Source organism: Nannobrachium achirus (genome assembly GCF_963921795.1).
Source record: "Nannobrachium achirus genome assembly, chromosome: 12".
NCBI lineage: Eukaryota > Metazoa > Chordata > Actinopteri > Myctophiformes > Myctophidae > Nannobrachium > Nannobrachium achirus.
In genome coordinates, this window is record NC_137832.1 from 4,233,993 (window position 1) to 4,306,081 (window position 72,089).

Below are 72,089 nucleotides of genomic sequence, written 5' to 3' on the forward strand. Positions count from 1 at the left end.
TTTTTAATTCATGTCCTCAGTCAATCACAAAGGTCCTCGTTCACATCGGGACGAACGATACTTCCCTCCATACTTCCGAGGCGACTAAAAACAACTTTTTACGCCTCATCGATTTTTTAACTGCCAGTCGATTCACATTTTTTATCTCCGGTCCTATCCCTGCTATCAAAGGCAGCGACGAGCGTTTTAGCCGCATAGCCAGTATGAATTCCTGGCTAAACAGGCTGTGTCGCACTCTCCCACTTAATTTTATTGACAATTTTAATTTGTTCTGGGGCCGCACCTCCTTTTTCAATAATGATGGTCTCCATCCAAATGAAGCTGGATGCGTAATGTTAGCCGCTAATCTAGCTCTCGGTGTACGGCAGTACAGCAACACTGTCCGCTCCATGCTGACTGACCAGTCCGGCACCTATTGACGTCCCCCCCCTGCCACTAGCCTCCAGCACTTTAGTTCCGCCCTTAACCATTTCAGTTCCGCCCTTCACCATTGTCCACTTTACACTAGGTCTGGACCCCCAATTTCATCCCTCATTTTAAATTCAATGTCCTGTTCTGTCAACCCACTTTCCCTTCCATCAAATATCCCAATTAGAGTAAGTTTTAGACAACCCACTCAGAGAACTACACGCTTTGTGGAGCATACAAATCTTAGATCATTGAGACGGTCTTCTTCACCCCCTAGACCGGCCACCTCCACCACTCTTAGAATGGCCCTCCTCAATACCAGAGCCCTCAATCTTAAAACTAGCTGGTTGAGGGATTTTTTCACTTCCCGCCAGCTTGATTTTTTACTTCTCACTGAAACTTGGGTCTCGCCTGGCGACTGCTCACAGTTTGTTGATCTCCTCCCACCCGACTGCTCCTTTTTTAATTCCCCAAGACCCCAACGATCAGGTGGCGGTGTAGCCACAGTCTATAAATCTAATTTTTCATGTCGATTAACTCCTGCCACAAAGTACTCCAGCTTTGAAATTCAATTATTTGAGCTTAATCTGTCCTCCCCTGTGCTCATCGCTCTGGTCTACCGCCCCCCAAAATCGAAGGACTTCATTAGTGACTTTGGAGATTTTCTTTCTGGGATTATGCTAAAATATGACCATGTATTGATCTGTGGTGATATGAATATTCATGTTTGCTGTGAATCACACCCCTTGGTAAAAGACTTTCTTAATCTCCTTGAAGCATTTAACCTCACCAGATCCATTACCGGCCCCACCCATGATAAAGGTCACACACTGGACCTGCTTCTCTCATTTGGCCTCTCTACCTCTGTTTTTGACATTTTCCCAATCCCACACATTTCCGACCATTTCCCTATATTATTTACCACCTCCATCCCCTGCTCTATGGTTAATACTACTGGTCCTCCTGCACGTCTCACACGCTCTATTAACCCCTTGACTGCACCACTTTTCTCCCAGATATTCACTCAGTCTGTAATCAACACCTTGGACTCTCCATCCGCTCTTAGTACTGAAGCCATTCTTGCCTTTTTCAACTCCACCTGTACCGATATTTTAGACTCTATTGCTCCCTTTGGCCAAAATAGACGCAATAAAGCACTTAACGAGCCATGGCCAAATGCTTCAACCCGTGCCCTCAGATGCCTCAGCAGGCGTGCTGAGCGCAAGTGGCGCAAAGACAAGTTACACGTATCACTGGAAATATTACGGGGCTGCCACCGGGATTATCAGCAAGCAGTAAAAGCCGCCAAATCCTCCTACATCTCTAATCTCGTCACCATAAACAACCATAAACCTCAAGTTTTATTCAACATTTTCAACTCCCTCACTAACCCCCGTGATGCCCCTCCCATTGTCCCATCCCTTGCCCTCTGTGTTAAATTTCAATCATTTTTTACTTCAAAAATTTCTGACCTCAGAGCAGCACACTCTCCCTCGGCCCTAGACCACACTCCGTCCCCATGCTCCGCCACTCTCTCTCACTTCGAGCCAATAACTCTCTCTGCTCTCACAGATGTGGTCATGCTCCTTCGCCCATCTAATTGTCCCTCTGACTGCATCCCCCCCCCGCCTTCTAAAAGAGGTTTTTGGTACGGTTGGCCCTAGTGTCCTCTCATTGATTAATTCCTGCCTCACCTCCGGTTGTGTCCCCCGTGCTTTTAAACATGCCATTGTAACCCCGTTAATAAAAAAGAAAAATCTTGATGTTTCTATCCTCTCCAACTTCAGGCCCATTTCCCAGCTCCCGTTCTTATCCAAAGTCCTTGAAAAAGTTGTATATTCCCAATTACAGTCATTCCTCCTATCACATGGCATTCACGAAAAATTCCAGTCAGGCTTTAAACCCGGTCACAGCACTGAATCCGCACTCCTTAGAGTTTTCAATGATTTAACTTTAACAGTCGATGATGGTACCCCTGCCGCACTTGTGCTTCTGGACCTCTCTGCGGCCTTTGACACCGTCGACCACTCAATTTTATTATCACGCTTAGAACACCACGTCGGCATCTCAGGCACCGTTCTCTCATGGCTACAGTCATATCTATCAGACAGAACTTTCTCCGTACATATTGGGGAATTTACATCACCCCCCGCCCCCCTCTCATGCGGAGTTCCACAAGGCTCTATACTAGGCCCCATCTTATTTCTTCTTTATATGTTGCCACTAGGACCAATTTTAACAAAACATAATATGTCTTTTCACTGTTATGCAGACGATGTACAAATTTATCTTCCCCTCAAATCAAATGACCCATTCCAACCACTTCTCAACTGTTTAAACGATGTCAAGGCCTGGATGGCATCCAATTTTCTCACGCTTAATGAAAACAAAACTGAAATCATATTATTCGATCATCATCCCACCCTACCATCTAACTCCCTGGGCACCCTCAGTTCCAATGTTCGCTCCTCCGCCAGAAATCTAGGTTTTATTTTAGATAGTGATTTTAAATTAGATAAGCACATTAGCACTGTTGTAAAAACTAGTTTCTTCCAGCTCAGACTGATTGCCAAGGTAAAATCCTTCCTCCCAAAAAAACAACTTGAGATGGTTATTCATGCTTTTATTACGTCCAGATTAGATTATTGTAATTCTTTATATGTCGGCCTTGATCAGGCATCACTTAGGCGCCTACAGCTGGTGCAGAACGCAGCCGCGCGCCTCCTTACTGGCACAAAAAAACGTGAACACATTACTCCAGTCCTGGCCAGCCTTCACTGGCTCCCTGTAAAATTAAGAATAGATTTTAAGGTTCTTTTATTTGTTTTTAAATCCCTTCATGGCCTGTCACCCTCTTATCTTTCTGACTTAATAAAACCCTATGTCCCCACCAGAGCCTTGAGGTCCGCGGACAAAATGCTGCTGGAGGACACCCTCAATACTAACAAGAGGAGTAGAGGTGACCGCGCTTTTGCCGCCGCAGGCCCAAGGCTCTGGAATATGTTGCCCCTTCCCATTAGATCCGCCCAGTCAATTGGTGCTTTTAAATCTTTGCTAAAAACTCACCTGTTCTCCACTGCCTTTAGCTGTACATAGCTCTTTTTTCTGTTGTTTTTACTCTTGTATTTTGATTTTATACCATTGCATTTTAGGTATTATTGTTTATGTATTATCGATTTTATCATGTTCAGCACTTTGGTCAGCTCCGCTGTTGTAAATGTGCTATACAAATAAAGGTTGATTTGATTTGATTTGATTTGATATTCTGAGATGGCCTATCGTGGCAAAGCTGTATCGTCGAGACGATAATTATCGTCATATAACACACCCCTAGTACAAGTGGCTAAATATATCTTGAGAATGGGCTTATTGGGTGTAAAAAGACATATTTAGCCACTTGCAAGCATGCCCCCAGCCACTGAAATGAAAATGATTAAAATCTCTAAAAGATAGAAAGGAGAAAATGAAAACATTTTAACACCCATCTTTTATGTTCTGTAGTTACAATCTAAAATGTGAACCCTTCTTGTAAAAAAAAAAGAAGAAAAAAAAAGTTGTCCTTTAAGCTTATATTACAATGTTTTATTTTTATCTTTTGTTTGGCTGTAATTGGTTTTGTGGGAGGGGCCCAATGTCAATCAGAAGTTGGGGGTCTATTGATTGGGATTATTGATTAAGTTACATAGTTATTGACTATTGATTAAGTTACATAGTTATTGATTAAGTTACATAGTTATTGACTATTGATTAAGTTACATAATTATTGATTATTGATTAAGTTGCATAGTTATTGATTATTGATTAAGTTCCATAGTTACTAAGCAGGAATGACAGGAGATGTGATGTCTCACCTAACATTTTTTTTAAGAGGTTTTTCTTTAGATTGAGCCAAGGTCACAGGTTCAAATCCCAACGTGGGTTTGCTTTTTATTATGTTCCGATAAATGGTTTATACGCTGGTGGGAGTTTGAGCTTAGACATAGTTTTTATTTTATTATTTGTATGTTTTTGTGAGGTTAAGGACAGATTGAAGGCATCGTTTTTTGCTCCAGTTCCTACATGAACTGGAGACTATGTTGATTTAAATAAAAAATATGTTTCCAAATGTATGGACCGTCTATGTCAACATGTCTTCTTGTTTTCTAATACGATGATGTGTTTAACATTTAATTTGCCAATTGAATGGGTTACCCTTAATGTTAACAGAGCAGAGGGGAGACGGTAGACAGAGAACCTGTCTCTTTTCAGTGACATCACTGTCTTTACTGCTATGTATTTACGAGGGCCGACATTTTCAACTACAGAGTGAATTCTCAAGGTTAGTATTAATCTAAAAATAAGTCTTGCAAGACACCGTTAGAAAGAACCTAGATGCAATAATTCTCCAAAATAAATAGCCTAATAGGCTATACATGAGAGACACACGTATCCGGGTATTAACTCACTTACTGCCAATTAAAAATGCCCTCGAGTGGCATTAGTGCCAGCCCTCTCCATAGACTTCCATGTAATTTGTAGTGCACAGATCATGCACACCCATGCACAGATCATGCACCATGTTTGTGCAGGCTGTTCACAGCTTTCAAACAAAAAAAAAGATTGGAAATCCGTTCAGGCATTCTTGAGATAATAGCCATTATGTTTTACATGTTATGTAAACAAAGATGGCTGCCCTGTATAAAGATGGGGTTGTATGGGGGTGGAACATGCAAAATCGCGATTGAAATCATGTTTACTAGATTTAATGGGGTCCAAAAAGATTTAAAAAAAAAAAAAATTTTTTTTTTTTTTTTTTCTAAGTAAAAGTCGCCCAAAGTCGCTTGGCAGGGAAGCCCATAGTGAGAAAGTTGCTCTAAAAGTCGCCTGGCACTGTAACCTCCAGGGAAGCGTCAGTGATGTACAACAGTATCTCACAAATGTTAGTACACCCTAGCCTTACATTAAGACACCTCCTGCAGAGACTTCTGCATTGTGACGTTGGGGTGACGGCAGGATGGTCTTACCGTCTTTTTTGCGACAGTCAGGTCGCAGTTACTGTCAAAACCTCGACAAGCTGTCCGTCGGTCTGTCACACGTCACGTCACACTTTTGCCCTGCTCATATCTCCGCAACCGTTGCCCCGATCCATGCCAAATTTTGCACACTTACTCCTTGCCTGCCAAACTACAACCCAATTGTCACATGCCTCTCTTCTAGTGCCACCATGAGGCCGATTCTTGCAAAACACATTTTTGGACACTGCTCCTACAAATTTGGCCCTAAAATCACACAAATCGGTACACACTTGCTCTACACTCATGTCATCAACATGCATCTGTTCCATTTAGCGCCACCTTCAGGCCGATTTTTTAAAACACATTTTTGGACACTACTACAGATTTTGCCCTAAAATCACGCAAATCGCTACACGGTATGTCTACACTCATCTCTTCAACATGTATCTGTCCCATATAGCGCCACCATCAGGCCGATTTTTTCAAACACATTTTTGGACACTGCTCCTACAGATTTTGCCCTAAAATCACACAAATCAGTACAGAGTATTCTACACTCATCTCATCAACATGGATCTGTCCCATATAGCGCCACCATCAGGCCGATTTTTTCAAACATTTTTGGACACTGCTCCTACACATTTTGGCCTAAAATCACGCTGCGACCTGACGGTCGCTTATCTCCCGATTAGGGAGTCTTACTGGTGATACACTCCTACTGCACGCTCGGCAAAGTCGTCTCTAGCGGCTCGACACATGCACAAATGAAAAATATAAGACGCCGCCAGAGTTCTCGAAACGCTTACCGACTCTGGCGGTAACTTTGCACAATGTAATAGTCCGTTGTTTTCAATAAAAATTGTTTTTACTGACATTCATCCCTTCCCCCATTCGCTCATACAAGGACATGAGTATATACGGAAGAGAGCACAATAATGTTTCTCAGCCATCGAGAGGCGCTGTTGCAACCAACATTGTGGCAAACAGGGAAAGCATTGACACTTGGTAAAAACATTTTTTATTGAAAACAATACATTTTTTAATTTTTTTCCCCTACTTTCTACGGTCTCTTGCGCTGGATATGGAATGGTTGTTCAAGTGCAGCTAAACTTGGCATGTTGGTAAACGTGCCACAATTAACAATAATGCATTGCACCTGTGCAGCTGACCTGCATAACCTGGGAATATACAATTTTGTCAAGATGGGGAGAATATAAGTGTATAGAATATAATTATAACACCTTGTTAAAGTGACCATTTTGTTAAATGTTGCATTTGTAGTTATTTTACTGTAATTTAACAACACAATAACCAGCACAGATAGACAAAGAGATATTCATGGATTTATATTTAAAAGTAACTTTTATTTCCCTCCCTGGACCCAGGGAGGGAATACCCCTGCCATACCCAATTGACGCCCCTGGCCACCATTACTTTCCAGCACCGCCTTAACACTCTTGGGCATGGAGTTCACCAGAGCTTCACAGGTTGCTACTGGAACCCTCTTCCACTCCTCCATGACCACATCACAGAGCTGGTGGATGTTAGAGACCTCTCGCTCCTCCATCTTCTGTTTGAGGATGTCCCAGAATCTAGAAGAGTGGACGGAAAACACACTCACCTGGGCTGATGGTTTATGCCTTTTGATTGATTGATTGATTGATTGATTGATTGATTGTGTTGTAGGTTTTGGATAGGAAAAGGTACAGTTTCATGGCAGTACAGTTCACTGATACAAAGTCAACTAAAAGGAAACTCGGGTAAGGCAAGGCTTATTTGTTATTTTCCATTGAGATCCTTAAAGGAGTGGTTCACCCCCAAAATGACTTTTTCTCTATTGATTACTCACGCTACGAAGACTTAAGTTCAATAATAATTTTTTGTATTTGTCGCATTCCTAAGACATGTACCCCTCCTGGTGGGGACCCAAATGCATTCGGGTCCCAATCCGGAATCAATGGGGGTACATGTATTGTAATAACATTTTTGTCTTTGGAATGTGACAAAAAACTAAAAAATATTATTGAACTCAAGTCTTCATTGTGTTAGTAATCAACAGAAAAAGTCATTTTAGGGGTGAACTACTCCTTTAATATCCTATATACCTCTGTAAAGTATGCCCAAACGGTTAAACCTAACCCTATTCATAACCTTAACATCAGAAAGATATGCTTAATCCTAGTTGCGACCGTCAGGTCGCAGTTTAGTATCAAAACCTCCACCGGCCGTCCGTCCGTCCGTCCCTGAGTCCGTCCGTCCCTGAGTTTTTTTTTTTCTAAGTAAAAGTCGCCCAAAGTCGCTTGGCAGGGAAGCCCATAGTGAGAAAGTTGCTCTAAAAGTCGCCTGGCACTGTAACCTCCAGGGAAGCGTCAGTGATGTACAACAGTATCTCACAAATGTTAGTACACCCTAGCCTTACATTAAGACACCTCCTGCAGAGACTTCTGCATTGTGACGTTGGGGTGACGGCAGGATGGTCTTACCGTCTTTTTTGCGACAGTCAGGTCGCAGTTACTGTCAAAACCTCGACAAGCTGTCCGTCGGTCTGTCACACGTCACGTCACACTTTTGCCCTGCTCATATCTCCGCAACCGTTGCCCCGATCCATGCCAAATCTAGTTGCGACCGTCAGGTCGCAGTTTAGTATCAAAACCTCCACCGGCCGTCCGTCCGTCCGTCCCTGAGTCCGTCCGTCCCTGAGTCACACGTGTGACGTGACACGTGTGACGTCACACTTTTGCCACAGAGTCCACAGCTGATGATGTGGCGTGATGTCATACAATACACAAACAAGCCCTATATAAAGGGGCAATTCTCACCAGGGAAGAGAGCATTCCTCGACTCAGACCTTATCGCCAGGATCAACTAAGCTTATAGCTTATCATCACATCCAACCATCTTAAGATACTCAGCTAGTGGGGAATGCTCTCTTCCCTGGTGAGAATTGCCCCTTTATATAGGGCTTGTTTGTGTATTGTATGACATCACGCCACATCATCAGCTGTGGACTCTGTGATGTCATCGTATCTCCATATATGGCCATCTCCGTATATGGAGATATAAGTCGTCCATGCCCAAGTATGGGCTGGTGAGGTCAGACTTTGTGTGATGCGTAGGTTATCTCCATATATGGAGATTCAACATTCCAGGTGTAACTATTCCAGATGTCACAACTCGCTGACATCACCGTCAGGTCCACAGCGTGACCGTCAGGTCACGCTGTGACCTGACGGTCGCTTATCTCCCGATTCGGGAGTCTTACTGGTTATTTCTAACCTTATCCTCAGTAAAACAGATACAAGAATAAAAGTCTCACCGAGTATGTTTTCCGGCGACTCTACCGGACCGGTTACCCCCCACCAGTGGTGTAAAGTAACTAAGTACATTTACTTAAGTACTGTACTTAAGTACAGTTTTGAGGTACAGGGACGTGCTGGGCCCCTGATTCAGCCCGGGAAAAAGAGTTGCAGAGGCCCTCATTGTGCGTTATGGAGAGAGATCTCTCTCTAGAGCGCTGCTGCTGCTACTCAAAGATTTGCCATTTCAGATCATGACAAGTGACAAGCCAGTGGGCCAATTACATAAGTTATTATATTTCGTCGTTGTCGGGTGGAAACCTTGTACGTCCAAAGCCGTTTGCTTTGTATTTATCATTTCAAAAATGATTTAAACTAGTGAAAACGGCCGATCTACAAACACACAACGCCTCGCAAGTCGCAACGCGAGGCGTTGTGTGCTTGTAGATCTGCTGTTTTCACTACTTTTGTGCGACGGCCTTGTATGATGAAGCAGGGCTTTGCTTTGCGAAAAAATGTACAAATTTGAAACACGAGGTTTCTGCCCGACAGTGACGATTTACTTTGTTGGCCGCCCATCCCCCAAAATGGAACGAAGGCCGACATTTTATTTTTAATTTTTTCCTAATGGCCGGCCTGGACCGGCCGGGAATGAACCGGCCGTTCGGGAGTTGTCCCGCTTTTCCCAATGGCCAGCACGTCCCTGCCCTCCACTCATTTAGCACAGAGCTGGTGGATGTTAGTGAGTGTAGAACCATTACTGTGTGTAGTGTAGTTGGGGCGAATCCGATACTATCGTGACCACGAGAGCAAAGGTCCGTTTCTCAGTGGTTTTGTCAACTATGAAGGTTAAATAACAAATTGAGCTCCCATGTCCCTCGCAAAAATGCGGGCAAAATGTTTGACAGCTAGGGTCATTTTCAGTCTCATTCACTTATACATTATACTTTAAAGGAAAAAATTACTCCCAAAAAAATCGGCTTTAAGTTGGATGTGAGGGGTCAAACTAGGTTTTTTTTTAATTATTCTGAATCCATTGCAAGCATTTGTTTAGCATGAAAAACATTCCTTGGGCTAAAAATGGCCAACAAAACTATGGTTTAGTGATGAGTCATCACTTTTCACAGTCTTTTGGGGTCCGTTTTTAGCCCAATGAATGTTTTTCATGCAAAACAAATGCTTGCAATTTGTAATTTAACCTTCATAGTTGACAAAACCACTGAGAAACGGACCTTTGCTCTCCTGCTTACGATTCCCGCACCGCAATCATTCATGGGATGTGACTTATGTGACTTATGAAGTAAAGAAATCACCGGCTTTATTGTCTTTGCATTTCTAAGTTGAATGTATTGCTCTGGTGCACTTTGAGGGAAATTTAACATCTTGAAAAGTCTAGTTCCTGCTTTACATTTGCACAAGATTTACACATTTTGTAGACTATGGGTTCACTTACTAAACCATTTACACACATTATCTATTAATTCATTCATGAAAAGCACCAGACAGCTCTTAATGTGGCTCCTCCTATTCTTCAAAATATGGGTAGGCCTATGATACAATTATATCATAGAGTAGTGACTCGACTCGAGTGGATTCTGTGGGGAAGTCATTGTCATTGACTTGAGTAGGCCTACTGTCTCAACACTAGACTAAACAAAACAAAACAAAAAGCTCCCTCTGTTTAGTGTGTGTGCGTGTGTGTGCGTGTGCGTGTGTGTGTGTGTGTGTGTGTGTGTGTGTGTGTGTGTGTGTGTGGGGTGTGGGGGGGGGCCCTGTATGTATGTAGCCTATGTATGTATGTATGTATATTTCTATAAATAAACACAAAATGTCCTTAATTTATAAATGTGTTTTTATAACTTTTTTTTTATTTTTTATAATTTTAGTTTTTAACTTTGAACAATACGGTACCCAATCTCTAGGGTAGTGGTTCTCTAAGTGGGCTCTGCGGACCCCTAGGGGTCCTTGAGGGGGTTCCAGGGGGATTGTGGATGTGGAGTGGTATTGTTGTGGATGGGTAAGGTGCACCAGCTTAATATGTTGCTGTGAAACTCCTGGTGTATTTTAGTTCTGCAATAGGCTACAAAAAAATGGCACCCCTAATTTATACTGTTTGTGTGTGTGTGTGTGTGTGTGTGTGTGTGTGTGTGTGTGTGTGTGCATAGGCGATTCTAGCCTCTTCCAGCAGGGGGTGCACAACCTCTATTACCTCATGCACGCGTGCGTGCACGGCACGCGAAGAAAATTGCGGATATTAGCGGTTTTGTAATGTTGTTTTAGCGGATTTCTGCAGTTAATTTTGTACCCAAATGTAACACAATATAAACAAAAAAAAGTGTAAAACAGGTGCTTCTTTTTCTAGACACCATGAGCATATGTCTATCTATAGGATTTATTTACTTATTTTGCAGACAGAGGCAGCACAGCCAGGACATATAAAGCCAAACATCAAGTTAATCATCATTCATCAAGCAATCAAGCAGTCATTTACAGTGTCAAATAAGCATTTCACAAAAACAAATAGTAGACACATCCTTATTACACAATGAACTGCAGCCTCCGGGTTTTGGCACTTGCAAACCTTTCAATTATTTTCAGCACTTTAATTTCGTGTATTTTCTCAATCTGTAAAATGCCTATATCTGACACTCTTTTATCAGTCATGGTTGTCTGTAAATACGTTTTTAGTTGTCTCAAAGTAGAGAAACTGCGCTCATAACATAATAGACTATGCACTTGGAGGGAGTACAACAGCATTGTGTAAACAGAGATGTGTCTTTATGTACCTGTCCTCCTGAAAGCTTGCTCGGCGTTCTCAGAACCAAAGGCCCGACATGGAAAGCAGAACGCCCGGTCATGGCGCACGCTATACTCCAGCCAGGCAAAATCTTTAAACCACTCCTTTCTGAATTTGCGTTGTTTTTCGCCAGCGGCCTTTAATGGACATTCTACATCTTCTGGCTGATATGGACCCAAAGCCAAAAACTGCTTGGCTTTATCCGGGCCATGGCAAGGGTCTCTTTCATGAACAAAGTTGGCTTCATTTGGCTCCTCTGGGTCTGGGCCTGGGGTAACAACAGTTGAGTCTGGAGTGGGGCTTGCTTGCTGTGGAGGAACCGGGGCCTCGGTCTCCGGCAACGGCGAGCCTTCCACAGTGATGTCGGTGGCTGGATCACTGCTGCTGCAAGCTCCGTCCACCTCCTCTGGTTCACGTTCATTAGCATTACTGTCAGTGTCGAGTGAACCCGTGTTCACATTTCCTGATGATGAATTATCGGTTGTGGCACTGGGTTTGCTCTTTTTTATAAAGAATTGGTCAATTGTCTTTGTATTTATAGTTCGTTTCGCCATTATTGCTGCTCTGCTGCTGTATCCATATTGTTTTAGGCGGGCGGAAACAGATAAGGAAATCACGGAATTGTGGGTCATCATATCAGAGAGTCACACAGCCGGCCAGCGAGTTTCTAAATTCTAGGAGAGCGCAGGCAAGGAGCGCTCGTTTTCAACGACATTCAGTTATTGTCCACGACAAGCAAGGAAGCTGAAATACTTGCCCCTCCACCTCTCTTTTTGCGCACATTTTACAAATCACGATCACTGTTTTATTTAATAATTATAAAATAAAGTTACATTACAAAAAAGAAAAAAAAATCAAAATGGCCGCCTGGCGGCCAGGGGGTGCACGTGCACCCTAGGACACCCCTTAAAATCGCCTATGTGTGTGTGTGTGTGTGTGTGTGTGCGTGCGTGCGTGCGAGCGTGTGTGATTAACTGGTGAGCGGTTTGTGAAATTAACTGTACAAACAGACACAGACAGAGCCATGAAACATAACTGGTTAAAGAGGGACACCTGCTGGGTGTAACGTTTTACTGCAATCATTCTCAAATTCTCAAACCATTTCATTTCAAGTCGTTTACCGGGTCCTCAGGTGTCCTAATGATATATAGGCCTATATGTTCAACAAATATTACAATAATCTAGGTTATTCTAATTTTATCGACCCTTGGAGTCACTATTACACCAACCAGTATGTTGCACTGAGTGGGTGTTATTTAATTCTCCAAATCTAACCCTCAATAATGAATATGTAATTTTGAGGCAGAAACGTAGTTAATAGCCTATACTGTGGATCATTTTGGTGGGGGGTCTGGGGGTCCTCCCCCAGAAAAAAATTTAAAGAATGAATCCTCGGCGAGGATTCATTCTAAATACTAACAGTTTTCTGGAGCCCATCTTCTTTTTTGGACATTACAGTTAGATGCCAAGTTGAGTGCGCATTTTCAAACGCACCCCAAGTCCAAGCCTCTGGTACACATGACAGATTTAGTTTATTATTATTTATTTATTATTGATTGATTGAATACTTTATTAGAAGTTTTCATGGAAAAAAGGTACAGTTTCATGACGGTACAGACAGTACTGTACAGTTCACTGTACGGTCAACTAAAAGGAGATTCTAGAAAGCACTTGGCTTATTTGCACAGGAAACTATTTAAAGGGGGCCTGTCACCTAAAGGGTTACTGTCACTTTAAGAATCATCTTAAAAAACAAGTTAATATTTTTATGATGTCATTGTGGGGATGCGCAATTATAATCGAATCAAATTAATTGTCTGTTACCCACTATGCAATTTGGGGGTTAAATCGCGTTCAAATGACGTCTTCGCCCTAACCGGACGTATAGCTAGATCCGGTCTGTGACGAGTTTAAATTTTAAAGTTTTTTCAACGGCTATACATCACCGTCATTTAAACGCCTTTAGCGGCCGCTAGCGGCCGCCGAAAGTAGTGAAAATGTAGTGAAAATGATGGCAGCCAGCAGGGTTTAAAATCATTATTCCTTGGTTCTGAGAGCCGTATCCTACCTGAACCACCGCAGCTGATCGAATTTGTAATGATTTTCTTGCACTGTTATTACTTGACACTGGGAGTCGACGGGGTTCGAACTCGGGAACCTCTGTCCTTTAAACCTGCGCGCTACCGCTCGGCCACGGCAGCTTGTGATTCCGTAGGTGTTCCAGCAGCTATAAGTAGTTGATATCGCCTCCCGCTGTTCGTTTTGGGTCGGTGCATTTTGTTTGACAACACAAACTCACTTTATATTGATGGATAGCTATAAAACGATTTTATTTAATCATTATCGTATGGTGGGGGTGGGAATGTGGCCGGTCTTGTGTGTTTGTGTCTGTTGGTGTCAGAATGAATTATGTAACCCAATGGTCTGCTATAGAGAGCTTGTGGGTCATTATCTGAGTTTATTTTTTAAGTTAGTCGACTGTCGAGCACCGAGGCATTTAGTACGGCGTTATTTAATACCCCTTTTAAAAGGACTAATAGACGTCTGACAGACGCTAATTAGCCAGGAAACTGCTCATGTGGATCCAACTACAACTACGAGGTAGAACCGGGAGATCTAATCATTTCAAACTTTACTGTTAGCATCCGATAATGAACAACTTGATAAAAATGTATTTAACAAAAAAGATGGTCTAACACACGTTTGTCCAACACGGTGATATATCGTTACATGGAAGCGTTCAGATGACGGCTACAACTCGGGGAAATCTCGCTTTTTCGACGTGTCAAATGTTCGACGGCCCGCAACTTCGACAGGCCGATAGTTCGACTTAGGGTTCGCGAGATTTCGGCGCCGCTGTTTCGACGGCTCGTTTTTTCGAAAAAACTGACGCCGGTCTTTCGACAGGGCGGCACAGTCTTTCGACTGGCCGGCACGGTCTTTCGACAAGGCTGCACGTATTTCGACAAAAAAAAAAAAAAAAAAGTCTCTCTCACACACACGCTCACCGCTCCTAACCCAGCCTTACCTCCCCCGACCCTATAGTGTTTTGTTCTTTCTCGTGTCTCTCTCTCTCTCTCTCTCTCTCTCTCTCTCTCTCTCTCTCTCTCTCTCTCTCCATTACCTGAGGACGTGGGATAAAGTAATCTTTACGGGATAAGCAGGGCCGTGCTTAGGGCCTAGGAGGACCCAGGCAAACCCCAGTTTGAGGCCCCTGGGTCGGGACCCATGTGTGGGTTGCGGACCAATTTCTAGGAGTCGCAAGTAAATGCCTGTTTACATTTGGTTTCCTAAACTTTTGTTTTTAATTATTTGAAAATATTTTCAAATAATTAAGATATGAGAAAATAAATCATGAGTTTAATGCAAACTAGCATTTTTTCAAAAATAATTCCATATAACAAAATAAGAAAAAGCATTATTGTGCTTCACTCTCACATGAATTTTTATAGCTACAAGATAACATAATGGGAATATCAGAGTTATTACCTACAAATAACTAACTACCTTAATGATAATAAGAACAAGAATAACTTTTAAGTGCCTGTTTTGCAGTGGTTCTCAACCCAGTGTTTCCCCTACATGCATTAAGCAGCGGCGGGCCGCCGCTGCTTCAAATCCGGCCGCCACTGTATGATTTTCATACAATTAGATGGTGTGTACAATTAGAAGATTTGGGCTGTGGATAAAAGCAGTGCCTCAGCGACGGGTTTGAATCATGTAGTTTACCGCTGTTGGGCAATAGTAGGCTTACTTGTCTCATGCTAATGAGAGCTAAGTGCTAACATGGTTGTCATTCACTCACTGGTTAGATGTGGAATAGAAACGAGGGATGCATCAACACCACTGTCATTAGGCAACAAACATTTTTGACTAGAAAATAAACATTTTTGACTAGAAAATAAACTTTGCTACATGCACACACAGAGTGTGTAGCAGTGGTGTAAAGTAACTAGTAGTCTACATTTACTTTACAAGTACTGTACTTAAGTACTTCTACTCCACTACATTTATGACATGATGGCTATATGCAAATAGCCGATCTACAAGCTCACAACCCACTGAGCACGCCGTCTAAAAGTGGTCTAATAGACGTATAGATTTGGAAATTTATTAGTGGTCTAAACTTAGACTAGACGACTAATAGACTTCTAATAGTCGTCTAAATGTAGACCGTCTACATTTAGACGACTATTAGAAGTCTATTAGTCGTCTAGTCTAAGTTTAGACCACTAATAAATTTCCAAATCTATACGTCTATTAGACCACTTTTAGACGGTGTGCTCAGTGGGAAAGTGACGTGTTGTGAGCTTGTAGAGCTTGTAGATCTGCTATTTTTGTGTTGTGAGCTTGTAGAGCTTGTAGATCTGCTATTTTTATAGGATTTTAAAAAATATATACATTTAGAAACTGTTATTATGATTACTGAGAACTTTTATTTATTTATTGTTTATTTTGACACCAATACTTTTGTACCTTTACTTATTCCACTACATATTTTATTCCAGACATCTTGTAACACAGCATGTCTACATTAGAATGTTGATACTGTAGGCTACTTTTTCCACCACTGGTGAGTAGGATTGGTTCTCAAAGTGGGGTCCGGGGACCCCGAGGGGTCCTTGAGGGAGTTCCAGGGGGTCCCCAGGCCCCAGCCAAATGATAAATAGTTATGAACCAAATAGACCCTTATGGGTCTGTAGCGCAGAAGCAAATGGCCCCGTTCACCCCCCCCCCCCCCCCCCCCCCCCCCCCCCGCGCGCTCTCCGCAATTCTCCCCCACTCCTTCAGCTTCTGGCTAGGGGAAACACTGCAACCTTTGTCTCACAATAAATACATGTAAATGGATGTGTGTCCACAGGCAGCCTGTTAATTATATTGCCTTTATGCAGACAAATACATTTACTGCACCCAGCATTTAGCTTGTCAGAGTGGTCTTGTTGGAGTGCCTCTGTGCGGCTGCAGAGTTCATGTGCAACTTCTTCCAGATAGATTGATTGATTGATTCAAGACTATTAAAAGTACAGTTTCATGACAGTACAGTTCACTGGTACAAGCCAAGGTCAACTAAAAGGAGATCCTAGTAAGCTTTTCGGCTTATTTACACAGGAAATGTATCTCATATAACCTTGAATGACGGACGGATAGAACTCCATCATTTGCAAAAGGAGGGCCCTGCGATTTTCACTTGCAGGGGGGGGCCTGCGATTTTCAGGGACTATAGATTAAATGGTTAATCGGTTATTCAATGAATTTATACATGCATATCAATACCTATTAGATATGTCACAGCAGGGCATGTATGCATATCAATAGACCATTGTCTGAACCTGTTAACTCATGTAATGTATGTGTAAGTGCCGGCCACTTGACATCATTCAAATCCCCCCCCCCCCCCCCCCCCAAACACTGAATTACCAATGCAACTACTAGGTAGTCGATGGTTCCACAAGGTGCCCTTTTTTTTCACTTGAGCACCCCCCCTTCAAAATGTCACGCCCCTGCCTCTTAAAGTGATCCCTGACAAGTAAGCCACGTAGGCCTTAATATGTTATAATAACCCTCTTTAACCAAAATATACCATTTTTGTGTCATTTTTATGGCATGCATGTGCAAAAAAACAAAACACAAACACATTTGAAATATTGATTTGATGCTCATATTAACCATAGGATGTATTAAGTTTGTTTTTATTTTCACATGCATGCCATAAATTCCATAGGGATAGATCACACTTGACATTTATGACATCATCAACTTGCGACGGGCATTTCCCCTATTGAGTGAAAGATAGCTATTTCTAGAAGAAATACAATAATTGAGGTGTTTTTAATTATACATTGTAGTTATAGAGGACAATTATAATGTATTAAGGCATATTTGTCGTATTAGTCAGGGATCACTTTAAAGAGGGTTATTATAACATATTAAGGCCTACATGGCTTACTAGTCAGGGATCACTTTAAAGATGTATGTGACATCACAGAACACACATGAAGGAACTGCTTGGGTGATTAGGGCCATTGTTATCTGGTCTGCACCTTTGAGAGCCAAGCTCTTTTCAGATTCTAATGAGCTAATATGTCCAAAGCAATTGTTTCATGTTAACCCTCACTTCAACTGTTCTCTGTTCAACAGCTCAACGGGGGCCCATGCCCATGTTGGTTAAAAAAATTATAATAATCTCATGAGGCCCCCAGCCTGTGTGGGGCTGCCTATTTTGCCTGTATGGACTGCACGGCCCTGTTTAAGAGTAGCCTAATGAATGGCCACAGTCAGTGCGCAGCAGGCTCCACCAATCACTTAGCTTAGGCTACTTGTTAAAAGCAACATATTATTAAGACATGACAGTAATATGGGTGCAAAATGTACTAGCCCCATATAAACGTAAAATATACTCTCCTCCCTAGCTGTGGGCATATGCCATAGGCCTATATGCACATATGAACCTGCCGGTCTGTGTCCAATAGAAAGCTGCAGAGCATGGAGTTTTTTTTTAAAACAAGTACAAGGTTACATGCGCAAAAATAGTGTGTGTGTGTGTGTGTGTGTGTGTGTGTGTGTGTGTGTGTGTGTGTGTGTGTGTGTGTGTGTGTGTGTGTGTGTGTGTGTGTGTGTGTGTGTGTGTGTGTGTGTGCGCGCATTGCAACCCGGTCTCCACAGAAAATTGTGGTTTGTCTGTGCGTATGTGTGAGTGAGTGAGTGAGGGAGAGAGAGAGAGAGAGACGAGAGAGAAAGAAAGAGAGGGAGAGAGACAGAGACAGACAGACAGACGGACAGACGGACAGACGGACGGACGGATAAAACACAGTAGGCCTATGTAGATAGGCAGAACAACAAATAGCCTAGAAACGATAGAAGGGTCGGGGGAGGGGAAGGCTGGGTTAGGAGCGGAGAGAGGGCGAGATCATTTAGCGACCTACAACCGGGTTGCTCGCTCCTACTGGAGGCTGGAGCGTTGGCACCATGAGTCTGTCGGGGGGAGCGTGTCGCTGAGAGACTTGTTTTTTCATTGTCGAAATACCGTGCTGCCTTGTCGCAATACCGTGCCGTCTTGTCGAACTGTTGTTGTGTCGGACAGTTGTCGTGTCGAAACATTGCCGTCCTTTTTTTCGAAAAAGGGTGCCGTCGGAACAGCGGCGCCGAAATCTCGCGATCCCTAAGTCGAACTATCGGCGCGTCGAAATTGCGGGCCGTCGAACAAATGACACGTCGAAATAGCGACACGCTCCCCTACAACTAGACTATAGTGAAATTGGCTCTTAAAATTACTTTAGTCCAATATTTGAAAACCAGGTGTGGATATTAAAGCTGTTTTTTAATCAACAAGTATGGAATAATGGATTAAATGTAATCAGCTACAATCGGTCTATAGACAGACTGACGATAGACGGTTCAAATGAGGGCTAAACATAACCATTGGGCTAAATGACGGCTAGTGTTTACTGGGTAGCCTGACTGTATGACTACATACTGTACTGGTCAGCTGTTGTTGGGGGGCGAGGGGCAGATTACACTGTGACATGAGCTTCAGACTGTTTCAGACCGTTTTCAGATAAGCTCTATGTCACAGTGTAATCTGCCCCTCAACCCCTTTAGGTGACAGTACCCCTTTAAGTGACTCATATAACATTGAATGACAGACAGATAGAACACAGTACTATAGTATCAACTAATTTAACTTATTGGGACCTCCTGGAACCCCCACAAGTTCCCCTGGGGGTCCCGGACCCCACTTTGGGAACCACCGGGATCAGAGCGTTAGAGAGAGAGAGAGACCATTCAACAGTTGAACGTGTTGCGCAAGTCCTGCGCTTTCGATGCGCAAGTGTGATTGTCAACAACACTCCCAGTACGTCCCGAGTCATGACGTCATGAGCATTGCCATGTCTTCATATTATAAGTAACTTTGGCTGATACTGTACTGTACTTTGTCCCTATGCAAACTTCTGATAATATTCAATCAATCAATCAATCAATCAGTCAGTCAATCAATCAATCAATCAATAAATCAAATGTCCGACAAAGAATATGTGGTGATTTTTGTTGTTTGCTAAACAATAAAATATAAAAAAATAAATCCACTTTAAAAACACAATTCCACAATTTTTTTTCTTCAAGATTATTTATTTTCTCTTATTTAAAAATGTTGTGGTTCATTGGCTTGCTAAAGTGACGTGGCCTAAATAGCATATTATATAGTCGCATCGGGTTCATTTTCAAACCTCTGGTTGCTTGTTTTTTGCCTCTCTCACGAAAAACCTGGCAACGCCGTGACGTCACGAGCATTGTGAGGAAATCCACGTCTGACTCCGTGTTGTCCAGAAGCAGCTGTTAGTGATGTTACACACTATTCACACACAACTAACACACACACAACCGTAAGACCACAACAACAACAACAAACACAACAACCACCGGAGGTACAATGGTATGGTTTCTCCTGCTCTCCGCCGGCCTCGCCGCGGTGTCTCTGTCTCTCAGCAGCCGGCCGGTGGACGCCGCGGCCCGGCTGTACACCGCCGAGGACCCGGTGGTGATCCTGGACGCGCGGAGCCTGGGTCCGGCCCTGGACAACTGCTCGTCGGCCTGGATGCTCCAGTTCTACTCGTCCTGGTGCGGTCACTGCATCCAGTACTCCCCCACCTGGAAGAGCCTGGCCCACGACGTCAAAGGTACGTCCGCGGACCCCCAGGCAGCCAGGGGTCCTTGAGGAGGAGTTAGCCTATTGGTCTGGAACTCTTGAGTGTACGGGTAACGGGTCCATTTGGTTCCAAGTTACACTCGCAGAGTTATATGCCTTTTAATGTGCATAATACAACTGTAGGTCCTTGAAATTAAAGAGTTTGAGAATCTCTCTCTCTCTCTCTCTCTCTCTCTCTCTCTCTCTCTGTGTGTGTGTGTGTGTGTGTGTGTGTGTGTGTGTGTGTGTGTGTGTGTGTGTGTGTGTTTGTACGCGTGCGCGCGTGTGCGCGGACACCATCTGGTCAGTTGAACCAGTTGAATGTCTAATGAGTCTTTTGTCAGAAATCTTCTTTTATAGTCCGGGAAAAATGGGGGTGAACGTGGATTCGCCTGTAAAAGTTTTTTTCTCAACTGATTCTTGTAGCTTGGGGTCACCTCTTAAGGATTCAAGAGGATGACCAGTGATACCCATTGAGCATTTTTTATTATTAACCCCTTAATGCCTGAAACATGGGCTCCCATTGACTTTCTATACAGGAGGAAAATACCCAGAAAAAGATTATTTTTCGGGGTATTTAAGGAGGATCTGAGGGGTCTAACTAGGGGTTTGTCATGATGCTGAATCCATTGCAGGCATTTGTTTTGCACAAAAAACATTCCGTGGGCTAGAAATAGCCTCAGAAAACAATACACGTATGGGTGAGTATTTATGTTAGTCGGAGGCCTTAGGGTTTTTTTTTCTCGTGCTAATCAGTCTAAAAGTGCAAAATTTTGCACAGATGTAGCTCAGGGCTTGCTCTAATGATTTAGCTAGGGCGCCCGAGTCTGCGACATTCGGGGTCGCCACAGCGGCCAAATCAAGTTGGGCTCCCATCGACTTTAGTGATGAAAAGTGATGAGTCATCAGTTTTCAGAGTTTTGTGGGTGTTGTGGTGACCCCGAAGGTCGCCAACCTAGCTAAATCATTAGAGCATGCCCTGAGCTACATCTGTGCAAAATTTTGCACTTTTAGACTGATTAGCACGAGAAAAAAAAACCCTAAGGCCTCCGACTAACATGAATACTCACCCATACGTGTATTGTTTTCTGAGGCTATTTCTAGCCCACTGAATGTTTTTTGTGCAAAACAAATGCCTGCAATGGATTCAGCATCATGACAAACCCCTAGTTAGACCCCTCAGATGCTCCTTAAATACCCCGAAAAATAATCTTTTTCTGGGTATTTTCCTCCTGTATAGAAAGTCAATGGGAGCCCATGTTTCAGGCATTAAGGGGTTAATAATAAAAAATGCTCAATGGATATCACTGGTCATCCTCTTGAATCCTTAAGAGGTGACCCCAAGCTACAATAATCAATTGAGAAAAAAACTTTAACAGGCGAATCCACGTTCAGCCAAAAATCACCCTTTTTTTCCCGGACTATTATCTCGAACCAAACGGCAGCTGTTTTTTCTTGAAACACGAAGCAGCATAAAATAAAGATACCTTTACAGTGTTGGTGTTAAATGGATGACTGAAGGAATGCATACAGCATTACAGCACATGAATACATACATTGTAAAAAGTTATGTGATGGGAGAATATGTAGCCGCAAAGTGCATCACTAGATGTTATATCGGCACAAAAAGCCGTGAAAGCCCTGTTGGGTGCAGAGCTGCCTTAAGGGTCCATTCAACTGACCAGGGACCCCCCCCCCCCCCCCCCCCCCCCCCACACACACACACACACACACACACACACCCTGTTAAGAAGGACCCACAGGTTGAGATACTCAGGCTAAGAGATATACTAGGGCTGGGACTTAAACTGATTAATTTTGATTAAGTAATTACAGAACATTAATGTGATAAAAAAAAATTGATAACACGTTTTAATTGCACTTTATTTTTATTTTTTTTGCACCATAGAACCTTTCTCATTGGACACGTTTTGTGTGGACACGACACACAAAAAAGGGAAGAAATCAATCAATATTCCTTCAATCAATAATCACAACTATCCGGTGCACTTCCCCTTCCTGACCCCAGGTTGTTTATTTCCCAGAGAGGTCACCAGGTCATTGAGTGACCTGTTTCTCAACTAGTGGTCCATGACATGATTACAGGTGGTCCATGTCTGTCTCCTTCTCGGCTATTATTAGAGTGTACTTTTGAAAAATAACAGATCTACAAGCTCGCCGCGTGGCACCGAGGGCCACTCTGCAAGCTTGTAGTTCTGCTATTTTCATTGTAAAAATCGTGAATTCAAGTCTTATATCCGACCCGACTCTATAAATGTCTTCTAAGGTTTTTGAAAAACGCTTGTTTCGTTCATCAGTTGTTCTCAAACCTTTTCATGTCAAGGACCCCCTAGCATTACCTGTATTTGGCAGCCGACCCACATCTCAAATATCATTATCAGGGACCCCACAACAATTTGAGTTACAAATGTTAGCATAAAAAATAAAGTATAGATATATACAAAGATTAAGCAACATTTTTCATGGCTTGATGATCTACAAGCTCGCAGCGTGGCACCGTGAGCTTGTATATATCTGCTATTTTCTGCTATCTGTTATCTGCTATCTGTTTCTGACACTTGTCTGTTGTCTGTCTGTCTGTCTGTCTGTCTGTCTGTCTGTCTGTCTGTCTGTCTGTCTGTCAGATTGGCAGCAGGTGATCGGTGTGGCCGTGTTGGACTGCGCGCAGGAAGAAAACTTTGACGTCTGCAAAGAATACGGAGTTCACTTCTACCCTACCTTCAGAGTACGTACAGATCTGTTTTCTACCCTACCTTCAGATCTGTTTTTCTGTAAAAGACATGTTTTTATTCATTTATTTATATTTATAAAGTGAGTCATGCATTTAATAAGACTTTGTAAAGGTGACAAATCAACGACAACAATGGTATGAAAAAGAAAATACTCTAAAATGACATGCTTTCCCATTCTTTTATTTAATCTTTGTCCTCTCTATTCCCCCGTCTGTCTGTCTGTCTGCCTGTCTGCCTGTCTGTCTGTCTGTCTGTCTGTCTGTCTGACTGTCTGTCTGTCTGTCTGTCTGTCTGTCTGTCTGCCTGTCTGTCTGTCTGTCTGTCTGTCTGCCTGTCTGTCTGTCTGTCTGTCTGTCTGTCTGTCTGACTGTCTGTCTGTCTGTCTGTCTGTCTGCCTGTCTGCCTGTCTGTCTGTCAGTTTTTCAGAGCCCACAGTCATCCGTCTGAACTGGGGACCAGTTACCGAGGTAGAAATACTGCACAGAACCACACCAGTAGAAATACTCTAATACTCATATTCTACTGCACGGTACCGCGAAAATACAAATACTAAAATGTGTGTGTGTGTGTGTGTGTGTGTGTGTGTGTGTGTGTGTGTGTGTGTGTGTGTGTGTGTGCAGGTGCAGACAGACAGGTCCAGACAGTGAGACAGTTGATGGTGAATTTCCTCCAGAACCACACACAGGCAGAGAGACCCGACCACTGTCCACGCCTGGAGGCATACAGGTAGCGCACGCGCACACGCACGCACACACACACACACACACACACACACACACACACACACACACACACACACACACACACACACACACACACACACACACACACACACTGTCCAAGTCTAGTGTCCAAGTCTAGAGGCCTACAGCTAGTGCACACATTAATTAACTGTAGATGTGAGTTGAATCTCTCACACTCCTGCCAGTGATCCAGTGATCACCTATTGTACCCCCTGTGCCATTGTTGGCACCGTGCCTAAGGTTGCTCTACCCCTCAGGGGTGGGCAAACTTTTTGACATGAAGTGCCATGTTTTAATGCAGGGGTCTTCCCCTATAAGGTCTTGCTGCTTGGTCATTATGGCTTATATGGACACTTCGGGCTGATAATTCAGGAATTATCACCCTGTCGTGTCCATATAAGCCATAATGACCGCGCAGAAAGACCTTATCGCATACTTATTCTTTACTTGGAATCCTGAAATGTAACATTTTGAGTTAATTTCAAACGCATTTTGTTATATGTTCACTCAACTTTATGAACCTAAATACAAAGATAATGGACATAAAAAATACATTTTAATACTACTATACTAGTCATTAAACTACTAATATAGACTGACGGAATTAAAGCAGGTCATGTTTGAAATTGTAACAGCTGAAATCAATAATATATCAGTATTCCGGTATTAACCTGCGGGCCGCATTAAGTAAAGGTGGGGGCCGCATGTGGCCCCCGGGCCGCCAGTTGCCCATGTATGCCCTAGGGGGTTCCCAGAGTTACAACAGGGGGTCCTCCAAATCTTCCAGTCCTTTTAATATTAACAACTTGAACCCTAGTGTCCATATTCTGAGAACTGTAGCCAAAAATAGCAGATCTACAAGCTCACAACGCCTCGCGCTGCGAGGCGTTGTGAGCTTGTAGATCGGCTATTTTCGGTAAAGAGGTTTGGTATAGAGGGGAAAAGAGCAGACTAAGTACAGAGTGAAAGGGCAAGTTTATTAGGTAATGATGGCTCAAGAGGTTAAACACAAATTGACATGAATCCAAAATACACTGATGATCGTGCTGTCAAACAACGAAACTATATGGGATCTTTGAAGAGGTTGTGGGGGTCCCTGCTTCATCTCTCTCTCTCAACTAAGGGGTCCTTGGCCTGAAAACGTTGAAGACCCCTGTTTTAATGTGGTGATGGTCAGTGTGTTTTAATGTGGTGATGGTCAGTGTGTATGCGATAACGTCTTGCTGCTTGATCATTATGGCTTATATGGACACGACAGGCTGATAATTATCAGCCAAAATAACAATAACCCATTAAGTTAAACTCTGTCTGTCTGTCTGTCTGTCTGTAGTTCCACGGAGCTCCTCCCACTGTTAGGTCAAAGGTCAGATGCGTACACAGCTGTCATCGTTGAAGAGCCAGAGTCCTATATAGGAAGAGAGGTAATTAACTAAACCACCTGTTGTACTCACATGTCTTACTTCAGTAAAAGTATCAATACTGCAATGTAGAAATGTGTGTGTGTGTGGGTAGAAATACTGCACAGATCCACACGAGTAGAAATACTCTAATACTCATATTCTACTGCACGGTACCGCGAAAATACAAATATTAAAAAGTGTGTGTGTGTGTGTGTGTGTGTGTGTGTGCGTGTCTGTGTGCGTGCGTGCGTGCATGCGTGCAGGTCATGTTGGACTTGTTATCCTATGCAGGCGTTGTGGTGAGAAGGGCTCTGTCCACAGATCGCCCCCTGGTGGACAAACTGAGGATTACAACATTTCCCTCCCTGCACCTGTTGTACCCCAATGGTACACACACACATGTGGCTGTGTGAGTACATGCGCACGCACGCACGCACGCGCACACACACACACACACACACACACACACACACACACACACACACACATATTGAGATGGATATGCTGTGACTACTTTTAAAACATAAGACATAGGGCTGACCCAAAAAAATCGAATATTCGAAGCTTCGAAGGCACGGTATTCGAATTTGAAAAAATAAATTTGAATAATCGGCCGCGGCCGTTTGTCCTTTGGGGGGGCCGCGTGCCTTAGCTTGCATGCGCCTCGCTCCACTCTAGCGTGATAGCGTCACCCCCTTCTCACACACGTGTTAACATTAATAACAAGCCATCAACAAGAGCATGCATGAAGCCATCAGAATGGTCGCCGATGAAGAAAAGAAAAGACAGTGCGCTGTCACATAATGTGACACCAATGTCTGAGTAACATCACCCAATGCAACTATGCGATGCAGTCACACATTTCATTGGCAAACCAATGTTGGTGTAATATCCATGCATGCGGTTGCTGTCTTCCACACGCTGACAGACACACAACTCAACGCAAGGAAACAAACAGCGAAATTTGGATTTTACAAAACGGACCCCGTCAGCGTCGATCCCGTTTTAAAGAGGAAAAAAGAGCTTAAAACCAACTTGCTAGGGTTAGGTTGTCGTGGTGTTGATGATGACAAGTTTATATCGGATCTGCAAGCTCACTAGTCGCGCCCGCATAGAGTACGTTGTCTGAGCCTGACCGTCAGCTTTCGGTTGATGAGTGTGGAACGTTAAATGCAGCAGTGCAGTGCAATTATTTACTATAAAATCTACTATTACATTTGCGTGTACAGTACACCTTGGGAGTTAATCTGTTTGTTATATAGGGCTCTTGAGTCGCGCTGCAGTGTTTGCTGTTGCAGCCGCGATGTGTTACATTACAGACATGATGTGATTATGTCAATCCTACTGTACTGCAAAAACACTTTTCTTTAATATAGAAAACAGTCGTATCATAGCATATTCTTCTTCTTCCTCCTCGTTGTATTGTTGTATTTAATGAAAATAGGGAGCTTTATTATGAGGGAAAAAAACTGGTGTGTTTTCCCTTTTAAAATTGGGTAAATCGCGCATTTTTAAACACATTTCCTTAACTGTTATCACTTATGTAACCGATAAACTTTTTCTCCCCCCCCCCCCCGAACAAGCTTCGATTTTGAAAAATGCAATCGAAGGTCAGCCCTAATAAGACAAATGAAAAATAGTTTTGCAGCTTGGTGGTAGTCTGGTTAAATATGAAATGAGTTGAAGTGGTTTCAATCTAAAGTGACACAGATGCCTTCCTTATAGACGGGTTTCTGGTCCACGTTACACTGATAAAACTGGATGCGTGCGCAGGGTCCGGTACCAAAATTAGCCAATGAAACCAGCGCTCCCCAAAACAACAGGTTGGGGATTGGACGGAATTGATTACATGATACAGTCCGCTGTGCATTTAGTCTCAATGTTTGTAAACAAGAAACCCGTCTATTACTATATTATAAGTAATTACTTATGTAGAGCCGTAGAACGTAGGGAATACCGCCCATGACTCTATGCCGTCCGCTAATTCGCTAGCCGTCGCCATGGTGCCAGCCTGGAGGTCCATGACATCAGGGATCTCCATATATGGACAGTACTTATACATTATCCATTCCTCACCCCATGCAGTCTTGAATTCATGTTTTTAGTTTTTGTCACAATTCCTGACATCAGGTGATGAAGGCCAGCTGATGGCCGAAACGTCGTCTAACTTTATGTTTTATTAATTAATAAACACTGTGGAGCATTGAGCTGTGTGCGGACCTCCATTCGCTTTAATCTCATGTCAACCTGAGCCCAGCACCAGCACTTGGAAAGGATGTGCGCATCATCTTGTTCTTTTAACACAATTCCTGAGACCATGAGATTTGATGAGCGGTGGAGTCGACATGTCTCCTACGCTAAGCTCACACGGGATATTCAAAAATAGCAGATCTTCAAGCTCACACTGGAGGATATTCAAAAATAGAAGATCTACAAGCTCACACTGGAGGATATTCAAAAATAGCAGATCTACAAGCTCACACAGGATATAAAAAAGCAGATCTACAAGCTCACAGTGTGTTCTCTGTTCTTCTCTTCCAGGGAGAAGAGGCTGCGTTTCTTCTACTCCTCTGCGCTCCGCTCTCTGCCGGGCGTTCGTCGCAGCAGCAGTACCAACCCCGGCCACAAGGGGGCAGCGCTACTGCAGGACACGCAGCCCTCCGCTGCCGACTGGAGAGCCTTCGACAGGTCAGCGCTAGCATGTGATCGAGAACGTTTTGTAGTTCTCTAAAGTGTTTTGTAGTTCTCTAAGGTGTTTTCTAGTTCTAAGGTGTGTTATGTGTCTTGTAGTTCTAAGGTGTTTTATGGTTCTTGTAGTTCTAAGGTGTTTTGTAGTTCTAAGGTGTGGTGTGTTTCTTGTAGTTCTAAGGTGTTTTGTAGTTCTAAGCTGTATTGTGGTTCTTGTAGTTCTAAGGTGTTTGTAGTTCTCCAATGTGTTTTGTAGTTCTAAGGTGTGTTGTGGTTCTTGTAGTTCTAATGTGTTTTGTAGTTCTAAGCTGTGTTGTGGTTCTTGTAGTTCTAACTTGTTTTGTAGTTCTCCAAGGTGTTTTGTAGTTCTAAGGTGTGTTGTGGTCTTGTAGTTCTAATTAGGTGTTTATTGGTCTTGTAGTTCTAAGGTGTTTTATTGTTCTTGTAGTTCTAAGGTGTGTTGTGGTTCTTGTAGTTCTAAGGTGTACCTGGCTGACCTGGAGTCAGCGCTGCATTACCTGCTGAGGGTGGAGGTGGCCACGCACACTACGCTGCAGGGGGAGGAGCTTAAGACCTTCAAAGACTTTGTCACCGTGGTCGCCAAGGTAACGATACCTTTTATAAAACAGCTTGTTGTCGACTAATCCATGTATTCTGTTCCTAAACAACTGTGACCATCATGAGTTTTCACTTGGCTATTGTAACACAAATGATGTGTGATGTGTGTGTGTGTGTGTGTGTGTGTGTGTGTGTGTGTGTGTGTGTGTGTGTGTGTGTGTGTGTGTGTGTGTGTGTGTGTGTGTGTGTGTGTGTAGTTGTATCCAGTAGATGGCTCGGTCGTCATGGTGATGGAGACGGTGCTGGACTGGCTGCTCAGTCTGCCTCTGGACTCCGTCCCATACCAGGGAGTGCTGGACCTGGTCAACAACAAGCTGAGAGTAGGACACACGCACGCACGCACACACACACACACACACACACACACACACACACACACACACACACACACACACACACACACACACACCTGGTCAGCTGTCCAGGGTGTTCACAGAAGCCTGAGTAGACAATAGAATGACCAAATATTTTTTCTTTAACCCTGCAAGGCCCGAATTAATTTCTACTGGCAAAAAAAAAAAAAAAAAAAAAAAATCAGATGGTGTTGTAGGAGTCCTAATCACAGGAAAATGTAATTTAAAAAAAATTATCATGTTTTTGTAAGGTTTTATAGCCATAAATCATAAATCATGCTCTAATTTGCATTTTGGGGATATATTTCACAATATTAACATATGCACGTGTTCTAGATATTCTAATGATCACGAAAGAAAATATTACAGGCATTTCACTTATGTTTTTGTGAGGAATAGCTTCAGTTAAAAAGTGAGATGTTGTTTGTCCAGACGCTGGAATTTCAACTTCTCCTCCGAGACAGTTTGCCCTCCTGGCCCCCAAGCTGTGGAATAAACTCCCTGTCGCACTTAGAACAACGGACTCACTCACTAGCTTTCGGCGTGGACTGAAGAAGACTCACCTCTTCAGACTCCACCTAAACCCATAGCACTACCGAAACACTCAATGACCATACATGAAGCTAGTTAGCATTTGTTTTTAGTTTTTTTAGAATCTTTTTTTTCTTTACTGATTATATTGTTTTTTAGATTGATTTTATTTTTTAGATTGATGTTATTATATTGTATTGATTATATTGTTTTTTAGATTGATATTCATATGCATTTGTCATATTGTTGCTGATGTTCTGACATATTATCTTGTTTATTATAGTGATGTTTTATCTGCTTATTGTAAATCGCTTTGGATTAAAAGCGTCTGCTAAATGCCTAATTGTTTTATAGCGATTAAAGCATATTATATCTTCGGGTTCCTCGGGCCTGGCCAGTGGCCGCAAATTAGTTAAAATAAATATTACTGTTATATTATCATTAAACATGTTAATACCTGGCAGTGAATGTGTTCATGTTTTGCTAATTATTTGGGAGCCCTCTTGCTGTGGGCCAACAGGAAGAAGAGCTTGGCTGACAACGTTGTTTTTTTTTTTCTGCTCAGATTTCAGGAGTCTTCCTGGGGGCGGAGCTTCGCTGGGTTGGCTGCCAGGGCAGCAGGGCGGGGCTTAGAGGCTACCCCTGTTCTCTATGGACGCTGTTCCACGTCCTGACTGTCAATCACCTGGACAGACCCCACTCACTGGACAACACTGGTTAGTGACCGCACACACACACGCTCACACATGCACACATGCACGCACTCACACACGCATACACAGAGGTAACATTACCATAAAACATTTGACTCTCATTTTAATTATTTCATTTTATATTGTTTAACAAATACCTTCTTTCTTTTGCCGGTTTTCAAATATCTTTCGGACACAGAATCAAATCAGGATTCCCCAGGAGCCTGGATGGCTTGGTTCCAGGCTTATAGAATTAACCTCTTTGGTTTGGGCAGTCAGGAAGAGAATGCACTGACACGGCGAGATGCGGATAGTAGTAAACACCAAGACAAAGCAGTGGAGGCTTTGGGGCAGACAGGCACAGTTGCACTCACTGGAGACTATTAGACTTCAGTCAGTAATCACAGTTACCTCGGGGTCACCGCGCATTATTTATGTTGGCATGCGCTGACTCTTATGAAGACGTAGCGCTGAAACGTGTCTGTGCTTAACCGTCTGCCCACGCAAGTAGCAGGAGAGTGTAAGATTGAAAATTAAGTCACACTGACCACCGACAGTGCATGCAACATGATCGCAGCGGCCAGGGAACTGGGCATATGCCTTGTCTCCTCCAAGTTCCAACGAGCCATCACAGTGTCTCCACAATGTCTAAATCTACTTTTTGGAGCTGTGTGCAGCTCCCTATACGTGGCTGTGTGGGTCTGTGTGTGTGTCTGTCTGTGTGTCTGTGTGTATGTAGCCTGACTTCGGCGCGTAACTAGTGCCGCACCATTTACGCCACTCGCGCAATATATACATCAAAATGTGCGGCTCGGCCGGGAATGGTGTTCTATTACCTTTCGTTCCGATCCGCCTTACCATGCCGACGTAATCGGCAAAAAACGACGCTTAATTGTCCCCATTGACTTATAATGGGACAATGCAAGAAATCACTTTCAAGTATTTTTCTCTCGTAAACCATAGGAGCTACAGTTTCAAACCTCGGAGAGGAGATTCATAATGATTTTAAGAATGAATCGAAAAATAATTACATCACTCGGCCTCATGGTGGCGCTATAACGGCCCACTTTACGTTTTGCCCCGTAACTCTTGAACCGTAGATCGGAAAATTAATTTTTTTTTTCCCTGGATTCCTTGGGTCAAGACGCATCTCCCCATATAGGCCACGCCAGGATAGATTTTCCGCCATCTTGAATTTTCTCCAAAACACACTTTTTGCTCCTTTTCCAACATATTTTCTTCAAATGTCACAAAAATCGGTACACATGATCTACACACACACACACACACACACACACACACACACACACACACACACACACACACACACACAGCTCCACTTCACACGGGTGTGATTTTTTGACTCAGGGCACCCCTGAATTACACTGTTCTTTTTTAGAATCATGTCATTCTTTTGCCCTACTCATATCTCTGCCACCGTTGCCCCTGTCCATGCCAAACTTTGCACATACATTGCTTGGCTGCCAAACCACAACCTCATTTCTCACATGCCCCTCTTCCAGCGCCACCATGAGGCCGATTCTTGCAAAACACATTTTTTATCCTACAGATTTTGCTCTAAAATCACGCAAAGCGGTACACAGTATCTCTAAAGTCATGTCATCAACATGGATCTGTCCCATGTCCCATATTCCCTCCTGATTGGCTACCATTGCCTTCTAAAGTTTGTGTATGTGACCTGATGGTCGCTTACCTCCCGATTAGGGAGTCTTACTGGTATTACACTATGGAAATATGCACATCTTTCCACCTGGGATACGGTAGGCTATGTCATGAGAAAGTGCGTGCATGCGTGCGTGCGTGCGTGTGTTTTAGTGAACTAGGGTTTAGAATCTATCAATACTAGTAAGACGCCTCAGGGCGACATGCACCTCTCCCTAAAGGGTGAGGTCACGCCAATTCTTGGCCATCTGGCCAGTGATGTATATCGGGCCAGTTACCCATATATGGAGATCCATGTACTGTTATAGTACATCCCTTTTATGCCCATACATGGAGATCCCTGTCTGAACCAGCTGCACAGATATGGGCTGTCTTCCTCCATATATGGTTATTCCTGTTAGAAATGGGCTTAATATTGATGACATCAGGGATCTCCATATATGGGCATAAAAGGGATTCTGTTAGAGTGGTTCCCATAACTTCACAACATACAATATATTTTATGCCCATACATGGAGATCCCTATCTGAACCAGCCACAAAGTTATTGGCCGTGTCTGTCTTGGCCATCTGGCCAGTGATATATATCGATGACATCAGGGATCTTCATATATGGGCATAAAAGGGATTCTGGGGAATACCCATATATGGACTTTTACATAGGTGATGTCACAGTGATGTGTCAAGGGAACCAACCCATAGACTGTAAAAATGTGTACACACACGGCTTCACGGAGACAAGCTGTGACAGACAGCGTCAAAAACAAATAGCAGATATACAAAATACAAGCTCACGGTGCCGTGCTGCGAGCTTGATGAGGGGCGGCATAGCTCAGGGGTAGAGAAACTGACATTAGAGCACGAAGGAAGAGTTCCCAGTTCGAATCTGGGCTCCCCCTAAGTTAATGTCGAAGAGTCTTTGAGCAAGACTCTGAACCCCTAATTGCTCCCGGTGAGTAGGTTGGTGCCTTGCATGGTTTCCTCCGCCATCGGTGGGTGAATGGGTGAATGTAATGCACAATCTATGTAAAGCGCCTTGGATAAAAGCGCTATATAAATGCACCATTTACCATTTACATTTCTCATGGTAAACTTTGGTCGCAATTACTTCAGTTCAACCACTTACACTGTCAATGCTGTGTGCTGATGAAAGCCTACGTTGGTTTATTCTATCCAATCAGGCGTGGGGGCGGAGCCGGGGGCGGTGCTGCAGGTGATGAGGCGTTACATCACCACGTTCTTCGGCTGTCAGGAGTGTGGGAGACACTTTGAGACATGGCCCGGACCCTGGGAGCGGAGGTCACCACCCCGGAGCAGGAAGTCCTCTGGCTCTGGAGGAAGCACAACCTGGTCAACAACAGACTGGCCGGTATGAGCGCACGCACACACACATACTGTACACACACACACATACTGTACACACACACACGCACACAGTATTAGGGATGGAGCTAAGGCTGTCACAATATGACATTTTACATGACGATTAATTGTCACTCAAATAATTGGCGATTAACGTTTTAATTGTGTTTTTGTCGTTGATAATTACATTTCTGTTTGGCTTTTAGGCTTTGAAGTTGCACATGGCAGATATGACACAAAACCTAAATACATGAAGAAATTACTGACATATTTGACAACTTACTACTTGAAAAATAACATTGATAGTGGAAATAGCCGATCTACAAGCTCACAACGCGTCGCGATGCGACGCGTTGTGAGCTTGTAGATCTGCTATTTCCACTATTTCTGACATTTTTCAACTTTCACGATTATGACGATTATGACAAAATAATTGCGATAATGTCAAATAATCACGATTAGACGATTATGTAATAAATTGTGACAGCCCTAGATGGAGCTCGTTAATTTGTATTGATAATGAGCACTGAGGCTGGGCAATATATTGAAAACGTATCGATGTCGAGGTATCAACATGCAAGGTATGCATACCGACGAAGACGGCTTGAAATGAGGTATTGGTGCATGTGTCAAATTAATTAACAGACACACTATGCATGCACGTAGCACATGCAAAAAAGCCGTCCGTCTGTAACCAGGTGTGGTTATTTCAATAAAACCATTGTTGGGAAATGTTTAGGGGGTTGGTAAAGAGAGTGAATAAAAGACTGTATCAAGTACGTTGTTTTACCGATAGAGGGTTTAAATGGTACCGGATATGCAGCTCTGCAAATAAAAGGTGAATTGAACCCAGTGCATGACGGAGGACGATATCGGGATAATTTTAATCTCCACAATACGATTATCGTGAGTGTCTTTTATATCACGATAAATGATAATATCGCTTATCTTCCCATCCCTAATTAGATGTGTATGCTAGGGCATTAACGACTTGTGATTTTTGCAAGTTGCCTCGACTCAGTAAAAAGTTGAGTTGAAGTCGACTTTATCGTTTGATGACGTCATCACATCACACACGACTCCCCAATTATTTTGGGGGGTCCCCAGATGGGGTCCCCAGATGATTAACTCAATGTGAAATATTGTTTTCTCACTAAAAGGTAAAAAAAAAAAACAACATAAAGTATAGGTGTATAGAGGGTAGCTTCACATTTCTAAAGTGCCAATTTAAGGACTTTTTTTAATACCTCTAAAATGACAAATTAAACATTGTCCAAATTGTCAAATATATAGGTGCAGAAATTGTGAAAATAGCAGATCTACATTGTAGATCTGCTATTTTTACAATAGAAAGTATTTTCGACTTTCTCTGGTGGGAGTCGACTTGTGTAATGAAGTCGACTTGTCGACTTTTTCGTTAATGCCCTAGTGTGTACTATATCTTCCTGTGTCAACAATGTTGTGACGTCGCCCCTCCAGGTTCGCTGAGCGAGGACCCCCTGTTCCCCAAGGCCCCCTGGCCCAGCGCCTCCCTGTGCGCCTCCTGCCACGAGGAGGCGCACGGCGTGCACGTGTGGAACGAGGACGGCGTCCTGGCCTTCCTGAGGAGGCACTACGGAGCAGGCAACCTGTCCCCCCTCTACGCCCTGAGCTCCTCCAACGCCTCCAGGTCAGGCCTGTCACTACTATTAGATGATCGTCTAATCGTAATTATTTGTCATGATCACAATTATGTTGTCTTAAATCGTCATAATCGTTTCCATGTTGAAAAATGTTCATATATTTTCAAACATTTTCAAAAATAGTGGAAATGGCAGAATAAGCTCACAATGTGTCGCATCGCACCATGTTTTCAGCTCGTATCAATCAACAATCGATGTTCTTTTTTAAGTGTAAAGGTGTTACATATGTCAATAATTCCTTTGTATATTTAGGTTATGTGTCATATACGGTAGTGGAGTTAGTGGAGTTCCGGTGGAATATTTTTCATTTTGCCCTATAAATGTATTTTAAGCGTGTGGTGGGGGGCTCAGACTGCGTCCACTAAGTAGAGTAAGCTTTCAACTGTCCACTGATACCTTTGGTTTGGTGAGGGGCGAAACATTTTTTGTTATTTTCGGACCAGACGACGGGTCTTTCCGGATTTGCCAAGGATTTGGGAGGTAGAGGAACATAGCGTTAGGGAGAACTCCACTAACGCTATGGACCAGAGCTAGTGCAACTTCAAAGCCTACAAGCCAAACAGAATGTAATTGCCAACTTCAAAGCCTACAAGCCAAACAGAATGTTATTGTCAGCGATAAAAACACGATTAAATCGTTATATTAACTATATAATAACATCCTCCTCTTCGTCCTCCAGCACCTCCGCTGTTCCACCTCCTCCCCAACAGGGGGCAGAGGAGCGCCGGGACGCACACAGGTAGGGCTCCCCTAGCAGGGGTTGTCAATAATTAGTGTGTTTGGCGGTTGCCCTATCCACCTGTTTCCGCAAGACTTTACTGTAGCATTATCTGCGGGACACTTCCGGTTAACAGCAGACATACAAGCTCGCGTCGCAGATGCAACCGTTGGGAGCTTGTAGATCACACTCGGCTGCGACGCCGGAAATGCCGCTCGCCTTCTGCGCAATGCACGATGGGATGTTGTGGATAGTACTTGTCCGACTTTATTATTCAAGGGTGACCAAAAGTTTGACACACTGCATGCCCCCCGCCTGGAGGCATGCATGCAAATCAAAATCGTTAAAATCACTAAAACGATAGAAAGAAGTAAATGAAAACATTTTAACACTCATCTTTTCGTTTCTCTAATGACTATCTAAAATATGAACCCTTGTTCAAACAAAGTTGTCCTTAAATTCAAAGAAATAAGACAGGAGAGAAATCAGTGTGTATGATTGGAATTTACTTTATTGAGAGAGACAGGCAAGGTAACAGAAAACACATCCAATCCGTTTCACGGGCGGAGCTCTCTGACAAAATCAGACATTGTATATAAAATAATACTTTGATTGGTTCTCAGATCATAACAACAAGACAATAGGTTCTTCTAGTAACTCTCCACTAGCAGTGACATACAGTTACTATAACCTGTTTGATTGATTGAAGACTTTATTAGAAGTTTGCATAGGAAAAGGTACAGTTCACTGGTACAAGGTCTACTAAAAGGAGATCCTAGAAAAGACTAAGCTTATTTCCACAGGAAACCATTTAAGTATCTCATATAACATTGAATGACAGACGAATAGAACACAGTACTATGCAGTTGATATTAATGCGTTTCTGGTCCACATAACACTGATAAGAAATAGATGCGCGCGCAGGTCGGTACCAAAATTAGTCAATGAAACCAGCGCTCACCAAAACAACAGGTTTGGGGATTGGTGGAATTGATTACATGATACAGTCACCTGTGCATTTAGTCTCAATGTTTGTAAACAAGAAATGTGTCTATAGTCAGTAAAAAAAATGAAAGAACAAAATACAGTAAGTCAATACAAACAGTAAGTATATACAAAAAAGGGGGAGGGGAGGGCTGGGCTGGGCTAGGTTTGTTTGAAAGGGGAGGGGAGGGCTGGGCTAGGTTTGTTTGAAGGGGCAGGGGAGGGGAGGGGAGGGCTGGGCTGGGCTGGGCTAGGTTTAGGATGCTAGTGATCCACACCCAAACATGATCTCCTAGTCAGGGTAACTAAAGACGCAATGACCCGTCAGTCAAACAGTAGTTCACAGAATATCACTTCATGGTCATATGAGCCTTTGTTTGTTTGTTTGTTTGTTTGTTTTGTTAACGGTGACACAGCCCTGCAGGCACGGCATCCAGCAGTGGTGTAAAGTAACTAACTAAGTGCATTTACTTAAGTACTGTACATAAGTACAATTTTGAGGTATTTGTACTTTACTTGAGTAGTTCCAGTTTCCAGTACTTTTACATCTACTCCACTACATCTCAGAGGCAAATATTGTACTTTTACTCCACTACATTTATTGGAAAACTTTAGTTACCAGTTACTTTGCATATATGAATGATTATATTATAAAACATACCTTAATCCACTTTAGCCCTATTTTATAGACACATTTTTTGGTCCACGTTAAGGCTCTTTTCCACCGGCAGCGATAATGATGACGATACCGATTTAAAAAAATGTGTTTTCAATTGAAGTGGATCGGCAGCATCCACCCAACACCGATAAAGACAACGATAGCCGACAACTACATCGTTAGGATCAACAACGATGTGGTTTGTTTATTTTATGGCTATCGTCATCGTTATCGCTGCCGGTGGAAAAGGGCCTTTACACTGATAAGAAAGATGCGCGCGCAGGTCGGTACCAAAATTAGCCAATGAAACCAGCGCTCCCCAAAACAACAGGTTTGGGGATTGGTGGGAATTGATTACATGATACAGTCACCTGTGCATTTAGTCTCAATGTTTGTAAACAAGAAACGGGTCTATACCTGGGCTATTTCTGCAACGCGTTGTGAGCTTGTAGATCTGCTATTTTCAAACATTTTGTACTTTTACTTTTGGTACTCCATTTTGATGCCAATACTTTCGTATTTTTACTCAAGTCAATTTTGAAATCCGGACTTTTACTTAAAACAAAGTATTTCTGCATTGCAGTATTGATACTTTTACTTAAAGGGATATTTCACTTTCAAAAAAACGTTTGGTAATTTTATCGTCTAATCAGGTTTTTATGAACACCCTGAACAGTTTTTAATTTGCTTGATTCAATATTTAGATATTACCAGGCCCTCCAGGCCCAGGGCCTCTCCCCACACACACACATTGTAACTTCAAACTTCATTTTAACCATGATAGATTCATTAAAAACATCCATTATTTTTTATACGTGAGCAGGCCGTGTTTTTTCGATAACGTTTTTCATTTATTTTTAATAATTATTTTTTGTATTCATTTTTTTTCCATTTTCCCAAACAATTATTAAAAATAAATGAAAAACACGGCCGGCTCACGTATTAGGAGGGTAGTATGAGTCACCAGAGAAAATAATGGGTGTTTTTTTAATGAATCTATCATCATGGTTAAAATGAAGTTTGAAGTTACAATGGGTGTGTGTGTGGAGAAAAGCCCATAAACTGTTTCCCTGTTGAAAGTGGAATATCCCTTTTGATTGATTGATTGATTGATTGATTGAAGACTTTATTAGAAGTTTGCATAGGAAAAGGTACAGTTTCATGACGGTACAGTTCACTGGTACAAGGTCTACTAAAAGGAGATCCATGAAAAGACTAAGCTTATTTCCACTGGAAACCATTGAAGTATCTCATATAACATTGAATGACAGACAAATAGAACACAGTACTATGCAGTAGATATGTAAAGAAAAACAAAAAAGAAAACAGTAAGTCTAAATAAACAGTATATACAAAGAAGGGGCAGGGGAGGGTAGGGTTGGGCTAGGTTAGTTTTTTACCAGTTGCGAATGGCTGCTGCCTGTAAGTGATTCTTCAGGGCAATTTTAAAGGATGCTAGTGATCCACACTCCTTTATGACCTTCGGTAAGGCTTTCCACATTTTGGTGGTATAGCAGAAAAAGGAGTTTGACCCTTTGTTGGTTTTGACTCTGGGTTGAAAGTGATCTGTGGCGCTGCCTCTGGTGTTGTAATTATGGACATCCTTAATGTTTATAAAGTATTTTGACAGGTACTTGGGTATCATAGTGGTGTAGTGTATCTTGTACACCAGGCCCATTGCAAGTTGCTGTACTCTGTCATCTACTCTGAGCCACCCCACTCTTAACTGGTGAGTAGCGGTGAGGTGAGTCTGATAGGGAAGGTGAAGTAGGACCCTAATTAGTTTATTTTGGGCTGTTTGGAGTTTCGTTTTTAGGGCTTGTGGGGCGTCACGATACCATACGTGGACTCCGTAGTCAAAGAGGGGCTGGATTATTGCACCAGCTATGGTCTTCAGTGTGTTGAAATTGACCATTGGGGCGATCCTCTGTAGGAAACGAGTCCTTTAAGTAAAATATGTGAGTACTTTTTCCGCCACTGGTCATATGATCCTTTTTCTGTTTGTTTTGTTTGCACGGTGACACAGCCCTGAAGACACTGCATCCAGGAAGGAGGAGACACACGAGGAGAAAGCAGCGGAAGAGGAGAAGAAAGAAGGGAAGGAGAAGAAAGCAGAGCAGGCGGAGGAGAAGAAAGAAGGGAAGGAGAAGAAAGCAGAGCAGGCGGAGGAGAAGAAGAAAGCAGGGGAAGAGGAGAAGAAGAGAGCGGAGCAGGAGGACCGGGGGAAGAAGGACTCCTCCACAGAGAAGCGTCCTCCCCTGGCTGCAGGGGGCGCTCTAGCGTCCTTCACCTCGGTGGACATGTCGCTCTGTCTGCTGCTCTACCTGGCCTCCTGCCTCTTCATCATGCTGCTCTTCTTCTTCTTCAGGGTTCGATCCCGGCGCCGGAAAACCCGGCACCGGCACCAACGGCTGCTCTGGGATCACATCTAAAACAAACACTGTAAGACACAAGAGTAGTTCACCCCCAAAATGACTTTTTTTATATATCGATTACTCACACCATGGAGACTTGAGTTCAATAATTATATATATTTTTTAGTTTTTGTCGCATTCCTAAGCCAATCATTTGATTGCGACCGTCAGGTCACAGTTACCATCAAAACATTCACTGGCTGTCAGTCCGTCAGTCTGTCACGTCACACTTTTGCCCTACTCATATCTCCGCCACCGTTGCCCCGATCCATGCCAAACTTTGTACACACACTCCTTGCCTGCCAAACCACACCCCTCATTTCTCACATGGTCCTCTTCTAGCGCCACCATGAGGTCGATTCTTGCAAAACACATTTTTGGACACTGTTCCTACAGATTTTGCCCTAAAATCATGCAAATCGGTACACAGCATGTCTAGACTCATGTCATCAACATGGAGCTGTCCCATATAGCGCCACCATCGGGCAGATTTTTTCAAACACATTTTTGGACACTGCTCCTACAGGAACCAATGGCACTTACAAGCCTCTTTGTGTATACATGTGACCTGACGGTCGCTTATCTCCCGATTAGGGAGTTCTATGAAAACCTCCACCGACTGTCCGTCAGTCTGTCCGTCACATCACGTCACACTTTTGCCCTACTCTTATCTCCGGCACCGTTGCCCCTATCCATGCCAAACTTTGCACACACACTCCTTGGCTGGCAAACCACAACCTCCACTCCACTTATTTCTCACATGGCCCTCTTCTAGCGCCACCATCAGGCCGATCTTTGCAAAACACATTTTTGGACACTGCTCCTACAGATTTTGGCCTAAAATCACGTAAAGTAAAGTCATGTCATCAACATGGATCTGTCCCGTTTCCCATATTCCCTCCTGATTGGCTACCACTGCCTTCTAAAGTTTGTGTATGCGACCTGACGGTCGCTTATCTCCCGATTAGGGAGTCTTACTGGTAAATTTACCCCCATTGATTCCCCCATTGAGTCTCCATCCGAAATTAATGGGCCTACAAAGAGTCTCCTTAAATTATTGGCTTTAGAATGTGACAAAAACAGAATAATATATATTATTGAAGTCTCCATGGGGTGAGTAATGGATAGAAAAAAGTCATTTTGGGGGTGAACTACTCCTTTAAATTATACTTTTTAAAAAATGGACTGGAGTCTGGACTGGAGTCTGACTGGAGTGGACTGGGGACCAGATGTAAATAAAGACCTATAAAATCCTGGACTCTGGAGTCCGGTCTGGGACCGGATTTAACTTGAAAAACTAAAAAACAAGCCACGTCTAAAACATGGAATGTAATGTGGAACCGGACTCAGAACTGTGTGTGTGTGTGTGTGTGTGTGTGTGCGTGTGCGCGCGTGTGTGCGTGTGCGTCTGTGTGACCTCATTGAGAGATCATTTTTATTATTTAAATTTTAGTCTTGATAATATTACTGTGAAAATACAGACCTGTGAGTGACAGGCTGATTAGTTTATTTATGATAATGACCTGCTCTCCATTGATCACCCTGCGTTATCTCACGGCTACCTAACCGGTGTTGAGTAATCGTTACTTTTGAAAGTAACTCGTTAAGTTACAGTGTTATTGCCATTAAATACGAATCCGTTAAGCTTACTGCGTTACTAACTGAGAAATGTAACTCATTAGTTTACTTTTCCGTTACCGACAATTAAAAGCCACCTGCGAGGACGTTTGGTAAACATAGAAGTGCAGCGACCGCGGCAAGGAGGGTCGCGAGCTCCCAACATCGCATCCGATAAAGGAAATCATTAAATGGAAAACATTAAATTAACTTATGAAAGGGCTTCTAGGCCTACGCTAGCCTACTAGTAAAACTAGTGGAACCGCGATCTTTCCACATGTGAATGATTGTGGTTGTAAACAATAACACAGACAATATAAATTAAGTGCTGTGGTCCTACGACAACCTAAACATTATAAATCCAAAGTTTATCAAAAAATTAAAAGCAATGTAATTTGGGGGGAAAACATCTCAATAATCGTGATATTGAATCGCAAATCACAGAATTGCAATAAAACCAAGAATCGTGAAATAAATCGAATTGTCACCCTAGGTATCGAAATCGAATCGAGAGGTACTGCGAGTAAATGGTCCCACCCCTACTACCTGGTGTTGTGGAGCTGTCCTGGGCTTCATGCAATTTACAGTTTAGGCATTTAGCAGGCACTTTTAACCCATTTAGGCCTGAACACATTATGACGCAATATTTTATGCTTTAAATAAAAAAAATACAGATATACAAGCTCACAGCGCGGCACCGAGTGCCGTGCTGCAAGCTTGTAGATCTGCTATTTTTGAAAAATCGTGAAAATTAGAATTTTGACCCGATTCTATAAGTGTCTTTTGAATCCTTCTAAGATTTTTGGAAAAACCCTATGTTTCTATGTCAGCAATCTGGCCAGCCATCGTCAAAGAAAAGGTCCTTTTCACTTAACTGGAGCTTAGTTAGTCTGTTCTTGAGAGACTACTATGTCAGTGGTTCTCAAACCTTTTCATGTGAAGGACCCCCAAAATGATATTTATTTGGCCACGGACCCCCATTTCAAAATATCTAGTTCCAGGGACCACCCAGAAGCAAAATTTGAGTTACAAACGTTCGCTTTGAAAATACATATATTCAAAGATTTGCACACATTTTCATGACTTTTTCAAAAATAGCAGATCTACAAGCTCGCAGCGCGGCACTCGGTGCCGCGCTGTGAGCTTGTATATCTGGAGGGCAAATTGGCTAGGACGAGTGATTTCTTTGTCCTGGGGTTTTTAGCGAGGGTTCTGTCAGCATCCCTGTGTTGGCTAACCATGGTTCATTTTAGTATAGGTGTTATAGGATATAACCTAGGACAAATCGCAACAGAAACTCTTTCAACCCTTTTTGTTTCATAAATTATTAATATTCATAATTATTATTATTAATAACATATCAAAAGTCCATATATATTCTGCTTTAAGTAGCATTTGAGGAGTCACTATTTTATTTTCTTTGTGATTCTGAATGCAGTGTAAGCATTTGTTTTTGCACAAAAAATATTCCTTAAACCAGCTTTTTCAATATGTTCCACCGCTGGGATTTCTTAGGACTTTTAGTGACTTTTGTTGAAAGCATTTCTGTTGCAATTTGTCCAAGGTTAACCCCTTATTATCCATAGAATGCCTGGACTATTTGCACTGGCGTTGATCTCCTCCTTCCTCTCTAAATCCCCACATAGTCCATACTATTAGTACAAATACAAATAGTCCTAAAAGATAATGTCTCAGTCTTCTGTCTTCTCTCAGTCTCTGCCATGAGTCATGGTCTTGTAAACAAGACCACATGGCACAGCACGCTGTCACACCAAAAGCAGTGACCCATCGAATACTGTAGATTAGACCAAGAAGGAGCCGGTCACCGATTTTCGTGTAACACCCGGGAGTCGAGTGGGACCGTGCATGCATGCATGTCTCCGCTGACAAGAGACGCAGACGAGCTGATTCATTTAGGAAACGGCGCAAATGAAATGTGTCGGATGGATTCTTTTTCCCTTGTGGCAACAGAAATAACATGGAAATATAGGTCTTAAATGCACCGAATAACGCCGTTATCTTTGTTGGTAACTATTAACGAAACGACTAAATTGCCAAACTTAAGTCGTTAGGTAATAAAACATAGGAATTAAAAATTCCAATAAAGGTAGCACATCCAAAACGTTAAATCAGTGAAGGATAACGTGATCACATTTCCACTTTTTTACTGGCACACACCAACAAAGAAGTGCTCTGAAGAAGGCTCATCGCCCAAACGCGTAAGCGTTCTTTGTGGAGTGGAAAATGTGAGTGCTTTGTCAGTTTGTGATCCATTGATTTCAAGTTTTGGATGTGCTACCATTTTTTTTTTTTTTTTAATTCCTACGTTTTTATGTACACTGGACTTTAGGTCTATCACTCCACTGAGAAACCCCAAAGCTGATGCGCAACCTCTTTTTCTTATTTACAATTTACAATTTAGGCATTTAGCCGACATTTTAATCCAAAGTGAGTTACAATAAGCAGGTAATACATCAATATAATAAGCAAGATAATACGTCAATACGTCAACAACCATATAACAAATGCATAGGAATATCAATCTAGAAAAACAATAACATAGGTAAGACCACGCAACCTAAAAATGCCATCTAGTAGGGATAATACGAGATATTATCGTTTATCGTGATAAAAAACACTTGCGATAATCGTATCGTGGAGATTTAATATATCGTGATATCATCCTCCGTCATGCACTGGGATCAATTCACCTTTTAATTGCAGAGCTGCATATCCGGTACCACTTAAAACCTCTATTGGTAAAACATACTTTTAATATACGTACTTGATAGTCTTTTTTTCACTCTTTCAAATGTCTTTGCCAGAAAATTGCCGATCTACAAGCTCACAACGTGTCGCGTTGCGACGCGTTGTGAGCTTGTAGATCGGCTATTTTTTGGCAAATGTTTGGACCAAGGATAGTGGATTTTGATTATGACGATAATATCGTAAATCGCGATTTCTTTTGTCACAATAATCGTGATATGACATTTTCATATCGTCCCATTGCTACCATCTAGCTTCATGTATGGTCATTGAGGGACTCGTTAGGTTACTCCGTTAACCAAAAAGGTATTCCGTTACAATAACCGCTACACCCAACACTGTACGTAACGTAACAGTACATACTGTAATTCCGACAACACTCCCACCACCACTGGGCCACCTTATGTTATGTTTTATTATGTTATGTTTTATTTATTTGACATGGACATCACAATCACATTGGACGAACCAGATGCATTTCTATAAGTGATTATAGCACAAGTGCTAATTCTCATCAACCTTATTCTTTCTCTTGAAAACCCTCTGTGTCTTTGGTGTAGAAGGGGAACAAAGTATTTGAATATTTTTGACCCGATTCTATTAATGTCTTCTAAATCCTTCAAAAGGTTTTTGAAAAACACATGTTTCTACGTCAGTGGTTCTCACACCTTTTCCTGTCGAGGACCCCTAGAACTATATGTATTTGGCCGGGGACCCCCTTCTCAAAACAGTATGTATCAGGGACCCCTCAGGAGCAAATATTTGAGTTACAAATGTTCGCTTTAAAAAAAGATATATTGAAAGATTTGAAGATCACGATTAAAAAGTAAATAGCCGATTTACAGCTTGTATATCTGCTGTTTCTCAATAGTTAAATCATCAAATAATGTTTAAAGTTGTTCCAGGTCATAATGTATTAAAATAATCTCAGAATGTCTCCGTCCTCCTGGCTGAGGTAGCGTTGCTTTTTTTTTTTGCATTTTGTTTTACATTTATTATGCTGTTTTCTGGCCCCGGCCGCAATGGCACAACTCTCCCAATAGATGGCATCTTGTGACAAAGCCCTTGTCAAACTCTGAATGTACTCTTTTATGTTTTTAATTAATGTTGGAATTGATTTTAATTAGATTGTTTTGATTCATTTCATGGTGTTTTTATTCAAGTGTTTTTGTGTGTCGTAATAAACGGCTCGTGTCTCTCATGTCAATCTTTTTTTTCTTCTTTTTTTTCCCTAAAATGTTATCCCACGATTTTATAACCCATTTTTTCACCACAGTGCCAATTAATTTCCTAAGCTGTAATCCTGGGCTCTGCTCTCCCTCTGCCAACCTGAGTCCTGCAACGGGACGGGAATCCATGGATATCCGACAGTCGTGGATCTGAGTTTTTCTTCCCAAACAACATCACTTCACACTTAAGCAGCAGGACACACACACAGAACACACACAGAACACACACACACACACACACACACACCACACAAATAGGCACTAAGGATGGGCGATATTAGGAAAACCTTTGATATTCGATAACGTTATTGAATACCTCGATATCGATATTACTCACGATATTAGTAAAAACAATTGCATTACATAGATTTTAATGTTTTTCTGCTTTAGTTCCACTGCCTGACTAACCCAGATAATGAATAGCATATCCAGGTATGCACACAGTACTCATAGGATTAGGCAGGTTTTTGTTTTTGTTGAAATAACCATACCTGGTTACAGATGGACTGCTTTTTTTGCATGTGCTACGTGTTAATTAATTTGACACATACTGAATTTCCCCCTTGGGATAATAAAGTTATCTATCTATCTATCTACATACACCAATACCTCATTTCAAGCCTTCTTCGTCAGTATGTACTGTATACCTTGCATGTTGATAGCTCGATATCGATACATTTTCAATATATTGCCCGACCTTACTAGAGCATCGCAGCGGAAGGGGTTTACTGGTGCCACTTAAAAATCATCATTCATTTTCCCCAAAAATATATTTATAACAATTATGTTATTGATTGATTGATTGATTGAAGACTTTATTAGAAGTTTGCATAGGAAAAGGTACAGTTTCATGACGGTACAGTTCACTGGTACAAGGTCTACTAAAAGGAGATCCATGAAAAGACTAAGCTTATTTCCACTGGAAACCATTGAAGTATCTCATATAACATTGAATGACAGACAAATAGAACACAGTACTATGCAGTAGATATGTAAAGAAAAACAAAATAGAAGACAGTAAGTCAAAACAAACAGTATATACAAAGAAGGGGCAGGGGAGGGTAGGGTTGGGCTAGATTCTTTTTTACCAGTTGCGAACGGCTGCTGCCTGTAAGTGGTTTTTCAGGGCAATTTTAAAGGATGCTAGTGATCCACACTCCTTTGTGGCCTTCGGTAAGGCTTTCCACATTTTGGTGGTATAGCAGAAAAAAGAGTTTGACCCTTTGTTGGTTTTGACTCTGGGTTGAAAGTGATCTGTGGCGCTGCCTCTGGTGTTGTAATTATGGACATCCTTAATGTTTATAAAGTATTTTGACAGGTACTTGGGTATCATAGTGGTGTAGTGTATCTTGTACACCAGGCCCATTGCAAGTTGCTGTACTCTGTCAACTACTCTGAGCCACCCCACTCTTAACTGGTGAGTAGCGGTGAGGTGAGTCTGATAGGGAAGTCTAAGCAGGACCCTAATTAGTTTATTTTGGGCTGTTTGTAGTTTAGTTTTCAGGGCTTGTGGGGCGTCACAATACCATACGTGGACTCCGTAGTCAAAGAGGGGCTGGATTATTGCACCAGCTATGGTCTTCAGTGTGTTGGAATTGACCATCGGGGCGATCCTCTGTAGGAAACGAGTTCGTTGGTTGATTTTATTTATTACTTTAGAAGTCATCTTTTCACTGGAAAGATTAGCTTCAAGGATACATCCTAAGTAAGAGATTTCGTTTTTTCGTGTTATGACCTTGTCACCCACTTTGATTGTGAAGTTATCAACTTTTTTGAGGTTATGATTTGATCCAAAGAGGATGGACTCTGTTTTACCCAGGTGAATTGATAATTTGTTGTCGTTAAGCCATGTGCAGATCTTACTTAGTTCAGAGTTAAGTGTCTTCTCAACCTGCAAGTGGTCCTTGCCCGAGACTAGGAGAGCCGAGTCATCCGCGAACAGGAACAGGTTGCAGTCACAAGCAGATGCCATGTCGTTCACGTATATTAGGAACAACAGAGGTCCCAGTATGCTACCTTGAGGAACACCACAGTTTACCGGGAGGGGGGGGGACAGGGTACCGTTAATCTCCACCACCTGTTCCCTCCCCACCAGGTAAGACTGCATCCACCTCACTGCTGCGCTGTCAAGACCGATGGCTTTTAGTTTCTCAATCAGAATAGAATGATTTACGGTGTCAAATGCCTTCTGGAGGTCCATCATGACCATGCCGCTATATTTGCCGTCATCCGCTTCGCGTTTGATTTGGTCAGTCAAATAGAGAAGGCATGTGTCAGTGGAATGAGATTTTCTGAATCCAGATTGGAACTCGTAAATCAGATTATTCTCATCGAGATATCTTGCTATCTGTTCGTAGACTATTTTCTCCATGACTTTGGATATGGAGCTAAGAATGGAAACGGGACGGTAGTTTCCAGGGTCTAGTTTGCTACCTTTTTTATGCAGGGGGGTTACTTTTGCTAGTTTGAAGTCCTGTGGGACATGACCCTGTTCGATGGAAAGGTTAATTATGTGGGTAATTATTGGAGCAATGGTGGCGGCTGAATCTCTGAGAAATCTAGCTGGAATTTTATCAAGGCCAGTGGCCTTGTGTTGAGGTAGGGCACTCAGTTTTTTAAACACTTCATCAGTTGTCACTGTGGCAAGTTTAAAACTGTCTTTTCTGACGCCCAGTTTATTGTAGAATTTCTTAACAAATTTTACACCATACCGCCCAGATGGGGCGACCAGTTTTTCAACCAGCGAACGGGCCACGGTGGTAAAGGTTTCGTTAAGATGGGTAGCCACTTCACATTTGTCAGAAATGAGAGCGGTGTCCGTTTTGATGTTTATGCTGTGGCCTATGGTTTTAGGTTTTAAGCCTAATGTGTTGTTAAGCAACTTCCATAGGTCTCGTGGTTTGTTTTTAAATTCGTCGATTTTTTCATCAATGTAGTTTTTTTGGGCGGCTCTAATATAGGCAGTTGTCTGGTTTCTAAGCTTCTTGCACTGAGCAGTAAGATGCTTGATTTGGATATTGAGGTCAGGGTTGAATTTTTTTTTAAGTTTTTTGCAGCACTTACGTTTTTCATCGTACTTTTTGTCTCTGAGTTTAGCTGATTCAGCAATATCTGAGTTATACCATGGCTCTTGGCGGGCTTTAACCCTGGTGGTATTCAAGGGGGCCACGATGTCTAGAGCATCGGTCAATTTGGTTTTAAAACCACACCATGCTCCTTCGACATTTGTACACTGCAGTTCAGAGGAAAAGTCTGTATTCGCTAGAGTGTTATTTAAAGCCTCACTGGAGTAGTTTTTGAGGCTTCTAGCTACAACTGTTTTGTGGCCACTAGCCTTGGGTTTGTGTATTTTACGCGTACAGTAGATCATGTAATGATCACTAAGACCGCATACAATAGCCCCGCTAGCGGTGACTTTTGATTTGTCTGTGGTTACGATGAGATCTATGAGGGTTTGGGAGTGCTCCGTCACCCTAGTGGGCACAGTAACAAGCTGAGTGAGGCCATATTGATTACATAACCCATTAAAGGACTTGAACAGGGGTGCTTCTTTACGTAAAGCATCACAATTAAAGTCGCCCAGAGCGTAGTACTCAATACCGTCCACCTTAGCTAAGCTCTCATCAAACAGCTCAAAGAAATCATTCTGGTCAGGGGGTCTATAGACAGCACATATTAGTATATTTTTAGCATGTTCAAAAATTATCTCGACCCATACAGTTTCAAGAGAGCTGTGGTGTAGGTCTGGGCGAATGATAAAATTTAAATCATTGTGAATATACATGCAAACACCACCTCCTTTCCTGTTCCTATCATTCCTAATGACAGTGTAATTGGCTATTTCAATTCTAGCATCTGAGAATGAGTCATCGAGTTTAGTTTCTGAGAAGGTTAAAATTTGGACCTTACCATCAAAAAACATAGCTTTGATTTGTTCCAGTTTGGGTTCCAAACTGTTGACGTTGAGATGGATCATTTTCAGTCCTCTTTTTACAAATGTTTCTTTCATATTTGAGGTGATCAAATAGCCATTATCAGGGCTGGGGGTTTCTGCTGTGTGTGAGTCCACATCCGTCTGTAGTGGTAGTGGGGGTGGGGGTAGGGGGGGGAGGTCATGTCCCTTTGTTGTCTGTGAACCTAGACACCAGGATATCCAGCTTCTCTCCACGGCACGAGGGGGGGAGGTGTCGGCGCAGATTGTATCAAAGCCGAGACGTGTCAACAGCCACGACTGGTTATGATCCCTGGGGGGTGACGGGGCCAGCGGGGGGGCATCCTGCTCGATGGTAATCTCCGCGAACTGGGCACCAGCAGCCTCGATGTCTGGTGGTGCGGGGTTGGACATGCCGTCGTCCGAGTCGCTCCGTGGGTCGGGTGGTCCCTGGGTGTTTAGTGGGGAAGTCGGCGGGGGGTCGTCTGTGACTTGGACACCGTCGGGAACCGGGGGTTTGCCGCCAGGCGCCTCGGCGCTGCTGTTGTCAGGCGGCTCAACGACCGAAACCTCGCCGATGCGTGCAGGGTTCATGCAGGGATCCTCTCTCGCGTCGTCGTATGTAGCCACGGCAACCGCTGGGCGATCGTATTGCAGAGAGCCGGCTGGAGAGCCATTGTTTTTAGCATAGGACTCACCAGCTGACCTCGTAGCGGCCGGGAGGTCTTCTGTCTCAGCTACGGATTCACTCTTGGTCAGGGAAAACATCTGTTCTCTCGCCAGACGAGCGGTTGTTTGTCGAGTGATCGCTGGGCCTGGGTGAACGTGAATATCACCCGAGAGTAGTAGAAAAAAGTAAATAAAGGACCGTCTGTCCATTCTACCAACCGGGGGTCTGTTTTTTGGTGTTATCAGCGAGCCTAGGATAGCCAGTTTGTAGAGGTGTTTCAGTTCCGATCCATCGTGGAGGTAAAAATCACAGTGAGATTCCTCTCTGTTCTGCACATAATCCACTGTATCCATTTTCTCTGCATGCCATGGTGAGCTGAGGCACGAGTCGGTGTAATACACGAGAAATATCAGAAAAGTGCCGCGAGATGTTAAGCCTAGAACCAAGCCATCCAGGATGGCAGTGATTCATGACCATACAACCTTTGTTTCTATGAAAAGAACATTTTGAAAATCACTAAACAAAGGGTAGTTATTAAATGTAGTATATCAAATAATGTAATATTAAAATATGTTTTCACATAGGATGAAAAGTTTTATGGTCATGATTCACTGCCATCCTCCCTGCTGAAAAAACCAGCTAAAACCAGCTTAAGATGGTAGCTGGTTTTAGCTGGTTATAAGCTGGTATTAACTGGTCTTAGATGGTCTGAGGCTGGCCTGAGGCTGGTTTAGATGGTATACCAGGCTGGACAAGCTGGTCAGGCTGGTCCAGCTGGTTTGTCAGTGTAGTTGGTTATAGCTGGTCTAAGCTGGATTCAGCTGGTCTTTGATGGTCAGCCAGCTGGCTGGCTGGACAGACCAGCTAAGCAAAGCTGGTAGCTGGTCAAATGGGTGGACTGACCGGCAAAAGACCAGCTTACCAGCTGGACATAGCTGGTGACTGGTCAGAAGTCTGGATAGACCAGCAAAAGACCAGCTTACCAGCTGGACATAGCTGGTGACTGGTCAGAAGGCTGGATAGACCAGCAAAAGACCAGCTTAGCAGCTGGACATAGCTGGTGACTGGTCAGAAGGCTGGATAGACCAGCAAAAGACCAGCTTATAGCAGCTGGACATAGCTGGTGACTGGTCAGAAGGCTGGATAGACCAGTGATAGGCTGGTCAAGTTTTCAGTGGTTCTCAACCTGTGGGTCGGGACCCCAGATGAGTCCATACACAAGTTACTAGATCAGTGGTTCTCAACCTGTGGGTCGGGACCCCAGATGAGTCCATACACAAGTTACTAGATCAGTGGTTCTCAACCTGTGGGTCGGGACCCCCAGGGGGGGTCCCAACATTATTTTGGGAGTTCCCCAGATGTTAAGCTCAATGTTAACATTGTTTTCTCACTCAACAGTAAACAGCATACAGTATAAGTGTATAGACATTTAGAGGGTAACATTTCTAAAATGACTATTCAACCTTTAAAATTAAAAAATTAAAAACAAAATAAACATTGTTGTCAAATATTAGAGGCAGAAATTGTGAAAATAGACGATCTGGTTGAGCATGTAGATCTGGCCGAGAAAACGTCTCGGCCATGCCTTTCGGCCTGGTGGAGACAATCAGGAGTCTCCTGCTAAAAATCTATCTAGCCTGACTGGCCTTGCTGGAAATAGTATTTTACATCACTTTCTCAATGACTATGATCCATTCCCTTATTTTTTATTATTTTCCTCTACACATAAGGATAGACTTGAGACATATCACTAATTCAGGGAAATTATATAGGCTTCTAGAAATTATGTATTTATTTTACATTTCTTGTATGTGACATAAAATATGTATAATAAATTATGATTATTATAATTATTATTATAATATCATTAAGACAACATGCATCCATTAATGCATCCATCCATTCATTATAAAGAAAACTCCCTTCCTGGATGAAGCCAAAGCAGAACTTAGAACAATAGAAGAAAAAGGAAAAGAAAAAAAGCAGTCACACAGTGACAGAATCATAGGACAGAAGAATGCATTGGAGAGCATTCTGTGCGAGCTGCGTTGCTGTGGTTACAGACAGAACAGATCTAAAGATCTACAACGCTGCGCAATTCGACGCGTTGTGAGCTTGTAGATCTGTTCTTTTTTTGCACGCGACACGCCCGGTGCATTCTAGGTTGCTTATCCGAGAGGAGGCGCCAAGATTCGCTCGCGCTGCTCTGCTGTCTCTAGTCATTGTCAACAGAGTTGTGATGTTGCGTTGCGCTGCTGGATGCAATAAACACAGCAATAAACCGGATTCAGAGAAGATAGAAGAAAGGAGAACAGAAGCGGACATCTTAAGGTGAGTTTTGACACACAGAAATACTATTAATATAGCCCTGAAACATGACGGTCAGTCAGTGCAGAACCCCTTTTTTCGCTAGCATAAAGCGCTAGCGCGATGCTAACGGGAGTTCGTAAAAGGGGCTACAATGCTGGAATTGTCTTGAGTTTATTTATACAATAGGTCTACTTTGAATTACGTGTGTGTGTGTGTGTGTGTGTGTGTGTGTGTGTGTGTGTGTGTGTGTGTGTGTGTGTGTGTGTGTGTGTGTGTGTGTGTGTGTGTGTGTGTGTGTGTGTGTGTGTGTGTGTGTGTGTGTGTGTGTGTGTGTGTGTGTGTGTGTGTGTGTGTGTGTGTGAGAGAGAGAGAGAGTGAGAGATACTGCATTTCATCGTGTGGCTTTGATAGCTTGCTCATAATAATAATACACCCATTCTGTTGTGTTTGTTTAGGTCAGGGGTCTTCAACAGGGGGTCCGCGACCCCTCGGGGGTCCGCGGAGGTACTGCAGGGCCAGGGGGTCCGCGAAATTATTGCTTTAAAAAAAAAAAAAAAAAAAGATTTTTTTTTATTTTATTTTTTTTACAATAAATCATGACTATCCATTTTGAATAGCTTGAATACATGACTACTATGCATTTGACAGATTGTTGATATTATTGACATTGGTTCTCAGTATGTTTAGAAATGGTAGTGGTACGGCCCACCCTGCTCGCTGTAACTTGTACATGTTTAAAATAAAATAAAAAATATGGCTCCCTGCTCCATCTCCCCATCAATTTGGGGGTCCCCGGCCTGAAAACGTTGAAGACCCCTGGTTTAGGTAATACATTATTTGTTTTGTGTTCTTAACTAGGCTATTTAACTGTGTAAAATGACTTGAGTTTCCATAATAAGCCATTTTGTCATGTGTCTGTTTCAGCTAAGTGCCAAGTTTGTCATCCATAAAGTGTCAGTCACGATAGTTTACTTATTTCTAAAAATTCTATTTCATTTCTGATCCACATAGGGTGTGGTGGTGTGGGTTGCATACAAAATATTCCCTCTTTGTCAAGGACCAAGCGGTGAAATTTTTGGGACAGTTGTCCTGAAAACCACAGGATTTGCTGAAAAACATCAGCTTTCACCCCAACGCAACTGAAACTGAGAGGTATGTTTGGTGAAAAAGTCAGCATTATGATGTTGTCTCGGCTGCACAATATTTCAACCAGAAATACACATTTGCTGCCGAGCCAAACAAACAAAGCTATGACAAAACCGAACGGCAAACGGGTCACAGTGTCACCTTAAAAAAAATAACTACAGCCATGCATAGAAGCCTGTTATTAGTTTGATTAATAATCAGCAGCCGCATAACAGCGTTCTCTCAAGGGCCACGGCATGTAAACACGGTGGTGATTCGGCTCGGAACGAGTCAACGACCATTGAAAATACTAATATGATAAACACCAAATACGAAGAAAGTAACTACCCTAAAATCTAAAGAACTGTCTGACTTGTGACTTGAAGTTGTGAGAGAGAACCAGATAACAGACACCACAGTGAGTGTAACTGCAGGTGGTCTGCTGACGAAGTGTCTGCTCTCTGGCTGCAAGTACAGCGAAACCACGGCCCACTGATACAAATCTATATAAAACAAACATTAATATTAATTAGATATGCCTACATCACGCCACACAAGTAGAATGGAGTGAGCACATATGCAATGAGTGGCTTTCTTTTCTACACAGAAACTGGAAGTACACAGAAATAGTTACAGAAACAGCAGAAAGCTTTGAATCCACAAGCCTATGGGCAAACCATATCATTGCTCCCTTTGCCATGTTTCTATTGTATTATACTTTGGAATGAAGTGAGTGGACGGATGGATGGATTGTTGTTTAGAGCAGTGGTTCTCAACCTGTGGGTCGGGACCACCATAATTATTTTGGGGGGGTCCCCAGATGATTAAATTAATGTATATTTCTAATGTGACAATTTAAGGACTTTTTAATACCTCTGAAATGACAAATTAAACATTGGTCAAATTGTAAAATATAAGAGGCTGAAATTTTGAAAATAGCCGATCTACATGCTCACATCGCCTCGAGCGTTGAGAGCATATAGATCTGCTATTTTCACATACAAAATGTAATTCCTCAACTCTTAGTGCTTGTCAGGATGAGGGGTCCCCAGGTAAATTATATGATTATTTGGGGGTCGCGGCCTGAAAAGTTTGGGAACCACTGGTTTAGAGGGCTCCTTTGATAAAACAATCACGTTGCTCTGTGTGCGTGCACGCACGCACGCACGCGCACACACACACACACACACACACACACACACACACACACACACACAGTATATGTTGTAGCTTGAAATGAAAGCGCTGATTCTCTCTGCTTAGGAACTTTAAGACCCAGGACGGGGCCCTTATCGATGGAGGCAGGAGTCAGAGATGGTTGGAGGAGGAGGTTCCACCCAAGAAACCACAGGTGAGAAGAATGGAACAGAAACTTTACTTGTGAACACTTGGCTTTCGCTTCACATTGGTAGAATAAGTGAAATAAAAATAGACAATAAAACGCAACATGACCATGGACAAAAACATTGCTAACCATCCAGTATATATTCTAGCCCATAAATACTATACAGAACGTCAAAATCACCCCCAGTGTGAAGTGCGTTAATTTCATTAAGCGTCCCGCGAACCTTGGCCAATTTGACCTTGGCCATACAAACAGACACCAATTGACCAATGACAGTCCGGACAGACACAGGACAAACAGACAAAGCCATGTGTACTAAAGCGTATTTAAAACCCCTGCCAGATGGAAGACAGGCCTCTGCTGCCCAGCATGGATGGAGGAGAGAGTGGACGCTGCAGCAAGGCAAGGCTGCTGACCTCTTCCTCACCCGACCTCAGGCCGACCTGGACTCAGATTGTCTGGGTGTCAATGTCAAAGGACCAGGTATGGCTTATTGTTTTGACTGCTTCTTTTGTGTGTGTGTGTGTGTGTGTGTGTGTGTGTGTGTGTGTGTGTGTGTGTGTGTGTGTGTGTGTGTGTGTGTGTGTGTGTGTGTGTGTGTGTGTGTGTGTGTGTGTGTGTGTGTGTGTGTGTGTGTGTGTGTGTGTGTGTGAGAGTGTGAGACTGTGTGAGTGTGTGATTCATATTTTATTGGATTTTTGAACAACACAACATAACCAAATACCTACACAAGAGTCCAAAACAAAAACAGCTAAAAATAAAAAGGGAAGGAGGATTTCTATGCTATGCTATCCATACAAATAGAAACACTTGTCATTACAATCCATTAACATGGAGAAGAAATCTTTCCCACATCAGGTGGAACTGGTCTATTCTGCCCCCTTTTTTTATTTCTTCTTCACTGTTGTTCTTCTCTCGGTCTAATACGGCCATTTACAAAAGAATACACATTCAGTAAGGATATTGTCAGCACTTTGGATGTTGGTTGGTTTTAATACAGTTGGCTCAATCGCCATGAACTTGAATTTGTTTTTGGATAGTTCATTTTATTGTAAATTTGGGTGTCCGACACACTGACTAAAGCAAGGGGTAAACTACATGCCTCTCAGCACTCCCACCTTGCTGGTTGGGGCACCAGTTCAGAGAGGAGTAGAATCATGAGGGATAGCATCCGTTATGCACACCTCACTGACAGGTGAAAATAAACGATCAGTGACTCCATGTGCATCGGAGGATGCATGTAGTTGTATACGTGCTCCGCAAGACCAACAGTAGGGGTTAGAAGCAACAGGGAGTGTGTAGTGCATACATGGAAAACCAGCGACACATTTTAAATTAAATCAAAGTGTTACAGCTCAAAATGTGTTGCAGCACGACGCGTTTTGAGCTTGTAGATCGGCTATTTTTGCTTCTTTTGTATGAGATACTAGAATGACAAAGTAGGACGTAGCAATATGCAATGTGGCCCTCTGGAGTGACAGTGGAAATATAGTGGCCCTCTCAATCATCAAAGTTGCCCACCCCTGGTGTAGTGCATAGTTCAAAGGGAACTGGGAGAATGACTCCCAATTCGTCAATTGGGGAGAACAGAATAGTTTACATTTTGAAGGTTTGGAAATAAATAGAAAATGTACTGTAAAGCTGGTTGCACACTGCTGCGTTTTTTCTTTGCGAAATACTTTTTTTCAGGGCAAAGACAGAGAGAGAGAGCAAGGGACCCTGTGGTCGAAAAATAAATACGAATTGGGCGGGAGTGTGCAATCGTGATTAACATAACGTGAGGTTGATTTCTTTATTTAAGTGCTCTGAAATTCGCTCCTATATTCGGCAGAAAAAACACAGCAGTGTGTAACGACCTTAACTCCTCCAGATGAACCCCGGCTGAACCATGTATCCCTCTGTTATCCTCTCCCCCAGACAGCATCATCCCGCTGATGCTGGCGTCTCTGCGTACCGGAGGAAGCTCAGAGTGCGGCCTGCACGGCGAGGAGGAGAGCGGAGGCGACGAGCCGGGCCCCAGCATCATCTCGGACCTCATCACCCAGAGTGCCACGCTGGCGGTGCAGACCGACCACACGGGAGAGCGCAGATGCCGCCAAGAGGCTGCTGGACCACATGGGCAGAACCCCGCTGCACGTCGCCGTGTCCGCCGACGCATGCAGGGAGTCTTCCAGGTGAGAGAATAGCATAGGAATTCCATGTTGAACTAACATCGTGATTACAGTTTTATTATGCAAAACCGCTTATGCTTACTAGATCAGGGGTCTTCAACGTTTTCAGGCCAAGGGCCCCTTAGTTGAGGGAGAGATGAAGCAGGGACCCCCCCAAACCTTTTCATAGATTCCATATAGTTTCATAATTTGACAGCACAATCATCAGTGTATTTTGGATTCATGTAAAACATTTTTTTTTTAGATATTTAACCACTTGAGCCTGCTATTGTAGATATGCTATTTTTGCTTCTTTTGAATTGGAATCGTGAAATGTAACACTTTGATTTAGTTTAAAATGTGTTTAGTTATACTCATGTTAACTTAACGAAGTTAAATACAAATATGTTGGACATTAAAAAAAACTACACTTTTTCATGGGCAGATGTGACTTATAGACCTACAAACGCTTGCACTTTTTCAGACCTGTAATTAATTTGCTCTGTGATCTCTTCCTTTGGGTACATTGGGCACACTGTGCGTGTACTGCTACCTGTGAATTGCAAACTAGTTTATTATTTAGTGTACACTTTGTATTTTTGGAGTTTTTAGGTATCTGTTTGTGTATCATGGATGTTCTATTTTTGTTGTGATGTCTTGTAAGTTGTATGTAAGCAAGGATTGTGTAATTTTTTATTTCTGCCTCTTGGCCAGGTCACACTCGAAAAAGAGATCATGTCTCAATGTGTTTTTATCTGGTTAAATAAAATAAAAAATAAAATAAAAATAGGTGCTGGTGTAAATGGTAACAAAGAAATTGACAGCTTATTGTGTCTAAAATTACATATTTAGCCACTTGTACGCACTAAAATCGATAAAACAATAGAGGTAAATGAAAACATTTTAATACTCATCTTTTCTTTCCTCTAATTATATATTTTTTTGTTGGTGGGGATTGTTGTTTGTTTTCTTTCAGACTGATTCCAGTGGTAGCTGCAGGAGAAGACCATTAATGCAGAAGATCTTACAAGAGGAAGACGGCTATGGGGAGATTCATTTCAGAAAAAAGGACATCTAAAGAAAGGACAATAGACAAAAGATGTAGAGGCGCTGCAGATATCTCACCCTGGACAATGGCAATGGTTGCGTTATCACCGCAAAGTTCAATGAACTACAGAGAGAATGCAGACTGCAGCAGGCCTGGGCCAGAACTATCCACCCACAAACACAACTGGGCCGCAACTATCCACACACAAACTCATGTATGTGACTTAACGCTCATAGCTACTTCTATGAATGCAAAATGCTACAGATCCATGGGAAAAAAAGGGAGAGTCCTCATTTACTTGCTGTGGAAGTAACTCCCGATGGAATAATCATTGGTCATAACTGCTCATGTACTGCTGGGTAGTAACTTAAAGGAGTAGTTTAAAGATAAAACGACAAATGTATGTGAAGATGCTGCTCCATAAAGCTTTAACCCATTCAGGCCGGGTACACATTTTAGTGTATGGGAGGGGCTTACAGTACATGTACAGTATGTTGCAACATATTTGTTTTTGTAGGCTAATTTCTGATTTAGGAGGTTAGGCCTAAATGGGTTAAACCAAATTAGGTATGAAATTTGACGAGCACAACTGTTCTCACAGATCTTGAAGTTTATGTATTTATTTGTTATTTATTTATGAATGTTGTTTTTGAGGTTCTTTGTAAGCTGTGTTAAATAAATGTATGTATGTATGAAATTGATATATGATTTTGCTCACTTTTATATACTGTTTTTATATGGCATGTGCTGTGAGAACCTGGCTGAAATTCACCATGACCATGCATCCTTTCCAGGCAAAGTTAATGTACCTACCAGCTTAAACCAGCCTAGACCAGCTACCAGCTAATAATACCAGTTTAAACCATCTACCAGCATAGACCAGCTAAACCTGAACCATCTTAGACCAGCTAATAATACCAGCTATACCAGCTACCAGCTTTAACCAGCTTTGACCAGCTAAACCTAAACCAGCTTTGACCAGCTAATAATACCAGCTTAAACCAGCTACCAGCTAATAACACCAGCTTAAACCAGCATAGACCAGCTAAACCTACCAGCATAAAGCTGGTCAAAAAGCAAGATGGCGGTGAAAACCTACCCTTAAGCTGGTCCAGCTAAGACCAGCAAAAAGTAGCTGGTTTTAGCTGGACCAGCTTAAGCTGGTCTTAGCTGGTTTTTTCAGCAGGGCTGGCAGTGTTGGGGAAATTAAAGTTACATGTAAGTGAGTTACGTAACTAAGTTACATTTTATAATTTTACTTTTAAGTTTTGTTAAGATTGACGATCGAATGTCCTCAACAGATCATTTTCTTCTTTTTTTACACAGATGTTTACTAAAGAAAATGTCAACCTTCACTTGAGAGGCATATTTCTGCCGGCATGTGACTTTTTTTGCAGGATATTATATATTTTTTTCATGTACACCAAATTTAACGCTGAAAAAAACAGTAACTCAAGTTACTTTTTCTATGTAACTTGAAACTTTAGAAGTTACATTTCTCCAGGGGTATAACTTTAACTTGATCAAGTTACTGCCATGGTGAGTTACTTGTAACTGTACAAGTTACGCTTTCAAAGTAACTTCCCCAACTAAACACTGACATCCTGGATGGCTTGGTTCTAGGCTTAACATAATTGTTATAAATATTTTTGTAAAAGTCTATGGGGAAAATGAATGACGATTTTTAAGTGGCACCAGTAAACCACTTCCGCTGCGATGCTCTCTAGGCACGCATATATAAACAAAGTAACACGTACTGTATGTCCTTCACTGCTACTTGACGTGCACAATGTAGATCAGGGGTTTTCAAAGTGGGTGACGGGGCACCCTGGGGTGACGTGACCGCAGTCAAGGGGTGCCGCGAGATAATTTGATAATATTTGGAATTTATTTGGACACTTAAAAAAATATTTAGTATCATTTTAAACTTGAAGTACAAAGTTATTTTCAGTCAGTTCTAACCAAAATGGCTATTATCTCAACGCTTTCCTCGCAACATAATCACTGAATTATCATCACTGTCAGGCAGAAACCTTGAATCTCCAAGTTTCAAATGTGTACGTCTCTTGGTAAAGCAAAGCCCTGCTTCATCATACAAGACTGTCGCACAAAAAAAGTGAAAACAGCCGATCTACGAGCACACAACGTTATTTTGTGCTTGAGCTTTTGACAAATAGCAGATATACAAGCTCACAGCGCGGCACAGAGTCCTGATTTCAGTTATATGATGTTATGATGCCTACTGTCTATATTTGTCTATCATTTATTGTCTATTATCCATCCATCAACCCTGAAGAACTCCTTAGAAACTCAGTTCCCACGTCTGACCAGGAGGTGGCAGCAGCAGCACGCCTAAACCATTTGAGCACATTGACATCCAAACTGATTGTTGACCATATAGGCCTAGTTTTAAAAGAATCTGCTCAGGAGCAGGGCCGGATCTAGCCCGTAGTATACCTTCGTAGTATACCTTCCTGGCCAGTCAAATGCCTATTACCAAAATGTATAGGGAACTATGCATTTTGTCACAGTTATACTTATAACACACAATGCAAACATAACAGGTCTTACACCTGCATCACACTGACTGTAACATGGTTATAACAAGTTCTATTCATACCATAATGCCCCCCAAAAAATAGGGTTTTCTTTTTGAGCGGTGGTAAACTGCTCCATAGAGTGGCTGTGTGTGTGTCTGTAGCCACTTTTCCTCAGCGTTTTGCCATAGCAATGTGTTTTCCTCAGCGTTTTTCCATAGCAATATGTGTGTGTGTAGCCATATTACATCACCAATCACATCCTAGACCTGTCTGTAGCCACTTTTCCTCAGCGTTTTGCCATAGCGATGTGTTTTCCTCAGTGTTTTGCCATAGCAATGTGTGTGTGTGTGTGTGTGTGTGTGTGTGTGTGTGTGTGTGTGTGTGTGTGTGTGTGTGTGTGTGTGTGTGTGTAGCCATATTACATCACCAATTACATCCTAGACCTATATCCTCGTCTTTTTCCTCAGCGTTTTGCCATAGCAATGTGTGTGTGTGTAGCCTGTATTACATCACCAATTACCAATTGAAGACGTTATGCAAGCACGACCACCGCTCACTTCACATTGGGTGTGATTTTTTTCATAACTTTTGATTGGGAGGGCAGGATGCCGCCCCAAGAACCGGCCTTGCTCAGGAGGCACTAATTGCACTTCTTTTATTCTTCAAAAAGTTGACGTATCATTCATTCATTCATTCATTCATTCATTCATTCATGCTTTAATTACAATCCTATAGTTTCAAATGTACAGGATGTTATTGCGACCGTAGGTCGCAGTTTACTATTGGAACCATCACTGTGATGTCAGTGGCACCAGATTCTTTTTATGCCCATATATGGAGATCCCTGTGATGCCAGGGGAACCAAATCCCTTGCATGCCCATATATGGAGATCCCTGATGTCATCTGTGAATGCCAATATATATAATCACTGTGATGTCAGTGGAACCAAATCCCTTTTATGCCCTTATATGGAGATCCCTGTGATGCCAGGGGAACCAAATCCCTTTTATGCCCATATATGGAGATCCCTGATGTGATCAATATTAAGCCCATATCTGTGAATGCCAATATATCATCACTGTGATGTCAGTGGAACCAAATCCCTTTACTGGTTTAGTTAGGATGGTGTTACTGATTTTAGGGGAAGAGGCGGGTTGTTAAAATCGGACCCATGCAGGACTCAGCTGCCAACCTGGGGAGAGCCCCGGACTGAGCTCATGCTTCTTTCAATGCATGAGTGAACGGGCTGCTTCTTATCACCCGACAGGGGGGAGTTTCCCTGGTAGGACGTAAAGCGTGGACACCAAATCTGTCAAAGCTCTTCAATAGCAGTGAAGGCTTATAAAATAAACTCGTCGTATCTTGTAATGACGTTGAATGAGTTAAACATGGATGCTGTAGCTCACCGTGTCCCAAACAGTGGGTCTGGACCCATTTGTGGGTAACAGACCAATGTTTAAGGGTCGCGACTTGAGTACAATTCCCATTTTCTTCTATTAAAAAAAATTATAATCCATCCATCTTCAACCGCTTATCCGGAATCGGGTCGCAGGGGTAACAGTTCCAACTGAGACCTCCAGATTTCCTTATCCCGAGCAACTGCCGTCACTCCCTCAGGGAGTATACCGAGGCGTTCCCAAGCCAGTTTGGAGATATAATCTCTCCATCTGGTCTTTGGTCTGCCACGGGGTCTCCTCCCAGTGGGACGTGCATCGAGGTCCTTCCAGGAAGGCGCTCGGGGGGGCATCCGTACTAGATGCCCCAACCACCTAAGCTGACTCCTTTCCAAGTGTAGCAGCAGCGGTTCTACTCCAAGTCTCTCTCGGGTGACTGAACTTCTCACCCTATCTCTAAGGGAGATACCAGCCACCCGTCTGAGGAAGAATTATAAAAAAAAAAAGAAGAAGAAGAAGCAGTGGACCTCCAGTAATTTGACACAGTCGATCAATCTCATTATGGATGCAATCATTAGGATTGACAAATTAAAGGCTATCAGTCTTGACAGTGCAGCAGTAAGTTGTGGAGTCTGGGAATGTCCATATAATCCCTTTTATGCCCATCAATATTAAGGCCATATCTGGGAATGCCCATGTATGGACATATTGTGTCAGTCTAACCAGTGTGGTTGATGCGACGCCTTTCACACTTGCAAATTAATTCCGCCCTTGTCCCATTTGTGCCCATATTTGGAGATCCCTGTCCCGATTGTCATCAATATTAAAGGAGTAGTTCACCCCCAAAACGACTTGTTTTCTATTGATTACTCACGTCATGAAAATTATATTGAACTCAATATAATTTTTTCATTTTTTTTTGTCACATTCCTAAGACAATAACTTGATTACAATAAATGTACCCCCATTGATTACGGATGGGGACCCGAATTCATTTGGGTCCCCATCCGGAATCAATGGGGGTAAATTAACAATAATTAAATTATTGTCTTAGGAATGTGACACATACAAAAACATTATTGAACTCAAGTCTCCATGACGTGAGTAATCAATAGAAAATAAGTCGTTTTGGGGTGAACTACTCCTTTAAGCTGCAAAGCTCTGGAGCAGCCTCCTGTCCTCTGACACAGCTCTAGATCCACACATGTATCTACACATTTCTAAAGTGACAATTTAAGGACTTTTTAATACCTCTAAAATGACAAATTAAACATTGGTCAAATTGGTGAAATATTAGAGGCAGAAACTGTGAAAATAGCTGATCTACATGCCAGTGGTGGACTGGGCATTTGGCCCACCGGTCATATGCCCTGTGGGCCGACAATACAATTTTAGGATAGTTACAGTAGTTTTTGGGCTGGGCGGCCACTAAGTGGAGAGGGCCAATCCTTCAGTAGCACCGGCCCACAGAGCAGAAAGACATGATTTGCCCACTGGCTTGTCTATCATCTGAATACCAGCCTATAGTAGCCCAATCACAGGCTACTGTGGCCCATGGAGTCCCACCCACACATATATAACAGCTGATTCAAGCATTCTGGGCTTGTAGATCTTCTGTTCAGTTCTCACCGGTTGTGGTGGGCTGGTCTGGGCCAAGATGTCCCCGTCCGGCCCTGCTTCATGCTCATGTCTTGCAAGCGCGCCTTCGCGCGCGTGCAAGACACCAGTCATGTTGCCATACCTTAGCAACAAGGCATGATACATTTATTTTAAGAAGTACATTTTATTTTTCCCCCCGTTTCTACAGTTTCTTGGGCTGGATATGGCAGCCTGGAATGGTTGTTCAAGTGCAGCTAAACTCAGCATGTTAGTAAACGTGCCGCAATTAACAATAATGCATTGCACCTGTGCAGCTGACCTGCGGAACCTGGGAATATACCATTTTGTCAAGATGGGGAGAATACAAGTGTGGAGAATATAATTATAATACCTTGTTAAAGTGACCATTTTGTTACATTTTGCATTTGTAGTTATTTTACTGTAATTTAACAACATAATAACCAGCACAGATAGACAAAGAGACATTCATCCTTCCTCTCTCCTCGTCTCCTTTCCTAGAAGTACATGCTTCCTCTGTCCTTGTCTCCTTTCCTAGACGTACATGCTTCCACTGTCCTTGTCTCCTTTCCTAGAAGTACATGCTTCCTCTGTCCTTGTCTCCTTTCCTAGACGTACATGCTTCCTCTGTCCTCGTCTCCTTTCCTAGACGTACATGCTTCCTCTCTCCTCGTCTCCTTTCCTAGAAGTACATGCTTCCTCTGTCCTCGTCTCCTTTCCTAGACGTACATGCTTCCTCTCTCCTCGTCTCCTTTCCTAGAAGTACACGCTTCCTCTCTCCTCGTCTCCTTTCCTAGACGTACACGCTTCTCTCCTCGTCTCCTTTCCTAGACGTACATGCTTCCTCCGTCCTCGTCTCCTCTCCTAGACGTACACGCTTCCTCTGTCCTCGTCTCCTCTCCTAGACGTACATGCTTCCTCCCTCCTCGTCTCCTTTCCTAGACGTACATGCTTCCTCTGTCCTCGTCTCCTCTCCTAGACGTACATGCTTCCTCGCTGGGATGCGGGGCGAATCATGCCAGTAGAGGAACGTAGGAAATGAAGATTTAATTTCTACGCTCTCAGAGTTATGGTGGGGGGGGGGGGGGGGGGGGGGGTCCTTGATATTAAAGTTTGAGGACCACTGGTCTGCCTGCCTGCCTATCTTTTTTTTTTTTTTTTTTTTTCACGATTTTGTAACCCATTTTTCACCTGGTGTCAATCATCTAATGTAATCCTGGGCTCTGCTCTCCCTCTGCCAACCTGGGGAGAGCAACGGACTGACCTCATGCGTCCTTCTATGCATGAGGAGTCCAAGTTGTTTCTTTTCACCTGACAGGAGAGATTCTCCGGCTGGACGTAGCACGTGGAAGGAACGCGTTATTCCAACCAGTTCTTTTCCCCTCCATCAGGCGCCCCGGCTGGCCAGGGGGAGGCAGTATAGAGACCAGGATTACTGAATGTCTTTTTGTGAGGGTACCTACCATATATGAGACACAGGGAGAACATGCAAACTCCACACAGAAAGGCCATTTTGCCAACCCCACCTAGGGTGTGGGCGCTGATGACGCGGAGGAGAGAACACGCCCCCAGCGCCCACAGCGTCCTCCGGCGGGAATCGAACCCAGGACCTTCTATCTGTGAGGCTACAGTGCTACCGACTCCACCATACCCCCTCCGTGTCTGTCTGTCTGTCTGTCTGTCTGTCTGTCTGTCTGCCTGCCTGCCTGTCTGTCTGTCTGTCTGTCTGTCTGTCTGTCTGTCTGTCTGTCTGTCTGTCTGCCTGCCTGCCTGTCTGTCTGTCTGTCTGTCTGTCTGTCTGTCTGTCTGTCTGTCTGTCTGTCTGTCTGTGTCTAATGAAAGTTCTGTCCCTGTCTGAACTCAGGTGAACTCAACGACACACACACACACGCACACACACACATAGTATGGCTAACATACGCACATCACACACTCCACTCAGCAATATCTCTCTCTCTCCCTCCAATCACAGTTCATCTTCATACTTTAATGTAGGTGGAAAACTCTGTCTGTCTGTCTGTCTGTGCTAATATGTACTGTATATTATGAAAGCGGCACATGCACAACTGTGTGTGTGTGCGCATGTGTGTGTGTGCTGTGCTATACCCTGTATATGCAGTGTGTGTGTGTGTGGGTGCGCGTGGTGGCTGGCACACAGTCGCAGTGTGCACGTTATGTAGTCAGCATGCCAACTCAGCCAGACACTGCAATGCAGAGCTCTGTGCATTTGGCCAAGTCATGCCACACACACACACACACACACACACACACACACACACACACACACACACACACACACACACACACACACACACACACACACACTTTCTCTCTCATTCTCTCTCTCTCAGTCATACATGCACACACAAAAAGCTTCTTTACAGTGTGATGTACAGTGTGTGTGTGTGTGTGTGTGTGTGTGTGTGTGTGTGTGTGTGTGTGTGTGTGTGTGTGTGTGTGTGTGTGTGTGTGTGTGTGTGTGTTTAATATTCAACCTTGAAGTGAGTTCTGCTACAGCAGATGAGCTGTGTAATGCATGTCTCTCTCTCTTTCTTTCTCTCTCTCTCTCTCTCTCTCTCTCTCTCTCTCTGCAGGCAGCAGCAGTTAGCCGCATTAGCTCTCTCTCTGTCCTTAGATGACTCCTCCTCTCTCTGTCTCCCTCCTCCCCTCCTCTCTCTCTCTCCTCCTCTCTCTCTCTCTCTCTCTGCTGTCTGCTATGTCTCTGCCCCCCCCTCTCCTCCCCTCCCCTCCCCTCCCCGGGTGTGTGACACATACTCTAGACGATGCATTGACTTGCTGCTGCATGGAGGAGAGGAGAGGAGAGGAGAGAAGTCTGAGCAGAACACAACACAGGAGAGGTAAATACTTCTGTCTTATCTTCATGTCCGTCTGTCCGTCTTTCTGTCTGTCTTAACTGTTTGTCTGTCTGTGTGCCTGCCTGCCTGCCTGCCTGCCTGCCTGTCTGTCTGTCTGTCTGTCTGTCTGTCTGTCTGTCTGCCAGTGTGTGTGTGTGTGTGTGTGTGTGTGTGTGTGTGTGTGTGTGTGTGTGTGTGTGTGTGTGTGTGTGTCTACTTGTCTGTCTGTCTGTCTGTCTGTCTGTCTGTCTGTCTGTCTGTCTGTCTGTCTGTCTTGCTGTAACTGATGTAAACAATGGCAGAAGTATAGCTGGTCTGAGGTCAGTGGCCTCGTTGACATCTACTCGCTCTCATTGGATGGAGAGAGAGAGAGATACCCTTTCTGTGTGTGTGTGCGTGCGTGCGTGTGTGCGTCCGTGCGTGCGTGCGCGTGTGAGACACAGGTGTTTTCTTTATTTCATGACGTCAGCATTTTTCTCTTTCTTTATTCTTTTGCTCAAGGGCAGTTTTGACAACAACAATCAATGGCTTATAAACACAGCATGGGAGTTGAACCGGTGACCCGTCCGTCCGCCCGTCCATGTGCTCAGTGCGTTCTTCATGTCAGTCTAACTCAGGGGTCTTCAAGATTTCAGGCCAAGGACCCCTTAGTTGAGAGAGATGAAGCAGGGACCCCCACAACCTTTTCAGAGATTCCATATAGTTTCATTGTTTGACAGCACAATCGTGTATTTTGGATTCATGTCAATTTGTGTTTTCAGATATTTAACCACTTGAATCGTCAACACTTAATAAACTTGACCTTTCACTCTGTACTTAGTCTGCTCTTTTCCTCCTCTACACCAAACCTCTTTGCCAAAAATAGCCGATCTACAAGCTCACAACGCCTCGCAGCGCGAGGCGTTGTGAGCTTGTAGATCGGCTATTTTTGGCTACAGTTCTCAGAATATGGACACTAGGGTTCAAGTTGTTAATATAAAAAGGATTGGAAGATTTGGAGGACCCCCTGTAGTAACTCTGAGGACCCCCTAGGGGTCCCGGACCCCCTGTTGAAGACCCCTGGTCTAACTTGTCAGGGTTGGAAATGTCCCGTCAGGATACCACACCGTTTGTTGCTTCTACATCACCAGAGCCATCAAAACTCTCGTCTCCAGATTATTTCACTTTTTGATTTTGAACTCACACAGGATATTGAATTATTTTTTAACTTACCCAGCAGTGGCAGTGGCATAGGGGTAGAGAAACCGTCATTAAAGCATGAATTGTTCCCGAAGGGTTCCCAGTTTGAATCCGGGCTCCCCCAGAGTTAGTGTGGAAGAGTCCTTGAGCAAGACTCTGAACCCCTAGTTGCTCCCGGTGAGCAGGTTGGTTCCTTGCATGGTTTCCTCCGCCATCAGTGTGTGAATGTGTGTGTGAATGCATGGGTGAATGTAATGAATGTGTGTGTGAATGGGTGAATGTAATGCACAAGCTATGTAAAGCGCCTTGGATAAAGGCGATATACAAATGCACCATTTACCCTGCTTTCACCACTTTTCAACTTATCTTCATATTAGCTTGCGTGGCAGTGCCGTGCTATGAGCTTGTATATCTGCTCTTCTTTGTATAGCTAGAGTATTAAAATAATGGTTAAAGTGGTTAAGATGTAACGTGGCGTGGGGGGCACGGTGGCGTAGTCAGTAGCGCTGTCACCTCACAGCTAGAAGGTTCTGGGTTTGATTCCCCTGGGGGCGCTGGGGGCGTGTTGTCATCAGTGCCCAACCATAGGTGTGGTTGGTGAAAGGGCATTTCTGTGTGGAGTTTGCATGTTCTCCCCATGTCCCCAAGGGTAGGTACCACACCACACCCTTCCACACCCTTCGTCCAGCAGGGGAAACTTCCCCCTGTCAGGTTAAAAGAAGCGGCTTGGACTCCTCATGCATAGAAGGAAGCATGAGGTCAGTCCGTTGCTCTCCCCCGGTTGGCTGATTGAGTTTAGTGCTCAGCATTACATTAGACAATTGACACTGTGTGAAAAAATGGGTTACAAAAATCGTGGGATAAATCGTGGGAGAGAAAAAAAAAGTAAAGTGATACGCTTTCCATGTCTGAATGGGTTAACATGGAAGTTTCCTAAATAAGATGTGATGTCACTGTACTGGGTCAGAGTGGAGTCCAGTGAAGTTTTGTGAAGGTTATTTCACTTGCACCTATGGGTGCTACTGTATGGACCTATGGGTGCTACTGTATGCACCTATGGGTGCTACTGTATGCAAACCCATTTTAACATCTTCCAATTCCATTTTTACTTATATTAGATGTCATTGAAAACGGCCGTTCTTATATATAATTGCCAAATCTTTTTGTGAAAGGCTGCTGCTCAATTTCTTTCTTTTTAAAAAAAAAGATCTATTGTAGCTTGAGTTCCTCTGTGTCTGGTGTCAGGTTGTTGTGAGGTCGCATTTAGTATGAAAACCTGCAGATCATGTCTGTCCGTCCATGCGTCACGCCTCATGTCACGATCCATATATGGCCAAGATCCCTGATGTCATCAATAGTAAGCCCATATCTGGGAATGCCCATATATGGACATGCTGCCAACGAAAGTGTAGTGTAATAATTGATTTAAAAATACTACTGTCGTTGTGTGATATTGTATCATGAACCATCCATCCAGATCTCGCAGGTCATCTTTCATTCTGTCCATAGAATCAGAACTAAACATGGATGAAGCAGGATTTAGTTGTTAGGGTTATGCTCCACAATTATCTAGAATAAACTCCCAGAAAACAAATTTGATCTACAAATCATGGGGATGGGACAGGCAATGGAATTAGACCGACAAATCATGGGGATGAGACACGCCAATTCTTGGCCATCTGGCCAATGATGTATATCAGACCAGTTGCCCATATATGGAGACCCCAGCATGATAGTCAACAATGTTATGTCAAAACATGCCCATATATGGGCATTACCAAATATGGGCATTCCCAGATATGTCCTTAATATTGATGACATTGGGACAGGGATCTAGATATATAGCCTAGGCATAACACGTATGTTAATTAGTAAAGCCAAGCAGGGCCTTGGCAGGTTGGGGCCTGGGTTTGATGCATGGGGATCTCCAAATGTGGGCATAAGGGGGTACCTTATGCTTGCGCACAAGTAGGCCATGTGTGGCCCGCTTGTACGTGATGTGCAAATTGGCACCTTGACAGAATGCAGTTCTAGTTTCTTCTGTTTTCTGTCTACTTTTCTTCATTATATAATTATTATTATGTATAAATGATTAGTTTTTTATGTCTTCTCCTCTTCACATCTTCCATCTCTTGTTTCTGTCCTCTTCCAGATGTTACAGATGTTTCTCTCCTGAGATGGGTCATCTGTCCGCAAACCCACATCTTGATTGTCTTCACGTAGCTGCCTTCACAGTCCAGCGCTAGCCAACAGGCACTTAGCGCCAGCTAGCCAACAGGCCGGTAGTGCCAGCTAGCCAACAGGCTGGTAGTGCCAGCTAGCCAACAGGCTGGTAGTGCCAGGCCAGCTAGCTAACAGGCTGGTAGTGCCAATTAGCCAACAGGCTAATAGCGCCAGCTAGCCAACAGGCTGGTAGTGCCAGCTAGCCAACAGGCTGGTTACAGGCTGGTAGCGCCAGCTAGCCAACAGGCTAGCAGCGCCAACTAGCCAACAGCCTAGTAGTGCCAGCTAGCCAACAGGCTAGCAGTGCCAGCTAGCCCAGAGCTTGTCCATCCAACCGCTAGCCCGTCAGCTGCTGCTGTGACCTCCACCATGTCCGAAGGGCTGATGCAGGTCAGTTCAACCTTTAGTCAATGCTTCGTATCCGTATGAGTAAAATCTCCGGGTTGGTTTGTTTATTTTTTGGAAGACAGTTCTTATAAGGCGATTCCCTTATGGGGATTTCAACACAAAAAATTACAATGGGAACCTTTTAAATGACAAATAATATGAAGTACAGTACTGAAGTAAATATGCTCCCGGTACAGTATACTGAAGTAAATGTGCTCCCGGTTTGCAGGTGGAGATCCCAGACTTTGGGAGCAGTGTTCTGGGCAGCCTGAACCAGCAGCGTCTGCTGGGACACTACTGTGATGCTTCCATCCTGGTGCAGGGCCAGGCCTTCAAGGTAACGCGCACTATCATCCACATACAACCACGTTATCATCTACAAACACCTCATTATCATCCACATATAACCACGTTATCATACACATACAACCACGTTATGCAAGTAATGCAACTCGCTATAGCACTCAACTGATAAATGAAAAATGAAAGAGAATGCATCTTTGTCATTTTAGATTTTAGCTCTACATATAACACATCCGGGGTAGAAGAGGAAAGTTACATAGTGCAGTTTTAAGTAACAAATGTGATCACGTCTTCCATCCCTGTGCTCCCGTCTTAAAGTGTCCTCCCTGTCTTCCTCCCTGTGCTCCCAGGCCCATCGTGCGGTCCTGGCCGCCTCTTCGCTCTACTTCAGAGACCTGTTCAGCTCGGCTGCAGACTCGTCTTCGTCCTGCCAGGTAGGCCCCATGGTTAGACCCTGTCCCTACGATTAGACCCTGTCCCCCTACGATTAGACTCTGTCCCCCTACGATTAGACTCTGTCCCCCTATGATTAGACTCTGTCCCCCTACGATTAGACCCTGTCCCCCTACGATTAGACCCTGTTCCCCTACGATTAGACCCTGTCCCCCTACGATTAGACTCTGTCCCCCTACAATTAGACCCTGTGCCCCTACGATTAGACCCTGTCCCCCTACGATTAGACTCTGTCCCCCTACGATTAGACCCTGTCCCCCTACGATTAGACCCTGTCCCCCTACGATTAGACCCTGTGCCCCTACGATTAGACCCTGTCCCCCTACGATTAGACTCTGTCCCCCTACGATTAGACCCTGTCCCCCTACGATTAGACCCTGTTCCCCTACGATTAGACTCTGTCCCCCTACGATTAGACTCTGTTCCCCTACGATTAGACCCTGTTCCCTTACGATTAGACCCTGTCCCCCTACGATTAGACTCTGTCCCCCTACGATTAGACCCTGTGCCCCTACGATTAGACTCTGTCCCCCTACGATTAGACCCTGTTCCCCTACGATTAAGGTGGTTGCACACTGCTGCGTTTTTCGGGCCGAATATCGGAGTGAATTTCGGAGCACGCAAATAAAAAAATCAACCTCACGTTATGTCAGTCACGTTTGCACACTGCGCCCGTTTCGCGCACCACTCGGTCCCTTGATCTCTCTATCTCTCTCTCTCTCCTTGCCCTGAAAAACGCATTTCGCAACGAAAAACGCAGCAGTGTGCAACCACCTTTAGACCCTGTTCCCCTACGATTAGACTCTGTCCCCCTACGATTAGACCCTGTCCCCCTACGATTAGACCCTGTTCCCCTACGATTAGACCCTGTCCCCCTACGATTAGACTCTGTCCCCCTACGATTAGACTCTGTTCCCATACGATTAGACCCTGTTCCCCTACGATTATACCCTGACCCCCTACGATTATACCCTGACCCCCTACGATTAGACACTGTCCCCCTACGGTTAGCTAATTGGTCAGAGACCCAATCGGAGAGCCTGATGGAGGGGGAAAGGAACTGGTTGGAATAACATCTTCCTTCCATGTGCTACGTCCTCCCTATCAGGTGATAAGAAGCGGCGTGCTCACTCCTCATCTACTGAAGGAAGCATGAGCTCAGTTCGGGGCTCTGAGGGAGAGCAGCTGTTGGTCTTGACAAAAAATTCAACTAAGGGCATTTTGTCTTTCATTTCAGTCTTGCAAACACAGAATAAAGTTTCAGTTAGCTAGTTAGTTTTTTATTTAATTAACAAAATGTTCCGATATTTCGCGACTATAATAACCGTGGTCTGTGGTGCCTGTGTCCGTCCCTCTCCCGGCCACTAGGCGGTGTTTGAGCTGCCGTCGTCGGTGACCCCCGCCTGCTTCCAGCAGATCCTGTCCTTCATGTACACGGGGCGTCTGTCCCTGGCGGCCAGCGAGCAGCTGGTGCTGATGTACACGGCGGG

General features: G+C 43.3%; 3 protein-coding genes across 4 annotated transcripts in view; all 3 read left to right on the forward strand.

Annotated features, from left to right (window-relative positions):
- Positions 1–19,923: 19,923 nt before the first annotated feature.
- qsox2 (quiescin Q6 sulfhydryl oxidase 2) lies at positions 19,924–39,474 on the forward strand (the record flags this gene model as incomplete). Its single annotated transcript, XM_080737921.1, is given in 15 exon segments — positions 19,924–20,170; positions 22,824–22,924; positions 23,350–23,398; positions 23,552–23,657; positions 25,005–25,095; positions 25,338–25,483; positions 27,616–27,762; positions 28,238–28,367; positions 28,578–28,700; positions 29,830–29,980; positions 32,820–32,909; positions 32,912–33,007; positions 34,480–34,669; positions 35,362–35,421; positions 39,069–39,474. Coding segments are annotated over 15 exon segments (2,133 nt in total).
- A 13,540-nt stretch (positions 39,475–53,014) lies between these two features.
- LOC308295910 (neurogenic locus notch homolog protein 2-like) lies at positions 53,015–58,348 on the forward strand. Of its 2 annotated transcripts, XM_080738982.1 has the most exons (5): positions 53,015–53,131; positions 54,368–54,455; positions 54,792–54,932; positions 56,367–56,623; positions 57,576–58,348. In XM_080738982.1, the coding sequence occupies exons 2-5, from the start codon at positions 54,419–54,421 to the stop codon at positions 57,675–57,677; spliced, it is 537 nt and encodes a 178-aa protein (XP_080595108.1). In that variant the 5' UTR covers positions 53,015–53,131; positions 54,368–54,418; the 3' UTR covers positions 57,678–58,348. The 2 variants fall into 2 exon arrangements, with proteins under 2 accessions (XP_080595108.1, XP_080595107.1); XM_080738981.1 differs by lacking the exon at positions 53,015–53,131 and having other exon boundaries at positions 54,354–54,932.
- An 11,477-nt stretch (positions 58,349–69,825) lies between these two features.
- The window catches only part of nacc2l (NACC family member 2-like), a gene marked incomplete at both ends in the record, with an annotated part of 11,392 nt that continues 9,128 nt past the window's right edge, over positions 69,826–72,089 (forward strand). The window contains 4 exons of the mRNA XM_080737922.1: positions 69,826–69,846; positions 70,073–70,180; positions 70,497–70,580; positions 71,968–72,089. The exon at positions 71,968–72,089 is cut by the window's right edge and continues 94 nt beyond it. Of these exons, the coding sequence (XP_080594048.1) occupies positions 69,826–69,846; positions 70,073–70,180; positions 70,497–70,580; positions 71,968–72,089 (335 nt within the window). The remainder of the gene's footprint in view (positions 69,847–70,072; positions 70,181–70,496; positions 70,581–71,967) is intronic.

What these genes read in the sequence shown, in the direction of transcription:
- LOC308295910 (XM_080738981.1), top strand. Translation starts at nt 54,719, where the DNA reads ATGACAGTCCGGACAGACACAGGACAAACAGACAAAGCCATGTGTACT. An exon ending in TGTCAATGTCAAAGGACCAG is followed by an intron (nt 54,933 to 56,366) that starts GTATGGCTTATT and finishes CCTCTCCCCCAG; the next exon opens with ACAGCATCATCCCGCTGATG. An exon ending in GCATGCAGGGAGTCTTCCAG is followed by an intron (nt 56,624 to 57,575) that starts GTGAGAGAATAG and finishes GTTTTCTTTCAG; the next exon opens with ACTGATTCCAGTGGTAGCTG.